Source organism: Cryptomeria japonica, chromosome 11, assembly GCF_030272615.1.
Source record: "Cryptomeria japonica chromosome 11, Sugi_1.0, whole genome shotgun sequence".
NCBI classification, from domain to species: Eukaryota; Viridiplantae; Streptophyta; class Pinopsida; order Cupressales; family Cupressaceae; genus Cryptomeria; species Cryptomeria japonica.
In genome coordinates, this window is record NC_081415.1 from 399,670,714 (window position 1) to 399,742,802 (window position 72,089).

General features: G+C 37.2%; 1 pseudogene; it reads left to right on the plus strand.

The window, feature by feature from the left end:
* Window positions 1-3,335: 3,335 nt before the first annotated feature.
* Window positions 3,336-43,927, plus strand: LOC131071539 (uncharacterized; annotated as a pseudogene).
* The last annotated feature ends 28,162 nt before the right edge of the window (window positions 43,928-72,089 follow it).

Consider the following 72,089-nt stretch of genomic DNA (forward strand, 5'->3'; position numbering starts at 1 on the left):
AGAAGATCAAACTGGAAGATGAACTCAGAACTACTTGGGAATTTATCAAAACACTTCAAGATAACCTAGTTATAGCAAAGAATAAGAGAAAAGAATTACATGTGTAATTGCAAAATCAAGATGATGAAGAAAAAGAAACTCTCAGAGACATTGCAGAAAAATTGAGACAAGAGAACAGTAATATGAAGAATGAGATGCAAGATTTAACCATGAGATTATGCAAGGATATTGAAGATAGAAAGAGGAATGAATAACATTTGGCCAAAAGACTTAATGAAAGATCAGATGAATCTCTAAGGCTCAATTATGAAAATGATATGCTCAAAACAGATTTGATTCACATGTAATATGACAAAGAGGAACTTATGAGACAAGTTAGCACTTTGGAAAGTGGTTGGTCACTACAAATGAATACAAAGACAAATTCAAGAAGATTTCAGAGAAGTTTGATGATATGCTGAAAAGTTGGAAACCTGATGGAGAAATAGTTGGACTTGGATTTGAACATGGAGAAAGTTCCGGGACTGAAAACAATCATGATCACAGCAAACCGATAAGGCAACCTAATGCTTATAAATTCAATGGAAAATGTTTTAATTGCAACAAATTTGGTCATAGAGAAAATCAATGCAGATTTAGAAATAATCAAAATACAAACTCATCCACTGGTCAATGTTCCAAATGCAATAAAAATGGCCATAACTCAGTCAATTGCAGAATGAATGTTAAATGCTATGTTTGTGGTAGATTTTAACATTTATCTAATCAATGCAAAACTCAAATTGGTCAAGGTTATGTAAAAATTATTCAAAGAAACAATGTAACTTGTTATACATGTAACAAGATTGGGTATATTGCAAAATTTTGTAGAAGTAAGACTGTACCAGTGAACAATAAAGGATCTAATGACAAAGGAAAAGAAAAGGTAAATGAAATCAAGCAAGAATTCAGTAAACAATGGATCAGGAAGAGAGATCAGAGGAATGATGAATCTGTCACTACACTGGTAGAACAGAGCAATCCTGCACCGGCAGAAGATTCTTCATCTAACTAAGGAATAATCCTTAGGGGTAAGGAAACTAATTGAAAATCATGCATTTACCCTCAGTTGGTGGTAAGAAGTTATAATTCTTCTTTACCGACAGAAATGTTGAGTTTTCACTTCACCGACAAAGCATTTATTGCAACTGTAAGTTAACTTTTTGGTTATAAAGGCATTGTAACTTCTGATTTCATCTCACCAAGTATTCAAGAATTCAAAGAGAGCAAAATTGAGCAAAGGCATCCCAAATGCAAAGCAATAAAGGTTTTTCAGAGTATTCAAGGATTTCTCAGCTAAAAGGTATTTATCTTACACAATGGCATCTTCATAGTCTATTCCCGAATTCATTGCAAACCCTACCATTGTGGAGAATATAAAACATCCTAGACCCATTTTCAAAATAATTCCTAAGATAGAAAAACTGGATGACTCCATTGGTGCATTTTCTAGAATCTCGAAGGGTGTCGCATTTGTTGAAGACCCTAGGGCATACATACATTGTAACATTGAAAGTTTAGGGTCCAAAGATTTGAAGAATATGTTCATAAATGTTATCACTGACAAACATGGGGTAGTTAAACTAGAACAAAAGGTTATTGAGGATTTAGGGTTCATTGGCATCCTCCATATGCCCAAATTCTCAGATGAAAACATCTGCTATGTTCTTAGCAGGGTTCATGATGAATTTATGTGGTTAGACTCAGTATTTAAGATCAGTAAGGAAGCTATAAGGGCTATTACTAGTTTACCCTCCACTGGCACTAGGCCTGACAAGAAAAAGAAAATTCCAAAAAAAGAAGTTATGAGCTTAATCAGAGCTACATTTGATAGCATATCACTTAGGGTCAATGATATAAAAGTTAAAAATGTTAAATTTTCAAGTATGGTCATTGGTTATAAATTTGTTCATACTAACAGACTGAATTCTATATCTAGTTCATGCATTCATAGTGCTCATGAGATGATTATGAATAATGCTAAAATTGACATCTGTGAATGGTTAAAGGATGAATTGCTAGAGAATTTGGATAAAATAAAAGGAGATAAGAAGGGAACCTTAACATTTGGAAATCTGATTTTGTGTATAATGCTTTACTTCGCAAAGGAGATTCTTGGTATTGAACATAAGGATTTCGCCTATGATATTTTTGTTGGAAAATAGATAAAGGAGGCAATTACTGGCATGGGATTTGATAGTGATAAACTAGAAAAAGAGTATTTCAAGAATTTTCAAGCAAAAATGAGACAAAGGGAAGGGATTCCCCAAAGCATTGTTGATAAGTATGATAAACAAATATGCTTTGTTATCAAAAGAGATGAAGTTTGGATGGAGGCAGTTAGACCTAGAACTATCTGGATTACAAAGATGGGATATAAGGTGGATTCACACATGTTGGACTCATATTCTAAAATACTCCTAGATTCTCTACCAGAACCAACAGAGGAGATATTTGGTAATGCCAAAACTATAGAGAGTGGTGTTACTATGATGAAGAAGAGGAAGAGAAGAGAAAAGGACATGAAAGATGCTTCTAAGTTTGTTGAGATTGTCAAGAAGGGATTATTGAAACTAGATCCGATGAAAGATGTTGTTGAACAAGAAAGAAAAGAAGAACAACAACTGGTAGCACATATCTCTCATGTAGCTACCTCATCTGATTCTGACAGTGGCAAGGCAACTGAATTCAAAAGAGTGGACAAAAAAAAAAGAAAACCCTCACCGACACCTGCTCCATCTCCTAATAAATCAAGGACACTTAGAAAGAAGCAACAGGCTATAAGAGAGCCTAGTGGTCCTAAGAAGAAAGTTACTCCAAAGAAGAAATCAAAACCAAAAGAACCAAATACTCTTTCATCGGAAGAGTTAGTCAATGAAATCACCCAAGATGGTAGCCTCAACAATGTAAATAAATTTTATCATTCTTTTAAAGATTCAGATAAGGAAACTATAGAAGAAAGTATTATTTTGTATCTAGATATCTACAAGAAGGTCCTTATTGAGGTAATAGATGTTCTACCAAATGATTTGTACTTAAGATTAGAAGAAAAGAGAATGTCTGTTATGGAACTTGATAAGAAATTAAAGGTAGAAGCTCTATTAGTTGTGCATCCTGTTAATTCCAAGAAGGAAATTGATGACCTTATATCCAAAGCCAATAGTACTATTTTTGTGAGTGGTCACCGACAAGTTAGTCATATGGCTAACAGAGTTAAAGAAATTGTAAATGAAATGACTGATAAGTGGGACATATTTTTTGTTGAGAGAGAGAAGAAAGAAGATAGAGACAAAAAAATGGTTGATAAGTCATTTACTAAGGTATATCAAAAGGATAAAGGTAAGGGTAATGTTGACAGTGTACCTAACATCATGGTTAAGGATAATCTACCGCCATTGGCACAGGACACCCCGCCAATAACTTCAGAGGCACCAACACAAATGGATAGTCAGCCCGGAGAAGATAAGTCAAAGGAAGTAAAAGCAGATAATGTTGATCTAGAGTCAGACATTCTTTTTACCATGAATGTGGACACTCAAGATTTTAATATTGTAATGGACAAGGAAACAACTAAAGTTAATAAATTAGAATCTATCCATGATGATACTCATCTTAACACTGAAATACTAACAGAAGCAGAAGAAGAAATAGGGCACGAACAATCGGCAGATAGTAAGACAGAAAGTAAGGTTGAAAGTAAGGTTGAGGACAAGGCAAAGGAAGTGGTCAAGGTAACTGTGCAGACATCCGGAGAAGAAAACAAACCAATTGTAGAACCAAGCACCCCACCTAGCACCTCTACTATGGATTATAGACCAATGAATGTTACAGATATACTTTTAGATTCAATAAAGAGGATTACAGAATCCAATGCCTTAGCATTTAAGGCCATTGATGATACTTTACCAATTTTACAAATGATTGCACCAGCATGTAAAGTTGATCATATTGATGGAGCTATAGGTAAATTGGACACATTGTCCAAATTCATTACTTCTAACATTCAAACTGTGGATAAAATAAATGAAGAGACCATTAAGGAAAGAGTGAATAAGGAGAAAAATGAATTCTTTGACATGACAATTAAAGACTATACATGGCAGATTGATTCTTTGTTACCGGCACTAAATTCCACCATTCTAGAATACAAAGAGTTATATAGGGAAGCATGTAAGACTCACCATCTAACCGAGGATATTGATAATGAAATAAGGAAATCACAAAAGGAAATTGATGATATAGCTGATAATATGATTGGTTCTTCAGAACTTACTTCAGTTTTGGATCAGGAAATGGCAATCTATGAAGAGAAGATTGAGAAATTGGAAAGGGAGAAAGCAAGGCTAAGAATGAAAACCTGGGAGTTGAAGAACAAACTTGGTCCTAGATTGGACAACTTATTAACACACTAGAATGAGCTGTCTAAAGTGACTATTCAAGGAGAAAGATCACCGGTATGATCCGGTAGACAGAGAGTATAATTTTTGATAGTACTAAGTTTTTGCAAGGTCTTAACTTGGTTTTGGCAAACATTTTTCAGATTGTACATAACCGGTTATAGGTTTCTAGGTGTAAATTTTGAATTTTTTATTCTTTTGACAATCTTTGTCATTGATGCCAAAGGGGGAGTAGTGTATGAGAAAAATCTACAGAAGAAGATCACTTTCTCAGGGAGAGCACACTCAGTTTTTGGACTTCAATTTTGGATATCAATTTTTGGATTTTTCTCATGAGTGTTGCCATCAATGCCAAAGGGGGAGATTGTTGGCATTACACACTCATATGAGAATAGTTGATGTTGTCATTGATGGTAGCCAACTGGTAACATGGTTCATAGGTCACATCAACAACATACATTATCTACCGACACCGGCAGGCACTACAAGTTTATTCACATCGGCATCCAGTCTACACTGACAACAAATTATACCGACACTCTAAGCCGACTTGAAAAAATATTGTTTTGTATTGTAATTATATTTGTATAGCCAACATGATGTATTGTAAAGACTCATATATGTATGAGATCTTGTAGGTCATTTTGAAATGTAATTTAGGTAATGTAAGGAAGTGATATATGAGATGTGATAGGTTATGATAGCGAATGAATTGTATATGCATTTTGATGTAATTATCCTATGAGCGAATAAGAGAAGAGAAGAGTGAAGCAAGGTTTATGATAGAGGTATCCGACAGAGCTTAAACCGATACTGAATCCAGCATTGCAGATGCTATTTTGAGTAGTACATTATTATTGGATCTAACCATCCAATTTCAGTCAGTGGGACTCCATTTTTGTATTGAGCAGTGAGCTCTAGGCAGATGGCCTTCTTGCATGTACAGGCCCCTATTGTACAAGTAATATTTATTCATATTGGCCAGTGATTAAATATTGTGGGTCACAAATCCCATCGAGGTTTTTCCTATACCGGGTTTCCTTGCCAAAAATATATGTGCTATGGTGTGCATTGATGGTTATACTTTTGTTTCTCTTTACTGCATTATTATTTGTTTACCAATATATTAATTTAGGTTGTAAAGTTGCAAATAAGTTTAAATCTTCCATCTACCAATTAGACACCAATTCACCCCCCCTCTCAGTGTCTTTGGGACTGTCCTAACATCTAACAACATTCACTATGGAATGCATTTGATCATCCAATCTGATTTCTTCACATCTTTAAATAGTTGTTGGAGAATCTCCCTTGCACATTGGAAGGTTCCAAAATGGAAATTGGAAGAGAAAACATTGAATTGTCTATTTCAACATCTCACATGTTGAATTAGGCCAAAACTCCCCTTTTGTGAGATCAGTGGTTGTGAAACTACCTTAATAGTTTCAAAAAAAACCCACTAGGGACTGATGGTTTCAAAATTGCCCCTTTTGTGAGATTGACGGTTGCGAAATTGCCTTGAGAGTTTTGGAAAAAACCCCTAGCGTATGATGGTTTCAAAACTGCCTCTTAAAAAATTTGTAGTTTTGAAATCCTCCCTTAGAGGAATGAGCAGTTTTGAAACTGCCCCTTGATGGAATGGGTAGTTTCATAACTATCTCTTGATGGAACTCGCAGTTAGTTCCTCTTGGGTTTTTCTATGGCTGCAACTTCAAAAGTAATTCCTCTCATTATTGTATTATCATTTCCCTAATCATTATGGATCACACAACCCTACCCTCAATTGAGATTTCACTCACAACATGTTTCTATGGGGTAAACATGTCTCCATAGTAATTCCTATACTATAATTTTTCTTGCCATGTTTCGTCATTGTTTCTTTTTTTTCAGTAGCATGGAAGATATTACAATTCTTATGTTAATGCAAATTTCACACTATTGGGATCCATTTTGAGGAGATGTTCATTAGTATAACCAAACCATTAATGGATCAATAGACCTCTAATCTATGATTACTTTAGACTTACCTGGTTTAGTAGTCAACTTTAAGTTACTCTTATTGATATATTTTTGTCTATTTAAAACGATTTAGTAAATCACATAAACAAAGATATAATATAAATATTTTAAGTAAAACATGGTAGGCAGTATGGCATCACATTCTGTGAGTGTGTGTTAGAGGGAATAAATATTAAAAGATTTAAAAAAATATAACCTGCTTCTAATGAGTGATAGTCATATTTAATTAATGATTAATTTAGAAAGTTTGAATATGAATACCCTTATATCCCTCTATAATCAGCAGTGTTGGAGAACTATTAGGTAAAACAATATTTTAAATTTCTATATTATTTTTATTGGGTGTCCTTTGGTTTAGATGTCACAATTTAGGGGTTCCCTTTCCATAAATTCACCCAAGACTTGAATCTGGCCTTATTTGTTGATGTATGGCACTACCGGAACTGGATGCATCAATTCCTTAATTCAACATTTTTAAGATTTTAAGCATGTAACATGTCTCCTAGGGATTTATACATGGGTCTCCGCTATGAAAGCCTAATAATTTCCTCCATGAGTTCATCCCTTAAATAAAACAACTCTTTTTTACCTACTCACAAATTTTCTTTTTTTAAATAGTTGAAATAATGCAAACATTGAACTTACTTTAAATAGGGATACTTCCACAAATATAAACAAACAATGCCTAGACTTCTCAACACCTTGACTAACTCAAAACTATATGACCTTTAAATGCTCCATATTAATTTTCACTTGCATTGACATGGATATATATTGCCAGGAGAGGAATAAAAGATTGCTTTACAAGCTCTTAGTTGACCATGTTGAAGAATTTCTTCCTATAGTCTACACATCCACTGTTGGTGAAGCTTGCCAAAAATTTAGTACTATTTTCAAGCATTGATAGGGTCTTGATATAATATTGAAATAAAAGTATGTATATCTATACCATCCTCAATTTCTTTTCTTAGTATTGGGATCATGTATTTTCATTTATTACTAGCCAATATCATGTAGTTGTATGGTATGTGCATTCAATCCATATCTGAAAGTTTATTTTCAGTTTTTGGTCAACTCTTATTTTTATACAACTATTACTAGGATATTTTTTGTTTGAGTAACACTTATAAGGATTGTCCAAGTTGGAGTGCCTAATTTATCATCATCTATCATTTTGTGGGTAGTATATAGTAGAGTGTTATCAACAACTCTATGGGCATTGACATGTTCCTTCACTAAATCATATGTTGTCTTTCATAATAAATATATCATATGTCTATTACAAAGTTGGATAATATTTTATGGGTTCTTGTTCACATATGAAAGGTATTGCATAGCTTTTTGATGCAAAGGGTTTGGTGTTGATGAACAATTTCATTGGCTTCTTCTATGGGTTAACACTTGGCACCATCCAATGGTCCAATATCTCCAACCTTCCAAATGTTTTTTTAAGCTTTTCCTTGATCCTTCCTAAGGATCAATCCACTTAGGATGGATTGGTTTCACAAGGAGACTCCCACTCCTATGTACTCAACCCCTAAACCAAGACATTTCACAACCCCAAGCCCCTTGCCAATAGGACCTTTTTCTCAAATGGTGTAATATTTCATGTGTGGGTTTTTGAACATGTTTGACAAGGTATTTTCATTGACTTAGACCTCTTTGGTCTGTGTTTACAAGCCTTTTGTGCCTTTTGTTCTTAGTGACCTAGGAAATAGGGCTACAAGCAATTAGGCCTTTGTCTGGGCCTTTTCCTCTTTATCTACCAAACTCTCTGAACAACCCCTTGAATAAATTTTATATGCAAGTACTCTTTTGGACCCTCTAAAGGATTTCAAACTTCTGCATCTGGGTTTTGAGTGCAAGTGTTCAAACCCTACTGTGTCTATTTTAGCCTAGTTAGCTGGTATAGGGGTTTTAGGTCTCAAAACCTTCACCAGTAAAATGGGAAGTTAGGGCTTTTGGAGAGGGTTTTAACATGTCAAAGGGTCCCCTCTATGCAAGGCTTGACCACTATTTTGTCCACTGTTCCAAGGATTCAATCAATCCTTCACTGTACAGACTTGCCACATGGGTAATGTCAAGTCTAGGGCATCACTCCAAAAATGCAAGGTGAGATCTTCTGCTCCACAAACCAACCAAATAAACTATTATACATGGTAATACAACATTCCCCAGGGTTTTAGTCCATTCCCATTGAGGAATGTTGAATGGTGGCTCCTTTTGCATCCAAACCCTGATTTTTCGGGTTTCTACCAGGCAGCGAGAAAGAAAATTCAATTACTCCTCAACCACAGAACTTCAAGACCTCAAACCTACATGAAATGAAAGGTGATTCATTGTTACAACCAATTCAAGATATTATCCCTTCCATATGGCCGTACAAATCCATACCAAATCCAAGAACACAAGAAAATGCAGTAAAAATGACAGTTTCAGAATTGTAGGAAGCATAAATTTCATTCTAAGTCTCAATATAACCTTTGGGAATCATTCCTCAAGCTTAAATAAGGCCAAGGAATCCTTCCAACCACCTCCTAATGTACAAGTGCAACCAACTAGCTGTTGGGCAACCACAACTCAATTTTTTTTGCAAAATTGCCTATGACAACATAGCAACTTTTGACAAATTATTACATCACATACTTGCCTTCACACCAAAGGTTAAAAAGTGGACACACAACACTTCTAGGACCCCTATACACCAAAAACATAAATAAAATTCCCATACAAGGCTTTTTGACCAAGTACACACCTTGGAGCCTTAGGGCTTATTGCATAACATTGGTAGCATTGAACCTACCACATCCATTAGGACCTACACAAGAAACCTTCAAGGAAACACATTGTGTTGCATTCAAACACATGTTCAAAGGATCCTAGCACACCCTTGAGTGCCCCTACACCACTTTTGCACTGGAAATAGCCAAAGAGGTATTGCAAGATAACTATTTTAATAAATTTTCTTGCTATGCCATTTCATTGTCACACTAGTGGTTGAGTAACCATTATTCATTGTATCTACATGTTTAACACATAAGTGATTTTCAGGAAAAAATCTCATTGATTGAAGCTCACAAGAGGATATGGCTAGTGGACTATAAGGTCTCTCTCAATCTATCCACATACCCTCCTGCCAAATGCCTTGGGATGCATGCACACAAAAAAATGAATTATCCATGATCTTAATTAGTTTATTGCACAAGTTATTTAGATATCATGTTAAACTATCAAACTAAAGGAATCAATTAGTTTGTCTTCTTTTGTTGAAACTATTAAATATCTGCCAACATAGAACAATTATTAGAAGTGAAATGTTGATTTTACTATTTACACTATCTTATTAGCATTTCAACTTGTAAGTCTTTTTAATTATATATAAATCCTTGCATAAAAACTTTTGGATTATGGTCACTAAAAAAGACATAAACCCAATTTTTTTATTATGTAATAGCTCAGGCTTTAGCTCAACAAGTTACTAAAGATCATCTAGAGAAGGGTCTCATTTATCCACTATTTCGAAATATCAAAAAAACATCAGCTCACATAGCTATAGAAGTTGCTGCAAAGTCTGATGAACTAGGTAAGACCTAAACTTATTGAGTTGGAGATAAGAGTTAAAATAGAGATAATGGACATCTTGAATGTAGATATGAAAGTAATCTACATTGATAGAAATTGAAAGGAAAAGAAAACAACAATAGCTAGATAGCTTTATGTTATGACCATGTTTTATCCTAAATTTCATGTTTTAGAATGTAGTTTATAAATTGCATAGTGCTTTATAAATTAATTATTAATGTTGTCATGCTTCAACATTGGATGTTTTTGGTATAGGATTGGATATCGATATTATGGGGTAACATTTTTTCATAGGCTTGCTATGCTAGGTTGTCCTTGGAAATGTTTGGAAAATGATGTGCTTCTTAGATATTTCAAATTGACTAAGGCTGAAAATGAAAGGTTAAAGGGGATGGTACTGAGTTGCAAAGGAGATGCACTAAACTGACTAAGAAGGTCATGGAGCTGAGCAATAAGAATGTGGAATTGGAGCCGGAATTTCATAGACAACATATGTTGATTGAGAAATAGGAAGTAGGGCATGAGGCAGCCATGAAACACCAAAAAAATTTAACAGACCAATTTAATGGAATGTTATGAAGCTTTGCAAAAGTATATTGATGAATTTTGTTGAATAAAACATCAGTAATGATGCAGATTGTTTCCAATAAGACATATTGAATAGTTATTGAATTTTTATTTTCAATAAAATAGATTGAGTTCATTTAAACAGGTTGAATGGTTCTTTCAACAATTTTCATGGATGATGAATCGTTATACATGGATTTTTCAATAGGTTTCATATGAACTGTAATAACATGGATTTTTTTTTGTGATCTCCATATATTTAACTGTAATAGATTAGAAGAATATATCTTGTGATCTTCAATATGGATAATAAACTAATAGTAATTGGTAAAAGTTATATCATAGTTTCCTTCAATTTTACTATTGGTTTATACTTATTGTAACGATATAAACTAATTTATGTTTATGTTTAATGGTAAAATGAAAATGAAACCATGTGCTCTAATGAGATATATGTAGGTCATTATTTACAAAGATTAATAAGGTTATGTTTCTAAGTAGAATTCATTCCCAGGTTCTTCAATTATGAATATTTTGACAAGTACGGTTATTGTAAAACCTTCCACTTAGGACCAACCTTGTTTCATTTCAAAAAAATGTTAACTTAGTTTGTGAACTTGGATTTGAAAGTAAAACTACAGTATATAGTTCTTTTCTATCTATATTCATTTCTACTCTAACAATGGCCCACTTCGAGCTACATAGCTTGAATCAATAAATTAATAATAAAGATTTTATGCTCACTTTCCATGTATCCATAACAACGACGTGTTATTATGTGCAAAGTAATATGGCACAACGTGTTATCGTGGATACAGTAATATAATACAACTCATTATCAAGTGGTATGTAATATAACACAACATGTTAACCCGTACTAATATACTCACACATAATTTATTAAATATACTCAGATAATAAGGTGTGATGCCACATTTATTTATTCTTCTTTCTATCTCCCATAGAGAGTCATACTTCTACATAATACATTGTGTTATTATACACGATGTTTAACACATCAAAGGTTTGTTTCAAGGTGTGCGCCCTTGGTCTCCTTATGTTGTGCAGCGTAGTGCTCAAGTTTGTGACATGGCTTAACCGCCTCCTATGGATTCTATAAGTCTAGTGGTTGTATCAAGCATTAAAAAGTTGATATTTTGGTGCAACAACAACTGCACTCGTAATAAGTGGTATCAGAGCTTGGTCACAATTTCAAACCCCTCGCTTGCGCTAGGGGGGATTGTTGCAAGGTGTGTTCCCTTGGTCTCCTTGTGCTATGCAATATAGCACTCAAGTTTGTGACATGGCTTAATTGCCTCCTATGGATTCTATAAGTCTAGTGGTTGTATTGGGCATTAACAAGTCGATCTTTTGGTGTAACGACAAGCGCACTTGTAACAAGGTTACCATAAAAACTATCAATTACACAACAAATTATTATGTACAACACATATAGCACAACATGTTATCATGTATAATGTAATATAGGATTGACCAAAGGGAGTTGCCAAATGACTGCAACTAAACTAGCTCCAAAATGTCACTAAAAGTCAATAAAATGAAGGTTAGTCAAAATTTACAAATCTTGGTCATGCTCGGTAGAACTAGCTACATCTTTCATTTTTTGGAAAATTCAATAACACAAAGGTTATTGAGCTAGTTTGGAGCCAAATTAGTCGTGAAACTGCTATTGACCAGTTCTGCACTTTAGCAGTTTTGACATGCTAGTCGCAATCATCATTTCACAAGATGTTATTAACCTGTGTAGCCACAAAACTACAAAAGCACATAACACACCATGTTAGTCGGAATCGCCATTTCACAATTCAACAGATGCTATTGACTAGTGCAACTGCAAAATTGTGAACGTGCATAACACATCATTTTAGTCACAATAGCTATTTTTGCAGTACAAGATACTGTGTTGAACATGACAGCCCTGAAACTATGAAAGTGCATAACACACTATGTTAGTCACAATCACCATTTCACGATTCAATAGATGCTATTGACCAATGCAACCACAAAATTGTGAATGCACATAAAACATCATGTTAGTCACAATTATTGTTACGTGGTACAAGAGACTATTGAACAGGATAGCCCCAAAACTACGAAAGCGCATAACACACAGTGTTAGTCACAATCGTCATTTCACAGGTCAATAGATGGTATTGACCAATGAATTTGTAAAATTGTTATTAACCAGTTATGTGCTTTTGTAGTTTTGGCATGTTAGTTGCAAGCGTTGTTTCACGAGTCAAGAGATGCTATTGACCAGTGCAACCATGAAATTGTGAAAGTGCATAACATGCCGTGTTAGTTGCAATCATCATTTAACGATTCAACAGATGCTATTGATTAGTGCAGTTGCAAAAATGTGAACGCACATAACACACCATGTTAGTTGCAATCGTTGTTTCACCATACAAGAGACTGTGTTGAACAGGGCAGCCCCAAAACTATGAAAGAGCATAACACATCGTTTTAGTCGTAATCATTGTTTCGCGATTCAACAGATGCTATTGACCATTACAGTTGCAAAATTGTGAATGCACATAGCACACTGTGTTAGTCGTAATCGTTGTTTTGTGGTACTAGAGACTATTGAACAAGGAAACCCCAAAACTATGAAAGCACATAACACACTGTGTTAGTCGCAATCGTTGTTTTACGGGTCAACATATGGTATTAGCTAGTGCAGCCACGAAACTATTATTGAACAATTATGTGCTTTTGCAGTTTCAGCATGGTAGTCACAATCATCATTTCAGAAGTCACCAAATGCTATTGACCAGTGCAGTCGTGAAACTATGAAAGCACATAATACACCGTGTCAGTCGTAATCACCATTTCACAATTCAATAAATGTTATTGACCAATGCATTCATGAAACTGTGAATGCGCATAACACACAATGTTAATCGCAATCATTATTTCAAGGTACAAGAGACTATGTTGATAGGACAACCCCAAAACTGCAAAAGCGCATAACACATAGTCTCAATTATTGTTTCACAATTCAACAGATGCTATTGACCAGTGTAGCCACGAAACTACGAATATAAGAGATGTTAGCAACAATCATTGTTTCATGATATAAGAGACTATTGAACAGGTTAGCCTTGAAACTATGAAAGTGCATAACATACCGTGTTAGTCACAATCATCTTTTCATGAGTCAATAGAAGGTATTGACCAATGCAGCCATAAAACTCCTATTGACTAGTTATGCACGTTCATAGTTTCAGTGTGTTAGTCACAATTATCATTTTGTGAGTCAACATATGTTATTAACTAGTGCAGCTACAAAACTACGAAAGATCACAACACACGTGTTAGTCGCAATCATCATTTCACGAGTCAATAAATGATATTAACCAGTGTTGCCACAAAACTATGAAAGTGCATAACACACCATGTGAGTCACAATCATCATTTCAAAATTCAACAAATGCTATTGACTAGTGCAACTACAAAACTGTGAATGTGCATAACACATCATGCTAGTCGCAATTGTTGTTTCTTGGTACAAGAGACTGTGCTAAATAGGGCAACCCCGAAACTATGAAAGCACATAACACACGGTGTTAGTTTCAATCATCATTTCATGAGTCAACATATGGTATTGACCAGTGAATCCATGAAATAGCAAAGGCATATAACACAACATGTTAGTTGCAATCGTTATTTCACGGTACAAGAGAATGCATTGAACAAGGCAGTGCCAAAATTGTGAAAGTGCATAACACACCGTGTTTGTTGCAATCATCATTTTGTGGGTCAACATATGGTCTTCAAAAAGTGGTTATAAAATTCGTGTTTTTTATTTTTCCAAAAAAATCAAAGCTGCAACTTGTTATGTTGATCGTACGAAACAACGATAAGCGCATAACATGAAAGTTAGTTGAAAATTATAGATCTTGCTCGTTCCAGCAGAACTAGTTGCATCTTTCATTTTTTGAAAAATTCAATAACACAAAGGTCACTGAGTTGTTTTGGAGTCAGTTTAGTCGTGTCCCTGTGAAACTACGAAAGCACATAAGATGAAAATACTATTCTTGGATATATTTAATTACAATCAATGAGAAAAAATAATATGAATGAGAAAAAAATATAAAGATATTACACATAATGAAGAGAAAAGTAATTAATGTTAACATAAAAATATGTAAGAGTCTCAAGGAGCATACATAAAAGAAAAAGATCAAGAAGAGAAGGAAATAGAAGAAAAAATAGGAAAATATTATTTTCAATCGCGAGGCAACATAAAAAGTGGTAATGCTCAGAAAATGAGGTCATTCAAATACGGTAATACTCAAAAAATGAGGTCATTCAAATATGGTTTGAATATGATTTTTCTTTCCATATGATTTTATAAACGTGTTATGCATAGTTAACCGTGTGATACAGTCAACAACACACCATTCACTGCATGGTCAACTTACATCAAGCTACCTGACCTCTGACATCTCCACGTCATCAGTACCTGTGGGTTCAAACCTCCACACCATTCTACCAAGTCACCACAAGTGGGCATGCTTATGCATGTCATCGCTACGATGCTAACATTTTGGAGCTAGATTAACTACGTCTAGATTGGAAGGGGTGGCACAATTAAATTTGGCAGAGAGAGGCAAAGTGAGTGAGGGGATGAAATGGTTAGATGATCAAACAATAAGCATAAAAGCATTTAAAACACAAAAACCAAGTATACCTTCACAAACTTGTCTTCTCCCTCAGATTGAGCTTGATGAAGTGAAGGTGCCCCTTTGATGATCCACTTGATTTTCTCTTTTCTCATTGTAGATTTGGATTGCTCTCAAATTCTCAACAAGATAGATGGATTAAGGATTTGGATTTGGATCAAGGATAGATGGATATGGATAACAAGGATTTGATACAGGACGATAAGAAAATGATAAAAATATGATAGAGGAAGATGAGAGGATAAATTAGCAGCATGATGGTAGAAGAATAGAAGACTCCTTGATTTGAGAAGGAAAGATGATCCAATTTATAGATTGGAGGAGGCCAATGGAGGGCCAAGATTGATTTGCTTATGAAGGGTTAAGATTAATTCAAGATAGTAGACATGGATCAAGGATGCATTGGAGAAATAAAAAGGAATATAAAATTCCTTGGAAAAAAGGGGGGACAGAAATTTGAAATTCAAAGTGAGGATGCATAGGGGGATTAAAATAAATTTGAATTTATTTAAGAGGTTCAAGATTGATGTGACATTAGTGGGATAATTTAAAATTGGAGAATAATGATAAGTGGGATTATGAGAGATTTTAGAGGAATTAATTAGGCTGAGTGGGGATTAGGAAAAAGTGATTTGTACAAATCACATGATTAGGTTAATTAATTAAAATTAACTAACTAATTGGGTTAGAGGAAATAATTATTGGAGGGACTTTAGAAGAATAGGGAAATAATTTATTTATTTGATAAGTTAATTATTGGACAATAGTGACAGGATTAATTAAATTAGATCTAATTAACACTGAGAAGACTAAGGATAACACAATTAAATCAATTAATTATGTTGATAGGCTTAAATTAATTAAATATTGATTTAATTAATTTTAGGTGTCTACATTTTGTCCCTCTTTGATATAGCGTCATGAAGTGATGTTATATCAAATAAGAATAAAACATAGTGGAAGAAAAGGATAAGGACTAGTAGCATGATGCCCCAGTCATAAGATGAGGAAGAATGACAAGGAGGAAGGATGACAAGAAAGTAGTTGTATGCCCCCTCGAGAGGACATGTGGGTTTGAAGAACATGGGTGTGCTCTTGAAATGGATGAGAAGACGAGGTGATAAAAGATTGAGAGTGATGAAGAGGGAAAGAGGATGGATTGGAGTATTGTGAATAAAATGAGATAAATAAATGATAAATGGATGGGATTTCTTGTTGAGAAAATATAGAGAGAAAATGTTGGTTTGATATTGCCATGTATAGTCTACACCACTAATTATAAGAACCGGGATGATATGAAGATCTGAGGCATGGACTGATGCTCAGATAAATAGGAATCTCTTGCACATAACCATGTAAGCATTGAGAAAAACTAATACAAGGTTGTAGGTTCATACAAGAAGACCCTCAAACATGCCATACTGCAAAGATGATGCCCCATTATACCCAAGCTAAGACATACCAAGATATAGGATGATCACGAAAGCCATGAGAAAGTATAGTCCTGGGACACAAGATAAAAATCAAAGTAGAAAGATCAACCATGCAAACAACATGCACATGACCAACTGACATCTCTTGCCAAGAGTAGGACAAGGATTTGGATATACTGTGGGACTAGGGAAGGATGCATCCCAATGGGCAGGTGATGGATTTGGATACAGGTTGATGATTGGCAAAAGGCAAGTTGGATGTGCAAGGTCTGTAGATGAGAGGATTGTTGCTTGGACTTGATTAGCATAGTATGGATGGGTGTTTGGATTAGGCACAAGTCAGTGTAAGCTCGGGTAGATGGGAAAAGATCAGTTTGATGGATTGGATATGATGGAAGAAGGGTAAATGATTAGATAGGATGAAAAGGGGGATGGATGATTGAGTAGAATTGGATTGGGGATGGAATTAATGATTGAATTGGAAGAGATAGGATTGAATTGAAAATATAATTGGATAGGATGGGGTGGATTGGTGGATATAGGATAGATGGAGTGTAACCAATGACAAGGGAGAACCAAGGATTGGTAAGAGAATGGATGGATGGGGATAAGATAAGAAGGACTAAAGGGATGAAGAATAGGTGGAAGGGGGGATCCAAGAACTATGTTGCAAAGGAGGAAAATGCCCCACTAAGGGTAATGGAAGGAAAGATGGTGGATAATAATGTATGAGGTAGAAAGACAATGTGTAATCGATATGGAGGGATAGAGGTTTTAAGGCTTGTACTTTCTAAAGCATGCACAGATGTTATTTTACCTCTATATTGATCAAGATCAAACATAGGAATGGATGATGGATTTTGATAGGATGAAGGAATATGCGATGGAGGATATGGATAGGATAGTCAAGATCAAAGATATTAAATAAGGATGGATGCAGACACGAGGTGGATAAAGGATAAGAGATATGGATTGGTGCAGGGGCACCCCTTCAACATGATCATTCAGGATTAGAGGAGGAAGGATGAGACCTTAAACATGTCTTAGTATGTTTTCCTTCTGTTTTCAATTATGCATTTTGTGTTTGTAATAAAAGACCCCATCTTGTGAGCCAAACTCCTATTTTGGCATCTTGATAAGCCAATTAGGACTTTTGGACAAAAGGAGACTAAATATGCTTAGGATAGGTTTGTCCTAGTGATTTTATTTGTTTTATGTTCTTCTAGGGTATTTAGAGGTGTTAGTCTTGACCCAAGTCATTTGGGTGCAAGAAATGACATTTTTGACAACTTTGTCAAAAGTTGTCATGAGCAACTTTTTGAATTTTTGTTGGTTTAAATCCTTCAATGGCTCTAACCTCTTGTTTTTGGATATGATCAGTTGTAGAGGGGTATAAAAACCTTGAGGAAACAATTCCGAAGGGGATACTATACGGAGAAAGTATCTATGACTGCAAACAATAAGAAATTCTGAGTTTTTCCTGCAAATTGTGAGGTTTTGGCACGTGGTACAGAGTTGTACAGATTGGGACCAATCCCCAATGTTGTCATTTTTTTAGTGCAATGAGTTACCAATTATTTGGTCATGATTTGAGGTCTTGATTGTTTGTTTTGCTCCAGACATATAAGTTTTGTTGTAGGTACCTGGAAAACCAGGGTTTTGCCTTCCCATGGCCATAACTTGCAACCTGTTCATCTAGAACTCATGGAAGTGGATGGGGTGCAAGTGTGGCCTATGTATTCTATGATTCCAAAGGAATTTTTTAGGAGGAGAAAGGGAGATGTGCTTTTGACCAGTCCCTAGGTAGACATCTCTATGTGGCTACCTAGCCCTTAGACTGCAATAATTACCCTACAAGACAATTGGCGATGATTTCGAGCATGTAACCCTGGAATATATAATTTTTTATGGTTCCCCACATGCCCATGGGGTTTTGGTTGTAAGGTGTGTTCATTATGATATAGCTTATTCACAAATGGAGGCCTAATTATCCCTTAACGACAGTTGGTTATCACCGGGTTCAGACATTTCCTTGCCAGATCTTGACCTCTCCTTTTGGGGGATTGTGTAAGACCATAAAGGGAATCCGAATCTATGATTTATTTGTCAGGGTGTTTGGAAAAGTTTAGACTTGAGGTCCCATTACCCGTCTCCAAGGGCTACAAGCAAATAGGCCTAATTGTGAAGAGGTCATAAGGAATTGGGTTGAATCCTTGAACCTAGTGTTTGGTATGGTCCATGTGAGTGTTGTATGATCCAAAATAGGTGTTGTGAAGGTCAAGAACCTTGGGAGGATTCATGATGCACATTGGAGCAAATTAACCAATTAGAGTAGTATGAATCTTGGAGTGAGATGATGAATTGGAACTAAGATTGTAGAGTCTTGCCTTGTAGGATCCTATTGATGTGTTGAGGGGTTAGTGTCATACATCTTGAAGTGTTTGACAAGATACAAGGAGGTCTCTATATCAAGTGGTATCAGAGCTAGTAACGACTTTCGTAAAGAGATAGTGATTTTGAGAAAATGGTAGAGGGAGAGGAAGAAGTCCCTAGGGGACCAATCACCAACCTAGAATTGGAAAAGATTGTGAGAGAGAAGGCCAATGCTTACAAGGCCATGCAGAAGGAGATAGAGAGGTTGAGGGGTAGAGTAGATGGAAAGGAAGATGGAGGAAGTGGTAGTAGTGAGGAAGGGGATGAAGATGAGATCCCTATGTCGGAGGAAGAGGTGATTCCTCTTGACCAGAGGCACTTCCTTAATGCCCTCAAGTCTATGGAGAGAAGAACCATGGAGGAGAAGAATGACTTGCTAACTTTCACTGGGAAGATGGAACCAGATGTAGTGGTGGATTGGATAGACTCCCAATCTAGTTTCTTTGAATGTGAAGACATTCCAGGGCACTAGAAGGTGAATATTGCTAAATCCAAGTTGAAGGGAGCCACCCTAGCTTGGTGGAACTTTGTCTAGGAAGAGAGAGAAAATGAAAACAAGCCCAAGATTGTTTCTTGGAAAAAGATGGTTGCCTTAGTAAAGGAGGCTTATGTACCCAAGGATTATGAAGTTCAACTCCACAAGAGGAGACAAAATCTCAAGCAAAAGGAGATGGATGTGAACTCTTACACTGAGAAATTCCAAAGGCTATGTATGAAGATTAAGACAAAGGAGGAGGAGAGTGAAAAGGTTTCCTGGTACCTAAATGGGTTAAGGTACAACATCCAAGAAGAACTAAACCTCCTTAGCCCAAATATAGTTGGTAAATGCTATCAACTTGCCATCAAGGTGGAAGGGAAAATCAAAAGGAGATGAGAAGAACAATAAAGGAAGAGGAAGACAGTAGAGGGGTGGAAGAAATTTTTTTAGAGGTAAGGGAAATGATTTTGGAAACCATGGTGAAACAAATCAAGAAGGCACTAAAGGAGAAAGTAGTCAAAGTAACAATGGAGGATACAATCAGAGGGGTAACTTCAAAGGAAGAAGACCACCATTTAGGGGAAGATCTCAAGGTAGAGGTCCAATTAGATTCTATTACTGCAATCAAGAAGGGCACATGGCCAATAGGTGTCCTGACAAGCCTACTAGTTCCATGGGGGAAAGGAGAAGTAACTTGATCCAAGAATCTGATTGCCGAAGTGTGGCAAGTGCAAATACATGCCAGAGTGTCAATACTCTTGATAGCTATGGTTACCCTAAAAGAGGTGAGGCTTTGATGATCAGAAGAACAGTAACTACCATGAAGTTGGCTGACAAAGAACCCCCACAGAGAAAGTCTCTATTCAAGACCACTTGCAAAGTAGGTGGAAAGGTATGCAAGGTTCTAATAGATTCTGGATCAACTAAAAGCTTTGTGTCTCTAGAAATGGTGAAGAAGCTAAAATTGAGAAGACTACCTCACCCTTACCCCTACAAGGTCTCATGGCTCACCCAAGGTCAACAAGCTATTGTGGAAGAGCAGGCTTGGGTAGAATTCTAGATTGGATCCTATAAGGATAGGTTGTTGTTTGATATTACAAAGATGGATGCTTTCCATCTCCTATTTGGGAGACCATGGCAATTTGATTTGAAGGCACAACATGATGGTGCTAGGAACACATATTCAATCACCAAAGATAGTAAGGGGATAGAGTTGTTACCTTTGATGGAGAGTGAGGAGAAAATAAAAGCAAAGGAGGCCAAGGTGTTGGTGGTAGGAGGAAAGCAATTATTGAAGAAGATAGTAGATGAAGGCATTGTTTGTTATGCTCTTATTCCTAGTCCCAAAGTGACAAAGGTGGAGAAGTTTAAAGACAAGAAAGGAGACAGATTGAGGTTGGTTGACCCTACAATGCAGCAGTTACTAAAAAAGTACAAAGGTGTCATCTCTGATGGCATTCCAAATACACTACCTCCTATGAGGGATATAACCATTACATAGACCTTATACCTGGATCCACCCTGCCTAACAAAGCAGCATATAAGCTCACCCCAGATCAGAATGTTGAGATGGCAAAATAGGTTGAAGAATTGTTGGAGTCCAGACTGATTTGCAAAAGTTTGAGCCCATGTGCAGTCCATGCAGTCTTGGCACCCAAAAAGGAAGGCACTTGGAGACTTTGCACTGACTCAAGGGCTATCAAGAAAATTACTATTAGGTATAGATTTCCAATGCCTAAGATTGAGGATTTGTTATATTTCTTGGGGGGTGCTAGATATTTTACAAAAATTGACTTGAAAAGTGGCTACCATCATATTAGGATTAGGTTGAGAGATGAGTGGAAGACTGCATTTAAAACAAATGAGGGGTTGTAAGAGTGGAAGGTCATTCCCTTTGGCTTATCTAATGCACCTAGTACCTTTATGAGGTTAATGAATGAAGTATTGAGGGATTTCATAGGAAAATTTGTCATAGTCTATCTAGATGACATTCTAATTTTTAGTCAAACCAAAGAAGAGAACCTAAATCATGTAGACCTGGTCATAAGGAGATTGTATGAAGAGAAATTAATGATCAATTTGGAAAAGTGTTTCTTTATGCAGGAAGAGATCATTTACTTGGGATTTGTAATCTCATATGGTGAGTTGATAATGGATCAAGAAAAGGTGAGTGCTATATTGTCTTGGCCTACACCTAGAACAATGAATGATGTTAGAAGCTTCCATGGTTTAGCCACATTCTATAGGAAATTTATAAGGGGATTTAGCCATATTTATGCTCCAATGCTTGACACCATAAAGGGAGGATAAAAGTGCAGGTTCAGTTGGACTAAAGAGGCAGATAACTCCTTTGAAACCTTGAAGAAGAAAGTTGCAGAGAAGCCAGTCCTTTCCCTACCCGATTTCAACAAAATATTCCAAGTGGAATGGGATGTCAGTCACATGGATATTGGGGCAGTACTTAGTCAAGAAGGAAGGCCCATTGCCTTCTTCAGTGAGAAATTAAATGAGGTGAAGAGGAGGTACTCATCCTATGACCTATAGATGTATGCTCTAGTGCAATCCTTGAAAAAGTGGAGACACTACCTACTACAAAAGGAATTCATAGTTTTCACAGACAATCAGGCCCCCAGTTTCATAAATAGCCAAGAAAAGTTGAACCATATGCATATGAAGTGGGTAGAGACCCTACAAGCCTTCACTTTCACTCTTAAGCATAAGAAAGGGGTCAAGAATAAGGTGGCAGATGCTTTGAGAAGAAGAGTATTAACCACAAATCAGATCCAGTTGGAGAGTGTTGGAATAGACTCCTTGAAGGCCATGTATGAGGATGATGAAGACTTTGAAGAGATATACAAGGTATGTGCATCTTTTGATGAGCGGTTTCATCTTGATTTTTTTGAATTTCTAATACAAAATGGACTATTGTTTAAGGGTGCATATTTGTGCATACCCAAATGCTCTATGAGACTAAACATAATCAAGGAGAAGCACTGTGGAGTAATGACAGGCCATTTTGGCCTTGACAAGACACTAGACTTGGTGAAGAGGCACTACTTTTGGCCCAAATTGCAGACAAATGTCAGGAGATTTGTGGAGACATGTGTAATATGACAAAAATAAAAGGGGAAGTCCACCAATGTAGGCTTATACCAGCCTTTACCCATTCCTTCAAGACCATGGGAAACTATAAGTATAGATTTTGTTTTAGGATTACCTAGGAAAAGAAAAGGTTATGATAGTGTTTTTGTAGAGGTGGATAGGTTTAGTAAAATGGCACATTTATTTCAATGTAAAACCACTTGTGATGCTTCTTATGTTGCAGACTTATTTTTCAAAGAAATTGTCCGGATACATGTGTGTGGGGTAAAAAGTGACACTAAGCAAACATGCCCTAATCTCACTTTCAATCACACACTTGTGGAATACGAAAGAGCCTAGAGGTATCACACAATTGGCTACTTCTTTCTGTGGAAGAGAGAGCCATGGGCTACCTATTAGGATTTCTATTTCTTTGTTGCAAATAATAGATAAAATGATGCAAGTTCAATTCTTAACCCCAAAGTGCAAGTATGAACTAATAACAAAATTGCAGAATTGAACTTAAACAATGGAAAGCTGTAAACACAAGGACAAGACAAGAATGTAAATGTGTACTTGGTGTTAAAATCTGAGTGAAAATGTTCGGACGGGGGTGTGGGCGCCACTGTCCTGATTCTGCCCCTAAAACTGCTCCTGAAACTGCTGTTTTGCAACCTGAAAAGCTATCAAAAATGTTGAAACTGCTGTCTGACAGAAGGACCAGGGCACCCAGCGCCCCTGTCCCAGGGACCAGGGCACCCAGTGCCCCTATCCTGGCAGGACCAGGGTGCCCCACGCCCCTGTCCTGGTCTTTTGCTCTGAAACTTGGTGTGAACTTCTGTCTCGATCTGCTTCTTCCAGATCTGCAACTTGCGGCGTTGTCCGAATCCCAAAACCTGCACTTATATCTGAAAAGGTATGGTGGGTGGCTATATAGGGTTTTGCCTTAGTCAAACCCCCGCTTTGGTGATTTCCACCTCCATGAATAGCCAAGTTGTATTGTAAAAGTAGTGTGTGTGCAAGATCCTAAAATGAAAGTAACCAAGCTAGAGCAACCTAGAAAGTAAACCCTAATTGCTTGTAAATGATAATGTAAATGCTCCAAATCAAGATGCAAAGTGATCTAAAGCATGAATACAAATGATATAATGGGGCTTATGCAAAGACATGAAAACAACATGAAATCATACCCAACCCCAAGGGAGGGGTACAAGCCAATCTTCAGTCGGTGATCCCTTATTGCTCTTCAATGTCTTCAAAGCCCTAAATGGATGAATGAAATTGATGAATGCTTGATGGATGGATGTTGAATGTTGTTGAAGTCTTCAAAGATCTGCTCTTTCACTACATAGAAGGCCCTTGAAAACAAAATTCCGGATCCTTTCAAATGAAGAAAGAGAGCTCTTATATATGAAACCCTAGGTCTTAATTTCAACTTTTGGCCGACCTAGAGATTGAATCTCCCGCCAATTTCTTGGGGTTAAGATTTATTTTATGATTGGATCGTGCTCCTAAAATTTCGGGAGAAATGTCCAGGACCATGTGCACGCCGGACACCATGGTCCCGACAACTTTTCAACAAATTTTCAGGGCCATCGGATATGATGATTTTAGAGAGAATCCTGAAGTTACAGGTGATTTCGATATGTTTTGACCCCCGAAATAAAGCCCCCAAGTTCAAAATAAGACCTAATTAGGGTTTTAGATTAAATGATGTATTGGAAGAATAAAATGAAAGGGGCACACTTTAATGAAAGGGGCCCAACTTTATGATATGGGAGATGATAAAATAGAACCCTAGACCTAATTACTTTAATTAATTAAGTGCTAAAGGGGAAATGCAATGCAAAATGCAAAATGCACCAAGGCGGGTGCTAAACTAGGTGTGAAATTGTACCACCCTAGCAAGTGCATACAATTTACAACGCTACATTTAGCCCCCACTTTAGCGGTCATATGAACACTACGTGCATATGCAAGCTAAAGTACAGAAAAGTAAACATTATTTGAAAAAGGATATATCCATAAGTCGTCGGATGAAGCCCCCAGCGGTATCTGCAGTACACAGTTAGGAACCACACCCTACAAAACACACGTTAGATCACAAAATCACCTAATGCTTACTAAGGAAGGTGATGAAAATTTGAGGGTAGCTATATGCCCCCCTTGTTTCGGCTTGCTAATTTTAGTGAGTTGAAACAGGGTATCATGTTTACCACTTCGAATTGTTAAAGAATATTGATGACAAATGCTCATAAGAAGATTTGATATGAGATCAGAAACTAATGGAGAATCATTTGGTAAGAAAGAGGACTAAATCTCGATTCCAACACAACAAAGAGTGTGAGGATTTGAGAGTTCTCTAACACAAGATGAAGGATGTAAATGGAAACAAAATGCAAAGAGAAGAAAGAAAGGAAAAAAAGCATGAATACACACATTGGTGATCCATGAGAAGAATAGTGAGAGAGAAAACATGGACTTCTTGCCCCTAGATCTTGTCTAGGTGATCCATGGGAAAAAGGACATGGAAAACTAGCCCCTAGAGTTTGTCTAGGTGATCCATGTAAGGGAGGAGAGTGAGAAAGTCTAGCCTTATGCCGCTAGTTCCACTCAACCTCGTGCATGTGTGTGTAAGGGAGGTTAGAAGCACCTCATAGGAGTCTATTCCCGAGTATGCTACAACTTGTATATGTATAGTACAAAAGTGTGAGATCTCGCTCTAAGAGTCTGTGCTCTAGTTCCGAGAATAATCACCTTGCATAAAAGAAAAATGGAGACATCTCGCTCTAAGAGTCTGTGCTCTGGTTCCGAGAATGACCCATTGCTCAAAAAGTGTAACGTTTATGTCATAAGCAAAGTAGAACAAGGATACCTACCTTCATCACAAAAGAAGATACCCCAAAAATGCAACAATGTCATAGATCCAAGCAAGAGAGTTTTGCACTCTTTAAGCAAGGATAAGATAGTTGAAAAGGGATATCTTGTAGTATGTGTAAAGGAGATCCTTAGAGGAGAAGAGATCTTTGTACAAAAGACACCTATCCCCGAGAGGAATTGTTTTAAACACCTTCTAAAATAAGGCAAAGAAGAGAATAAGAATGCAATACTTCCTTCTTTTGCGAGATGAAAGTGATTCTTAATGAAGGATGACGCTCTTTTTAACCCGATTGGGAGAGTGAATTCATTATGGATGTATTTTACCAAGCGAAAAAGAGGTTGTAGTCAAGGACTTACACCTCTTGTAAGAGAGAATCCTTGAACAAACAACAACAAATGCATACAAGGAATAACATCAAGTAATAAAGTTCACACCATCCACGAAATAGGAAAAAGTGGATCCTTAGATAAAAATAAGGAAAGATCATTGCCTCCCAAGGATAAGGATAATGAGAAAGACTTACACAATCTTCTAGGGAGAGATTTAGACATAAGAAAAATGTACTACATACTCACATGAGTTCATGCAAGCAAGACATTAGTGTATGTAAAATGCTCCTCACAGGAAGTGGGTAAGGTAAGAAAGAGAATACACATCTTCTCCCATATCTAGGAAAAGAGGATTCTAAAAAAGATGATCAATATTTCCACATTATTACCCCATAGGAACAAGAGATAACATAGAAAATTAGGCTATTATGTTGCTTCAAAAATATGATTGCACTTGAAATTGTACCATCATGAATGACAATGAGCCCCCAGTAAATGAGCTACCAATGTCACATAATGATGAGCAACATAATAGCCATTAATGTTATTTAAAGACATGATAGATTGAATGAGGTATTTGAATATGACATGCTAAATGCTCAACTATAAGTGAGATCAAAAACATGTATAAAATGATAAAAATTGAAGAAGAAAAGTCACAAGAAATCTTAGAAGAGGGATGAGTGTAATTTATTAGAGCCTTATCCTTGGAGGAAAGGACTTTATGATGAATAGGAGATAAAGATTCATAAGTGGATTTAGAAATTTGAGGGGAGTCATAAAGAGATTTGTTCATCGTCAAGATTTCCTTATGAGGGGAATGAGAGTTGATAGAAGTAGAAGATGATTTAGTTGAAGTGAGATCATCATCACTACTAAATATAGCATTCACATTGAGAGATGGTCTTTTAGATGCTATGGTGGGCTTAGAAAGATTATATCCAAGTCCAAATGAATATTCATGCATGTTATGTTCTAAAGGAACTTTAATTCCTTGTTCATTTGCGCCACAACCATTTCCACTATAGCCACTCTTAGCCAAAATATGGAAACCACGACCATAACGATTAGCCATTTCAGAAAGAAAAGGTGGTTTTTCATAAGACAAAGAATCAAATTCTTGAGAATTAGAGGTGTGAGGAGAAGAAGTTTGAGAAGCGGCCACAAAATTATTGCTCATAGGTTCAGGTAAGACTGATTGATCTCTAGTTTCTTCCTTCTTTTTAACTTTAAGCTCTCTAGGAGGAACCCTATACTCACCTAAAAAGGTGGGATTGAAATCAAGAGATCCCCAATCGTCTTCTACGAGAACCTTCTCAGGATCAAAAGCCTTTTCATGTGTAGATTCAAGTTGAGAAGAATCTTCTTTAGGAACTTCAGACTCATCCAAAGAATTTTGATTATCAAAGGGTGATGATTCATCCATAGGTATCTTGTTTAACGAGTCATCACTAGAAGAGGAAGGCTTAGAAGAACTCCCTTTGGAAGTAGATGTTTGCAAACAAGCTTGAAAATTAGTATCACCTATCAAGGTATATGTCTTATTATTATAAATAAATTTAACTTGTCTATGCAATGTAGAGGGGACAGCTTGCATACTGTGAATCCAAGGTCTCCCTAATAACAAGTTGTATGTTAGATTTCCTGACATAACATGGATAGGAGTAGGCAAAGTAATAGGTCCCACTGTGATGGGTAAGGTGATAATACCTAATGAAGACTTAGCCACATTATCAAAGCCTCGAATGGGACAAGAGTCAGGCTCAATAAGGGATGTATCCACATTCATCTTATGCAATAGATTAATGCTACACACATTAAGGCTAGAACCATTATCTACCAGTGTTCGTCTTATAGCAGTGTCATTTATGATAACCACAATCATCAAGGGATCATATTGATATTGAATTTCGCTAGTAGGCAACTCATCTTGAGTAAACACAATTTGAGCTTTAGGATTCATCACAGAGTTAACCAAAGACACTATATTACTAGATGTATTAGGTGGAGGAACATTCAAATCTTTCAAGGCATCTTGTAACATTCCATGATGAGCGGAAGAAGTTTGGATCAAATCCCAAAGGGATATCTTAGCAGGAGTAGTTTTAAGTTGTTCTATAAGATCATAGTCCTTACTAAGCATTTGTGAAATACGAGGAGCTTGAGGAAGAATAGGTTGGGAAGGGGGAAGTGAAGTTGGGATAACTAGAGGAGGATTAGGTTGCCTATTATTTCTTGTGTTATAGGTATGAGCAACTGCATGATAACTCTCTCTAGTCAGTTGCTTAGCATACTCATAAGGGCTCTTAGTAGAATAACCTCCTTGAAAATTAATAATAGGTTTCTTAGGAGTGCAAAAAGAATCATTAGCATAACCACAATTGAACCACTAAGATAGGCTTATTTAAAGGTTGAGAATTTTGAGAAGGACAAGCACCTTGGACAGTGAAGAGAGGTTTGTTAGGTGTTTCATTCACACGTATCAAATTAATTGAGGATGGTTTAGAGGAATGAACAAAAGTGTTGGAAGAATTATTGATAGTCTTCTCTTGCACTAAAATCTTATCACGGATTAAATCAATTCTAGGAGAGAGACAAGGGGTAGGAATTGATGTTCTAGTAGGAAGAGTAATACTAGGAAAGGTCATATCATCCTCTATCATCAAAGGATCTACATGGGGAATAAACTCTCTAGGAGAAGGATCAAAATTACTCTCTAAAGTCTCACTTTTGAGAGGGAGATCTTTGAAAGAGATGTTAACCATCTTGCTTTGAACTAGGGTTTCCTTATGAGTAGAACCAAGTTGAGGAGAGGGAGATGCTTTATTTTTAGAGGGAGAATAATTGAGATTCAAGGAAGGTGAGAAACTATCAAGGGAGTTTTCAATCTTGATTTCATTCCCTTTGGCTAGGGGTAGAGAATAATCTATACCTTCTTCTAATGGTTCATCCCAAATAGTGAGGTTGTTAAAAGGAATGTTTGAAGTATTGTCAATTTCGGGAGAGGAGATAACATTGTTTATTAATTCCTCATCCTTAGGAGGGAGAGCATCAGTAGATGTGTTAAACTCATCCTCTTTCCTCAAAATATGTTCAATATGATCTTTAGGGGAGAGATAATTAAGGAAATTGCTTATTATTTCATCTTCTTTCTCTAAGGGATGCTTATGGGTAAGACAAACTTTAGGAGAAGGGTAAGCATTTATCATTAATTCATCATCTCTAGTTGGAATTTTGTTGGAAAAGGAAATGCCATCACTAGGAAATGTAAGGATAATGTCATCTTCTTGCACAAAAGGATCCTCATGAAGGGAGTGTTTTTTAGGAGGAACATGAACATATTTCTCCAAAGATTCATGCTTAGGAAGGAGATCTTTGAAAGAAGTGTTCATAACCTCCTGTTGCACTAACATGCCCCCATTGGAAGGACCAACTTTAGGCGAAAATAAGTCAATGTCCATCAATGCATTTTCACTTAGAGAGGCATCATGTAGGGAAGGTGAATTAACATTAAGAAAGGTGTTTATGATATCATTCTCTTCCTCTAGGATAGCTAAATAGGAAGGGCACATTTTAGGAGAATTGTCAAGATCACTCTTAAAGTCTTCATCCTTAGAGCATGGGAGAGTCTCAAAGGGATTGGTAGCAACTCTTTTAGGCACTAAAATGTTGTTATAGATGGGGGGAGGTTCTTTAGGAGAAGGAAAAATTGAAACAAGGGAAGCTAACCCATTATCACATCTATGAAATGAATGCATCATGACAACAATTTTCCTCTTTCAAATGATAACACATGCAAAATAGAAGGGAATGTTTAATGTTAACCAATGCAAGCACTTAGAATGTAGATTTAGAAAATGAAATTTATGATTCAGATGAGTTCCTAAATCAGATTTGAAATTATTGATCCCAATTAAGCTATCCACAAGTTCAACTTTGAATTGAAAAATTAGGGTTTTAGCAAAAATTTCCTCTAGATTTTTTTGAATCTTGCAAGAAATTAAAACTTGTAAATACAAATTTGATTTTGAAATAGCATAAACACTCAAATTTGAAAACATAAATCAGAATTAGAGAAGATTGGAATTCACGTCGGGTTCACCAAAATGTGTGGGGGAAAAAGTGACACTAAGCAAACATGCCCTAATCTCACTTTCAATCACACACCTGTGGAATACGAAAGAGCCTAGAGGTATCACACAATTGGCTACTTCTTTCTGTGGAAGAGAGAGCCATGAGCTACCTATTAGGATTTCTATTCCTTTGTTGCAAATAATAGATAAAATGATGCAAGTTCAATTCTTAACCCCAAAGTGCAAGTATGAACTAATAACAAGATTGCAGAATTGAACTTAAATAATGGAAAGCTGTAAACACAAGGACAAGACAAGAATGTAAATGCATATCTGGTGTTAAAATCTGAGTGAAAATGTTCAGGACGGGGGTGTGGGCGCCACTGTCCTGATTCTGCCCCTGAAACTGCTCCTGAAACTGCTGTTTTGCAACCTGAAAAGCTGTCAAAAATGCTGAAACTGTTGTCTGACAGAAGGACCAGGGCACTTAGCGCCCCTGTCCCAGGGACAAGGGTGCCCAGCGCCCCTGTCCTGGAAGGACCAAGGTGCCCCACACCCCTGTCCTGGTCTTTTGCTCTGGAACTTGGTGTGAACTTCTGTCTCGGTCTGCTTCTTCCAGATCTGCAACTTGTGGCGTCGTCCGAATCCCGAAACCTGCACTTATATCTAAAAAGGTATGGTGGGCGACTATATAGGGTTTTGCCTTAGTCAAACCCCTGCTTTGGTGATTTCCACCTCGACGAATAGCCAAGTTGTATTGTAAAAGTAGTGTGTGTGCAGACCTTGTGTGTGTGCAAGATCCTAAAATGAAAGTAAGCAAGCTAGAGCAACCTAGAAAGTAAACCCTAATTGCTTGTAAATGATAATGTAAATGCTCCAAATCAAGATGCAAAGTGATCTAAAGCATGAATACAAATGATATAATGGGGCTTATGCAAAGACATGAAAACAACATGAAATCATACCCAACCCCAAGGGAGGGGTACAAGCCAATCTTCAGTCGGTGATCCCTTATTGCTCTTCAATGTCTTCAAAGCCCTAAATGGATGAATGAAATTGATGAATGCTTGATGGATGGATGTTGAATGTTGTTGAAGTCTTCAAAGATCTGCTCTTTCGCTGCATAGAAGGCCCTTGAAAACAAAATTCCGGATCCTTTCAAATGAAGAAAGAGAGCTCTTATATATGAAACCCTAGGTCTTAATTTCAACTTTTGGCCGACCTAGAGATTGAATCTCCCGCCAATTTCTTGGGGTTAAGATTTATTTTATGATTGGATCGTGCTCCTAAAATTTTGGGAGAAATGTCCGGGACCATGTGCACGCCGGGCGCCATGGTCCCGACAACTTTTCACCAAATTTTCAGGGCCATCGGATATGATGATTTTAGAGAGAATCCCGAAGTTACAGGTGATTTCGAGATGTTTTGACCCCCGAAATCAAGCCCCCAAGTTCAAAATAAGACCTAATTAGGGTTTTAGATTAAATGATGTATTGGAAGAATAAAATGAAAGGGGCACACTTTAATGAAAGGGGCCCAACTTTATGATATGGGAGATGATAAAATAGAACCCTAGACCTAATTACTTTAATTAATTAAGTGCTAAAGGGGAAATGCAATGCAAAATGCAAAATGCGCCAAGGCGGGTGCTAAACTAGGTGTGAAATTGTACCACCCTAGCAAGTGCGTACAATTTACGACGCTACAACATGGTTTTCCTTTGACCATAGTCTTTGATAGGGATGTGAAATTAGACACTTCTGGAGGAATCTTTGGAAGAATCTAAGAACAAATCTAGACTTCTCCTCAGTCTACCATCCCCAAACATATGGCAAACTGAAGTTGTAAACATATCATTGGGAAATCTGCCAAGATGTTTAACTAGGCAATATGGAGAGAAGTGGGATAGCATACTATCTTAGGCAGAATTCTCTTATCATGATACAATAAATAGAAGCACTAGTAAGTCACCCTTCCAGGTTGTGTATGGCATCCACCCAAGAGGTGTGTTGGAGTTAAGGGAACTACCTCAAGGAGAAGCCATTAGTGCAGATGGAGAAACCTTTGCCACCACCATAAAGGAGATACATGACCAAGTTAAATATCACCTTCAACAATCTGCAGAAAGGTATAAGGCTCATGCTGATAAGAGGAAGAGGGATTTCCATTTTGATGTGGGAGACTTGGTGTGGGTTCACTTGAAGAAGGAAAGACTTCCAAAAGGCAAATACACAAAGCTTATGCAGAGGAAGATTGGACCTTGTCAAATCTTGAAAAAATGTGGACAAAATGCTTATGAACTTCAACTTCCACCTGATCTTGGTTTGTCACCCATTTTTAATGTATGTGACTTAACTCTTTACAAATGTAGTGTTGTTGCAGGAGAAGAAACCATTCAGGTTGTAGCAGATGATGGTATTCCCAAACATGAACCACCAAAATTGCATAAAGTTTGGACACCAAGGTTGCAAAGAAGATAAGGAACAAAGTATATATGGAGTATTTGGTGGCTTGGTAGGGACAACTAGATTCTGAAGCAGTCTGGATGACAGAACAACAAATCAAAAACCATGGTGCAGATCTGCAGACTCTCATCTCAAGTGGACTTGAGATTTCTTTTTCTGGGGAGTATGGTGCAGAGGCACCCCTTCAAAATGATCATTTAGTCTTAGAGGAGGAAGTATGAGACCATAAACATGTCTTAAGATGTTTTCCTTGTGTTTTCAATTATGCATTTTGTGTTTGTAATAAAAGACCCCATCTTGTGAGCCAAACTCCTATTCTGGCATCTTGATAAGCCAATTAGGACTTTTGGACAAAAGGGGACTAAATATGCTTAGCATAGGTTTTTCCTAGTGATTTTAGTTGTTTTATGTGCTTCTAGAGTGTTAATAGGTGTTAGTCTTGACCCAATTCATTCGGGTGCAAGAAATGACATTTTTGACAACTTTGTCAAAAGTTGTCATGAGCAACTTTTGTGCAACTTTTTGAATTTTTGTTGGTTTAACTCCTCCAATGGCTCTAACCCATTTTTTTCAGTTATGAGCAGTTGTAGAGGTGTATAAACACCTTGAGGAAACAATTCCCAAGAGGAGACTGTATGGAGAAAGTATCTATGATTGCAAACAATAAGAAATTCTGAGTTTTTCCTGCAAACTGTGAGGTTTTGGCACATGGTACGGAGTTGTATGGATTGGGACTGATACCCAATGTTATGATTTTGTTAGTGCATTGAGTTACCAATTATTTGGTTTTTATTTGAGGTCTTAATTGTTTGTTTTTCTCTATATATATAAGTTTTGTTGTAGGTACCTAGAAAACCAGGGTTTTGCCTTCCCATGGCCATAACTTGCAACCTGTTCATCTAGAACTCATGGTAGTGGATGGGGTGCAATTTTGGCCTATTTATTCTATGATTCAAAAGGAATATTTTAGGAGGAGTAAGGGAGATGTGTGTTTGACTAGTCCCTAGGTAGACATCTCTATGTAGCTACCTAGCCCTTAGACTACAATAATTACCCTACAAGACAATTGGCGATGATTCCAGGCCTGTAATTTTGGAATATATAATGGTTTATGGTTCCCCACATTCCCATGGGGTTGTGGTTGTAAGGTGTGTTCATTCTGATATAGCTGCTTCACAAATGGAGGCCTAATTAGCCCTTTAGGATAGTTGGTCATCACCGGGTTCAAACTTTTCCTTTCCAGATCTTGACCTCTCGTTTTGGAGGATTGTGTAATACCATAAAGGGTATCTGAATCTATGATTTATTTGTTAGGGTGTTTGGAAAAGTTTAGACTTGAGGTCCCATTACCCATCTCCAAGGGCTACAAGCAAATAGGCATAATTGTGAAGAGGTCATAAGGAATTGGGTTGAATCTTTGAAACCAGTGTTTGGTCTAGTCCATGTGAGTGTTGTATGATCCAAAATAGGTGTTGTGAAGGTCAAGAACCTTAGGAGGCTTCATGATTCACATTGGAGCAAATTAACCAGTTTGAGTAGTATGAATCTTGGAGTGAGATGAGGAATTGGAACTAAGATTGTAGAGTCTTGCCTTGTAGGATCCTATTAGTGTGTTGAGGGGTCAGTGTCATACATCCTAAAGTGTTTTACAAGATACAAGGAGTTCTCTGCATCATAATGAAGATAGTAGGATAACATGGATGAAGCTTGCCCCCAAGTGTAGAGTGCAAGAGAGGGTATTACACATGATGCTTGTTTGCCAAGTTTTCATCATGGTACTTACCCAAGGCACCACAAGAAGTAGTTTTGACCATTGGATGAAATGATTTTCTTTACTTTTTTTCTTTTTTTTTCTTTGTGCTTTTTTGGATTGATAAAGATGAGGATAAGGGGATATGGCAGATAGTGGATGCATGAAGGAGGAAGGGAGGACTCAAGAATCTAGTTCCTTGGATGGTATTCCTTAGTATTTTAATTGGGGAGATATAATGGATGGTGGATAATGGATGAGGTTTTGAAAAATTTGTGGAAGATCAACATTGGCACACACCTTGAAGAGTGGTGGAGTAGTGGAGGAGAGGGTTTTGAATTAGATGGATGATAAAGTTTGGATTTTGGGACATGAAGACCCAAAATAGAAGGGGATGATAGAGTTGGGATGGTGGATTTTGGGACATAAGGACCCAAAATGGATTTTGAAGATGGAGGAGTGTTAGATGGAGGATTGGAGGACTTATGAATGGATGGAGCTTTTGGATCAGAAAGTTTGGATGCCAATTTTGATTGTTCTACTTCTAGAAGTATCTTAGGAATCCACATAGTTTTTGATTTTTTTCTTTTTAGGCCTTTGCGGCCTTTTGGATTGTCCCATCTTTCAGATCATATTTCTCTTTTGAGCATGTCATTTTGAGGGGACATGCTTATCCTTTGATTTTTTTGGATTTTGAGATTTATTCTTTTTAGATTGGGCATCCAAATTGCTTCCAATAGAAATGGGATGGACGCATGAAGATGAAAGGGTTGATGGATTTTATGGATGGGATGGTGGAGGGAGAATGTTGGAAGGGATTCAAGGATGTATTTTTTTGTTAATCTCACTTAGGGATAGTAGATGGAGGGATGTAAGGACCCAAAATGATGGAAGGAATGGAGAAAGGAGCGTTGGAACATAGGGGCCCAAAATGGATGTGGAAGATGAGGGATGATGGGATTTTGATTTGCATGAAGGACTTTTGGATTTAGGAGGAATAGAGGATGTACCAACATCTTGTGCATTATCTTGAGGACCCTTATTATTTTGGGAGAAAGATGCGAGTCCATTTTGAGGGGGATGGGAGGTGGAAGGAATTGTAGGCGCTTGAAGATAGCCGGTTTGGATGGGAGTGATGGGATCTAGAGGAGGATTAGTTTCATGTGGGGGATCGGGATTATATGGAGGATCGGGATTATATGGAGAATTGAGAGTGTGAGATGGATTGGGATCATGACATGGAGATGAAGGGATACTTTGATCTTGACTAGGGAGGGTATCATGAGATGGAGTGGGAGGGGTAATTGGATCATGAGATGGAAGAGGATCATGCAATGGAGGGAGAGGGTTGGATAGAGGAATCATATGATCATGAGAGGAAGTGGAGGGGATGGGATCATTAGATGGAGTGGAGAAAGATGCATCATGCAATGGAGAGGATTCTATGCTAGCATGATTTGGAATAAGCCCTTGGCATGTTCAGGGTTGTGGGGGTGGTGTGATGGAGGAGGATATGGAAGATTCGATGTGAGTAGATGGAAGAATCATGGTATCATGAAGTGTGGGGAATTGTGATTTGTTTTGAGGTGGATGGAGGACTTGAGGAGATGCGGCAACTTGATTTCGAGAAGGGGATTTTGTCTCCTTTGCTAGCATGTCTTGGATAAGATCATGAATGATGGACTTGGAGGATGTGGATAATACAGATTTTGGAGGATTAGGATTAGATGGAGGATAAGGATTGGATGGAGAATTGGGATAATGGATTGGAGAATTAGGGGCAGGGTGTGGAGGATTATGGGGTAACAAATTTGGATAGTGAGTGTTGCAAAAGGATAGGGATTGGGATGTAGATGGGAGGGTAGATGAAGGTATATATGTGGATGAGGGATAATATAGAGATACGAATGGGGAATAAGATGGATTTCCCTTTCCAAATATAGAAGCAAGATAAGAGCAGTGATATGGATTGGGATTAGGTGCAATGTGTTGAGGTGGGATGGATGAAGGTATAATAGGTGGATGAGAGATTATGGGATTGACTTGGTAGGTAGGTTGAGGTGGTCGATGAACTTCCATGAGCATCTACTCATACCGAGCTTTAAAATTTTGGGTAGCCATGTTGAGAATGAGGGACTAGATTGGAATTGGATGAATATGTTTTGGAGGAGAAAGATGATGAAGATGTTGATAAATGAATATGAGGATTAGGATTTGGCTTCGAATGATGATGGATTGGATTTGATTGGATTTGGATTAGATTGTATTTGATTTGATTGGATTAGATTGGTTGATGGCTTGATCAAGGATTGATGAAGATTGCACTCTAGTCCTTAGATTAGGATTTTGGGTGGAGGATTGATGATAAATACCACAAACCTAGGTGACAACCAAGGTAGGGTAAAATTTAGACCTGAGGATAATGATAAAAGCCTCTTTTCTACTAAGGATTGACTAATGATCCAAAGAAAAATAAAGATGTAGGATAAGAGTCTTGATCGACTCAAAGGATGAGGCAAAGGTACTTGGGGGGGGGATTATTTCCCAAGTACAAAGGCCAAATGATTAATTGATTAAAGATGAGGTCTAAATAGAACTTCACAAGGCATAAAATCTTAGCATGAGGTTGATTTGATTGAAGGATGATTTGTTTAAGGCAATTGATTGAGGATTGATTTGATCAAAGATGATTGATTAAAGATTGATTGATGTGCTAAGTCCTTAGAAAAGGTTGGTGATGAAAGATCAAATAAGGGAGATAGTGATGATTAGAATAATTACATGACTAGATTATCCTTGGAATGGAAAGGACCTAATAAATGATAGGTTCGAATGGCATATTGTATGAAGGTATGTGACCACCCTAATTTTGACAATAGTTGGTATTGAAAGACAAGTCGGATCATTGGTGTAAAGCTCAGACTCTTAGTTCATCACTTGTATCAAAATCATTTCTATGACCATGAATATAATCATGATATCAGTACAAAAAGGTCCTATGCTTGAGGAAGAGTTTGCAGTTGGTATACCAAAACTTTTGGTGTCTAATGAGTTGTGCTTGAGCTTCTTCTTCTTGATTGGATGATGGATTGACTTCTTAGGATACTTGTACAACTTAGGATTATAAAACATGAGGTGAGCGGAGATTTGATATAGTTTGACTTGTTGGAAAATTTGGACTTAAGTGTGACTTGATCTTGATTAAGGTTGGTTCAAAATTGGACTAGGATATGACTAGGACGAAAACTAGGACATGACTTGGGTATGGCTAGAACATGACATGGTGATGACTAGGGACTATGACTTGGACTAGAATTGACTTGGATTATGATGATTGGGATATTGACTTTGATACACTAATTTTACTCTTGGAAAGAAGACATAGAAAACACATTAGTCATGGACTCAAATAGAGACATCAAGCACAACATGTTATCCTAGGAAGTTGGTTGAGGAGAAAAACCTTTGCTTGCTGACTCAGATACAACACCCAATAGCTAATCAAAATACGGCCTCTGAGTCTCATGCAATGGATTCTCACTGCCATATTTGCTGACTCCAAATGCTAATGGGGGCATGATATGGAAAATCTCTTGGGGGGGAGTTACTATCTCCCTTGCACAAAGATTATCCACCTTTCAGAGGTGAACCAGGTGGCTTCTATTCTTAGGGCTCTTAGTAAGGATTTTTGTTCGAAGACTACCCCTTGTAGTCATGCAAGCATTATTAAGGTCTATATCCCTACAAAGTACCAAGAAAGATATAGTCAAGCAAGCATGATTGATACCTAAAGGCCCTACAAAATGCCCAATATGAAAGTAAATTCTCAAATAGCTCGATCCTCTGAGATTTTCATCCTAAGAGGCCTATTTATTATAGTGAGTTGGAATGCTTGGGTTTTAGTCATACTCACTTGGGTCACTCCCCTCTCACCAACGTCTGTGCGAATGTGCCAGACAGATCGGGAGGGCAGGCCCACTAAAGGTAAAGAGAATGCAAAAAAACTAGAAAAGTTTCAAGGGTTTGGATTTTTGATTGTCTATATAGACAAGAGCATACTCTCCTACCTCTACACTTTCCTCAAACACATAAAAAACATTGTTCTTTTACCCAATTATATTTGAATGCCTAATAAAATAATTAAAAAAGACACAATGTTTGCTTGTATCTCCTTGGGCAACCTACAAAAATAATGTATTAGTAGTTTTTATGGTTTTGAGAAATGAATTCTTCGGCAAGTGGAATCTTGGACCAAAATTTTGTAGAAACACAATTTTGTAGTCTCAAAATGTGTCTTGGACTAATCGGACAAACCTGCAAAACTCACAAAATCTGATTAATACACAAAAATTCTGCAAAAACAATGCTCGGGTTGTTATGCAGATGGCCATGTTGGAGTGCCTGCACAAGCAGTGAAACACCTACGTACGCACTGCAGTAAGGTCCAGAAACATAAAACTGAAAATGTAGGAAAACATCAAAAATTGCTAAAAAAAGGTTATACCTGCAAGCGGTCGTGCTTTTCTCTTGTCAGTCGCGTTGAAGCACGTGCGCTCACGGCAAAACAAAAAAGAACAAGTTAGCGGGTTAGCATAATTTTAAAAATTCAATTTTTTAAATATGAGCAGGATTCTGATTAAGCGCTCGCGCTATTCGCAAAGCACTCATGCTAAAGTGGCGTTTGTAAATAAAAAAGACTAAATTAAAAGGACTAACTAGTTTTTTTTGGTTTTTTTTAATTTTTAACTTTTTATGTATTTTTAGTTGACTAATTGCAAAACAAAAAGTAGGATATGTGAAAACAAAATAAGAAAGTGAATGGAAGAATGCTATAGTTGGACGCGTTGTTTCCTCAGCACTCGTGCTGATCGGGAGACCTGCAAAAAGGCGAGTTAGATAGATTCCAACTCAAATCGCGTGTGCATGCGCCAAAGACCCTATCACCTGCACTGAACCCAAATCGCGTGCCAAATTGTATGCGCTCATGTTGTTCTGATACCTGTGACTAAAAATTACAAAAAAACTTCATAAAATTGTTAAATAACGAATGTGGGTCCCATTAGGCATGCTAGAATAGAGGGAGGAAAAGTGAGTGAGGGGATGAAATGGTTAGATGATCAAACAATAAGCATAAAAGCATTCAAAACACAAAAACCAAGTATACCTTCACAAACTTGTCTTCTCCCTCGGATTGAGCTTGATGAAGTGAAGGCACCCCTTTGATGCTCCACTTGATTTTCTCTTTGCTCATTGTAGATGTGGATTTGTCTTGAATGCTCAACAAGATAGATGGATTAAGGATTTGGATTTGGATCAAGGATATATGGATATGGATAACAAGGATTTGATAGAGGACCATGAGAAAATGATAATAATGTGATAGAGGGATATGAGAGGAGAAATTAGCAGCATGGTGATAGAAGAATGGAAGACTCCTTTATTTGAGAAGGAAAGATGCTCCCTTTTATAGATTGGAGGAGGCCAATGGAGGGCCAATATTGATTTGCTTATGAAGGGCTAAGATTGATTCAAGATAGTAGACATGGATCAAGGATGCATTGGAAAAATAAAAAGGAATATAAAATTCCTTGGGAAAAAGGGGGGAAAGAAATTTGAATTTCAAAATAAGGATGCATAGGGGGATTAAAAAAAATTTGAATTTCTTTGAGAGGTTCAAGATTGATGTGACATGAGTGGGGGAATTTAAACTGGAGAATAATGTTAAGTGAGATTATGAGAGATTTTAGAGAAATTAATTAGCCTGAGTGGGGATTAGGAAAAAGTGATTTGTAGAAATCACATGATTAGGTTAATTAAATAAAATTAATCAATTGAGTGGGTTTAGAGGAAATAATTATTGGACAATAGTGACAGGATTAATTAAATTAGATTTAATTCAAATTGAGAAGGGAGGTGATTTTTAAACCCCCAATTCATCTACCTAGGGTTAGGGTACTTAGGAAGGATGTTAACAAGGTGTTTGAGCTAGTTTTTGGGGGGATCTTTTTAGAAAATAATGAGGGGGAGGTTGGCCGGTATGAAGGGAAGGGAAAAAGGATAAACATGGAGACAGAGCTGAAAGATGGACAACAATTTTGTCATATTGTTTCATTTTTTTGCTTCAAATCCTCGAGGTAAGTACTAAGCCTAGTCCTTATGTGTGTACCTTATTGTGTTTTGCTATGTATATTTTAAGTGCCATGTTGAGATGTATGCTTGAAAAAAGGTTGTGTAATCTTCTGATAACTATGCATGCAACATTTTGTGTGCAATGTTGTGTGCATTATGAGTGCTATGTTGGAGTTCTTCGTGTGTTTGTAGCTGAAAACCTGGTTGGAAACTTACAATTGACTTATGAAGCTATGTGACCACCTATGTGTTTGAATGTACTTTTAAGATGAAGGGTCTTGGTTGAACCTCTTGGCTCGGGGGTATGGTAGGAACCTTTAAGGTTTGATGAGCCATTACGATTCGCTAGTGAATATTCCCCCCTTTGGTTGTTTGCTAACAGAGCAAATGATTCACTGTTGTATTTTTGTTATAGCTGGAAAGTTTTACAAGATTACTAGAAAAAAAGTAACAAATATTACTTGATGTTGCAAAGGTCTTTATACTACAACTAAAATGGTTTCTTCTTATATCAATAATGGGTAAGACTATTCTTAGGGTTTACAGATTAATGTTACTTTTACCCATGTAAAAGGAAGTAAACGATAGTGTGGTTGTTGAAGGAGAATCATGTGTGATGTCTGCATAGGAATGGAAATTGTTATACTTGTGTATTATGTTACAGGAAGCAAAGGACAAGTTATTGTGCATAAGGGCTTAATGTCTTCTATTTGATGTTTCTCAGAACTCTGATAATGGAAAAACCAATGCATGAATTAAATAGTCAAGGGAGGATGAATAGATTTTGGGATTAAAAAAAAAATTATAAATGCGCATATCCCACTTCTATGAGTGGTCTCTTTCAAATACGTGCATATTTCCATTATTGTCTAAAAAATGAGTATTATGCAACAAAGCAATAAGATGAACATATGTATATGGCTATTTATAGATCAATTATTGGTCACTTCTACATGCCTTCCATGGACATGAGAGACCCCTACAAACCTTATACAGTACTCATATATTTGGCCTTGTAAAATGAAAATAAAATAAAATAAATAATAATTAATTTTGAAATAATGATCAAGACCATAGGCATTCCTCTTCTCTCTATCACCATAGAGAAAGCCACCTCTCTGCTCCACCATGGACTTGTCCATCTCTTCTACCCATAGTCATCGCTTAACCCTTTTTGTGCTTCTCTTCTGAGCATAGCGATTAGGGTTTGTGCTTCATCCCAAAATGGATTTGAAATCTTATTCAAAATACTTTATGGATTCAAAAAAATTGGCGCTCAGAATGGATTACGTGAGTATTTTAGAAAACACTGCGATAAACATCTGAACTTTCTTAAATAAAAATATTAAATATCAGACTTGTCATCCCAAATGAGGCAATAGCAATAATAGTTTAAATTTATTAATTTTGACCTTTGCACTAATTAGAACGATCAAGCTTCTGAGTGGATGAATGGTCTAAGACAAAAATATAGACCAAATTTTAACTTGTAGAATTCCATCGGAAAATAAAAAATCTTACAGAAGGCATTTAAAAACAAAATCCTTCTAATAGTAAAGAGGGGAAATAAGCTTATTAGCCAATAGGCTATTCCCTGTGGGAGGCACTCCCACCGAAATTGTCTCAGGTCGATAACTTGTTCTTGCTAGAAACTCTTACTCGCCGGGAAATTGTTTTCCATTCCATTCAGACTCAATAATCATGCAATTACGGTGAGTGGTTAGCAACAGAATTGGCCCTGCAGGTGGACAATGTTGTTCTTCATAGATGTTTTCTAGTCCCTGGCATATATGTTGTGTCATCCAATAGCATTGCAAGTTAACAACTTCCCTACATACCATTCAGCGGCACCGCCAAAAATCTACATTATATTGTAAAAACCAACAAAATCAAGACATGAGCTTTCTGTGATTCGAATTATTACGGTATTGTTTAGCAATTTTCAATACGCGTGTGAATTTAAGACAAAATCAAACATGCTTGAAGAACACAGACAATTATAGTCCAAAATCAAGAGAGTAATTAAATGAAATACATACTGAAGTGTTATTCTATGTATCTGCAGGAGTCATGAGAGGGCATGCATAACATATTGCATAACTTACATTTTAAGTTGTTTTACAAAGCATTATCCTGAGTATAAAGTCTTGATGCTTGGTCGCATTATAGGAGGAATTGCTACATCTCTTCTATTTCCAACTTTCGAGTCATGGCTTGTTGCTAAACATTTCAAGGTAATATCTAGTTCTGTTTGATTAGAAATTCAGAACAATCCATCTCTTTTCTAACAATGCATAACAAAGAATGGTTAGTTAGGTGATTTCATAACTATTAGATTTGCAAGAATAAACTAGGGTTGTGTTACTATTTTCTTTTTACTAAATCTTTCTTCGTTTTTGCAGAGGGGTTTTGATCCACAATGGTTTTCGTTGAGATTCTCAAAGGCAATATTCTTGGACAATGGTCTAGTAGCCATTATGTCTAGGCTCTTTGCTAACACCCTTGTAGACAATCTAGGCTTTGGTCCAGCTTCTTCATTTGATTTTGTTGCATGCTTCCTAGCTATAGGTATGGCTGTTATCTTTTCTACCCTATCATAAAACTATGGAGACCCCTTAGAAAGTAAGGATTTACTCAGACAGTTCAAGGGTGCTGCTTTGGCCATTTCTTCAGGTAATTTCTTAGGCATATGTTAATATGTAAATATCATACTTTTATGAAATCTCTGTAGAATAAACTTAAACATGTAAACCTTTTTCTCTGACAAGTTTTAATGGTTTGTGGAATTTTAGGTGACACAAGACTGCACTTCTAGGAGATATACAATCTTTATTTGAAGGTTCAATGTACACATTTGTGTTTCTCTAGACACCTACTTTGAGCCCAAATGAACAAGATATTTCTCATGGGTTGATATTTGCAACATTTATGTTGGCTTCAATGATGGGAGGTTCCCTGGCCTCTAGAATTTTGGCTCACCCAACCCTCAAGGTGGAAAGCTACATGTAAATTGTATATGTTGTCTCTGCTACAACATTACTCCTTCATGTTATGACAAGTGTATGTCATTTCTAAACTGCCTCTTGTGTCTTCTTGGTTTTTGATTATACATGAGCATCTTGGATATCCAAGATTTTTTCATTGCTTATTTTTAACAATTTTTCTTAGAGGCTAGCACAGAAAAGGCTGGAACATGATGTCAAACTTCTTGGATTTTGTGTATTTGATGCTTGTGTAGGGATATTCTATCCCTCAATAATAAAAATGCAATCACAATATATTCCTGAAGAGGATCGAAGCACAATTATGAACTATTTCTGCTAGTACTGACTTGGGATTAGTATGTTTTTGCAATTTAAATCTTTGTCTTGGCATGAGTAATTTGTTTCACTTAGATGTGAGTTACTTGGAGTCATTTCTTCTTTTTTGTAAGGTCAATGCCTTCCCAATCAGAATCATGTTTGGAATGTGTTCAATCTTCCTATTCATTGTCGCGATTCTTTTTCTTAGGAAATGTGAAAATGGGTTTGCGAAGTTTGTGGGTATAGACTTTGCAAGACTCTAGCCAAGGTAGAATAGGGACTCTTTGTGAATTGGCCAAGGATTAAAAGGGATTCTTAGAGACAATGACCATCAAAGGTGTTTATGATGGCATCTTATTCAAATTCTATAAATCAGACCTAGACAATTATAATGGTTTTGAAGGTTTTTGGACTGTTTAATATGTATATGTCAGGCTTGCAATCATCTACTATATGCTCTACTTTGGCAAAACCCTAAGAGACAATTGTAGGCATGGCTTCACTCATTTGTTTGCCAATTCTCTATCATTCTCATTACACTATTCAACACTTTATGCCTCTTAAGTTGTTCTATAATTTTGTTGTGAAATATTGATTCAATTATGATACCAGTGTTAACAGGTGCCATGGTTGCAGATGGTGTATTATACCCTCCCTTTTTACTGATATATCTCAAATTAAAATGAAATTCAATTTTTAGGGGTTTTTTTCCTACTTAATATGGAAACTATAAGATTAAAATTTATTTTCTGCATGTGTAGCACCTATAGGTCAAGTTTTGATCTAGATGTTGACATCAAGGTCTAGTATTTCAGCCACAAACACTTGAAGGACTACTTTTTACTTCATAGAGTAAGTCATAGTTATGCTTTTATTTTAAATTTATTCTTTATTTATTTTCTATGCTATGTTACAACATGTTTATTTCTTAAAAACTGTAATTAATTTGAAGCTATTAATAAATTATTTTCACATAAATTTTGCAGATGCCTTCATTCCTTGAAATTTTGTCATCATGCTTATTCTTCGAAAGAACTACCGGCTTTACCATTGCACCTCATCCAGGTGCAAGCGCTAGTTATAGCCATTCCTCACAATTATTTAGGGCCACATAGGAATTCATAAAAATTCTCCCCTTAAATGACGGATGTGTTTATTTGTATCTACATTAAATGTGTTACTTTATATTTACCTAAAGCTTTTATAAAAGTGAATCCATACGGTAGGAAAAATGAGAATAAAGGTATAGTTTAGTATTTTCATTTTAAAGATAGGAAAAGTGAAGCTTATGTCCCATAATAATAAGATAAAACAGTAAGCCCATGTTTTTCATATTTAAATAATTGTAAAAAGAAAACAAGTCCTTACCCAATTATATAATTACTTTTGTTAATAAAAGATTTTACTTTAAGTTAATATAATTTTTTTATGATTTTTTTTGGTTGGTAAAATGTTATATATTTTATTAATAATAATAAAGTTGCAATTACATCATTTTCATCGTAATTTAATTCAAAATGGGCAACTCCTACCTTCCACCACTATCTCCCAGTCCATCAAAATACAAAATATACTATCATGAGTACGAAAATAGAGAATACCCTCCCCTCCCTACCTTCAATACCCTGAGGGCATACTGAATACGACCCTCAACATCTACATCTAGGCAATCCAAAAAAATAGTATGCAAACTCCATCATATCGACATGATTGTGAAAAATACAAAACAGGCTCCCACATAATAATCTTTATACATTACCCTACCCCTGACATGCTTGCCTCACCTTTCCTTGCCATTGTCTTCTATAGACACCTTGACCACACATTGCACCATTGTCCTCTATCTCAGCCACTTCAACTCCCCCGCTTGCCACACCTCATCGTAGCCTCCGAGCATGACCGCTTCGGCTCTCATGTTGCTTTTCCCCTCTCCAATAGTCTACAAGCTTAAATTTGAGTTTCATCAAATCCATTTTCTCCTAAGGCAACCTAGGTGCAAGTATCAATTCCCAATCATTCACATAGTCTCATATTTCTCTCCAACCTTCAATATCTTCATGCCTCCACGCATTTTTATCCTCTATGGCACACCATAGTACTATGAATGGATGAACATGCAGAGGGTACCCCGGGACCACCACCCAATCTCCCAATGTCATTACCAAACCTCACTCATGCTCTACATATTAAAGGAGCTTGTCCAATTCTTGCCTCCATTCCGGCTTCACATACCTCTCTATCACTTGCTTCACCTCCTGAACACTAGCGCATTCCAATCCCCATGCACAAAACATGGACGCTATGTTCATGTTCATGCAAAACTTCTAGCTCACTAGGATGTAGTCGTAGCTAAGCACCAAGGGGATTTGCAAAAGAAAAAAGGGGTCATCTGTGGTAAAAACAATCTTCATTCTTTCGAGTGTGATTTTCCCCCAGAATGACATCTACTGCTTTGATGGCTTCAAACTGAAATTCGTTTTCATGTGCAAACTGCTATGATCACCTTCACCATCAACAAACAAAACATACCCTCTCATGAATTTATTGATAGTTGTGTTTCCATTTCCCACAAAAGAAAAAAGATGGTAATAAAGGTTGGTGTACAAACATCAAACGAGCCATAAATAACTTCCATCGCTACTTGCCACCTATCATCCCACCCACCTTCCAATTTTCATGGCATACAATATACAAGGCAAATAAATATATATACGTACAGTTCTAGCTCATCGCTAGCTCTTCACTTAGTCCTATCAGCCGCCAATGTGGATAATGAGTCTTTCATCTTGTTTCCCTCTCGGTACACATGGAAATTTTTGAAATTTTTGAATGTCTATTTTTTTTTTTACTATTTGCACCATTTTATCCAGCTTCCATACCCCTGCAACCCCATTGGAAATTGCATTGATCACTATTTAGGAATCACCTTCCAGATGCAATTGATCAATCTTCAACCTTTTCGCCAAATCCACCACCAACATGACCGCTTTCACTTTTGCTTCATTATTAGCCCCTACCCCCAAATACTTTTAATCAATAGTAAGTGTGGACACCTAAAATTGTCATGTCTAATTAAATAAATATCTTTATTTATTTAATTATTTTAAGCCTAATTTTTCTATTAATTAAATAAATCTTTATTTATTTAATTAATTCATTTATCCTCTTCTAGCCTTATTTCTCATTTAAATAAATACATTTATTTATTTAAATTATCATTTTCCCTAAATTAAATAAATACTTTTATTTATTTAATTGATCCCACTTCCTCTATTAATTAAATAAATCTTTATTTATTTAATTAATTCATTTATCCTCTTCTAGCCTTATTTCTCATTTAAATAAATACATTTATTTATTTAAATTATCCTTTTCCCTAAATTAAATAAATACTTTTATTTATTTAATTGATCCCACTTCCTCTATTAATTAATTAAATCTTTATTTATTTAATTAATTCATTATCCTTTTCTACCCATGACACATGCCATTCATCTCTTAATTCCTACACTACCTACCCTCTCATTATCTTCTTATTTCTTTTACCTACCCTCAAATCATAGCCGACCATTTATCTTTTACACCTCTCAATCTTATCCCTCCATTTCTTATAGCGTCTTCTATATAAGGAGATATTTCCTTCATTTATCAACCCTATGCATTCTAATCAAGTATCCTAACATTCGAACTTTCATATGTGATCCTACTTGCAACCACATTTCCGTTCTTTGTTGAGCTCTTGTGTATACATAAAATCTGAGAGCAAATATATCAAGCAAGATCAATGGAGATAGGAAGAATGGAGATCCAAACCCTATTGGACATGTGATGGTATAATCTTTGTGATTTCATTTGATTTGCATTGTCTTAGGTAATCTTCATATGTTATGGTGGATCTTTGTTGTTGTTAGGCTAGGGTTTTGTGGTTGAATTCATTTAGTCTTTCAATATTGTTGTTATCCACTTTCACCATAAACATTTTGGCATGCCCGGTGGGACCCTTGTCCCTTTTGCATTTAACATCTTTTGTTGTATATTTTTTGCTTTTGAAGTTGCAGATCTGACATTTTCGACAACATTTCGACATTTTCGCATCTGCGCACTTTTGGATCACGTTTTTTATTTTCTGCCACATTTGTGACGTCTAGAATCGCGTATGCGTCTTCGACATTATTTTACTTTTTTTTTGCAGATTACGGGGCCGTGTCTGTGTTCCCTAATCGCGTCTGCGAGGCCTCCAGACATGTCTATGTTCGCGGGCTATGTCTGTGTTCAAAAGACACATCTGTGTCAAATCTAGGCGCGTTTGCGTATTTCTATAGTGTTTGTATTACCGATAACTGCATCTGTGTTCAGTTTTTGCATTTTAGTTTCTTTGATTCTTTTTTTTTTGTCATTCGGATTTCAGATCTGGTTTATATTGAGCTAACATTTTCAGATCTAGCTAACGAAATTGGTGCAGCTTGTTTTGAAAGCAAAATTGTTTTGTCGAAAGCCCCTATTTCACAAAGTCTTTTGGATCTAAAATTTACCTAACTTGTATGCTTGCAGGAAGGGGTGATCATTTGAAACAATCCAAACTACTAACACATTTTTGTTGCAGGACATTGGCAAGGGTTTTTGATCTTTATTGTGTGCCTTGTTTTCATAGACTAGCAAACACTTCAATTGGTGCACTAAAATTGAACCAGTGTCTTTTGTATCTTGAGCAATAGGCTCTTTTTGTTTAATCTTTAGAGGGCCTATCTCCTCGTGTGGTCATTGGGACTACTAGTGAGGAGATAACGACCCAAGTGGTAGCGAGGAAAACCCACCTCTTCCGAACCATTATAAACAACTGTATTCATGGTGAAAACTATGGATAACATGTGCTGATTAGTTCATATCGATACTATGTCTCCCCATAAACCCATTTGATCAAATTTATTTGATCATTTGTAGGGCGTAACCCCTACCGGCTGGGAGCCTGTTGTATTTACAGAGCTAAAAGTGTCGCATGTATGGCCACATGAGCGGATGCCCTTACTAGAACCTTTTTTTTTTAGAAGCCAAAATCCTTCTAGTTGTTGGGTCAAGAGGTCAAACCTCTGGAGCAACCCACACACATACAGGTCTTAGTAGAGATACAAAGTGCCATGGGGAGTTTTCATGGGGATTGAAGCTTGGCTGCCCCAAGAAGTGAGTGTCGAGGGTGGAGCTAGTGGGGTCAAGCATCTAAGTATCCGCTCTGAATAGCGTAGCCTCGGGGGAAACCCCATGTGGGATCAACAACTATTGTCCTGGCCAGCCATAAGAATTGTGCTTGTCTTATTTTGAACAATCAAACATTCAAGACCAAACATCAAAACATTGTGTCTTTTGTGTCTTCAAGTATATGCAAAACAATTTTACATCAAACAACACACTTTCTTTTGAGTCATGTTGAGTCTAAACACTTGCAAACATTGAGTCCTCATTAACATTGTGTCCTCTTGTCACAGAAAAATAGTCAAAAAATTCAGATTTGGTCACAACAAACAACTTTACAGATTGGAAAAATTGCACTCAGTTTTCAGAAACACGTCTGTGTCTGATGAAGTCGCGTCTATGTCATATAACCGTGTCTGTGAAGGGCAGAAACGCGTTTGTGTTCTCTTGAGCAACATTACATTTATAAAATCTTAGAAATGCGTCCATGTCTAACAAAACCACATTTGTGTCAGGAATTTGCATCTTTGAAGTATACAGGCACGTCTATGTTTAGAATTGAAAAACTTTCACAGTCTAGCAAACAAGAACAATTAGTTTCAGAATTATTGAGCTTCCTAGGTTATCTCTCTAGGTTTTCATCTAGCATTCAACCTGTCTTTGGGTCTCACAAAGTCCATCATTGCTTTACACCTTACATTACATTCACATTTGTCTAAACTTGAGTCAAAAGGTCACTTGCTTGTCCTCATCATACTTTGTCAACACATTACATACAATAACATTTTGCTAAGTGGTCCCTCATCAAGGTCTATCACCTTTGGGTCTCATTTGGTTTTACTTAGAGTCAAGGTCAACTTACCTCATCAAGAGAAACTATCATCTCTTTGGAAGCCACACCTACTCTACTACATACATACTTGGTCTTACACTTTGGACATTGCAAGTAAACCTTAGATTCATTTACATTTCATCCAACTCTTGGTCTTCCATACTCTTTCCATTTTCATCTAGTCTCCCACATCTTGGTCAATACCTAGTTCATGGTTGAAACCCATTCACAAAAATCTAGGAGAGAAGCTAAAGAGGCTCAAGAGTCCGCAAACATGAGTACCTATGAGTATGACAATGATGTCTTTTTCAATTCTAATCATACCATATTACCTGACATGGATGCCTACAGAAACATTCCAAATGTTGAGAACATGGACACTACAAACAACAATGATACACACAATGACAATATGAACAACATTTCAGTACATTCAGCAGAAGTGGAAGACTCCATTATGGATCCCCATTTGAATCGATTAGTTGAGGAAATAATGAGGAGAGATAGACAATACTTTTTACAAGTGATGGCACAAAGTGGAGCCAAGATCCCTCATGATTTTGACATGTCTCAAATAATGGAAAATCAACCTTTGCAACAACCTCACCTCAACATGGATCAAAGGAGGCCTAATAGTGGAGGCAATAGAGGACCACATCTTGTGCCTGAATCACCATCATCTTTGTTTCAAAAACCAAAGGTCCCATACACACATGGTCAAGCATATGATACTCACCTTTGCAGACCATTATGGAAGTCTTATGTAGAAAAATATACTCAATCACATACCAATGCTAAGGACCAACCACCAAAGCAATTGGATATCCAAAGGCATGATCAAAATTTGGACACAAGGAAACCCCAAGTCAAATTTGGGGGCAACACACTAGAACAAACTCATGACATTCCTGTAGAGTATGGTATACATGGACAAAGTAGATATTTCATTCCTCATCATGACTCTATACCAAGCGGTCCTTATACACAACATCACTATAGACCTCCTCCATATGAACATGTGTGTGATCAATATCATCCATATATGCAACATGCTCCTCCTCCACCCGGTACTTCAGGCATGGGGTATGGTCCAAGAAGTCGGTCTCCACCTAAGAACAATTTGGAACAACAAATAAAGGAGTTACAAAAGAAAATGGAGGACATAAATACACCAAAGCCAACTTACACAATGAGAGACATATGTCCCTAACCATTTGACAAAATAATTCCAATGCCTCCATTTCCTACACACTTTGTGACACCTAAGTTTGATAAGTACAGAGGAAAAGGGGATCCTAAGGCACATATAAGATAGTTTTTCATAGCTTGCATTGAGATAGTAGCAGAAGAGATATATTTGATGAGATTATTCCCACAAAGATTAGGTGATCAAGCTATGGAATGGTTCTCCCAACTTCCACCTGGAATTAAGTCATGGGGTGACTTAGCAGAGGCATTTATCCAACATTTCTCATACAACATAGAGACAGACATATCAGTCACTACCTTGTGCAACACCAAGCAAAAGGATGGAGAGTCTTTTTCATCATTTTTACAAAGATGGAGGAATTTAGCCAGCAAATGCTCTTGTGAAATTCCACAAAAACAAATGCTAGAGATGTTCAGCCAAAATGTTAACAAAGACATTGGTTATGACTTGAGAAAAGCTTGTTTGTCCACCTTCAAGGACGTCATTGAAAAGGTCCTAATTGAGCAAGGAGTCATCAAAATATTCAAAGAAAATAAAGAGGATTATAAAGGAAAAGACAATCCAAGATTTTGGAATAAAAACAAGAACATAGTCAATGATGGTGTTAGTGATGCCAATACAGTACGACCCAAAATCATTTTTTTCTGGATCAAGCTCTACAAACAATCAAGTGGATACTCAAACAACTTCAAAATCATGAAGGAAATACACTTCATTGGGAGAACCACTAGAATCAGTTTTGACAAAGCTAGTGGCAAACAAAATAATAACAATTCAATATTTTCCTCCATATGAGCCAAAGGTCAAACCAAATTGGTGGAATGATGATGAATATTGTGAATTTCATAAGAGCAAAGGTCATAAAACAGAAAATTGTCATTGACTGAAGAACATTATACAAGATCTTATTGATAGAGGTGACATTGAGATTGACGGACACTCATCTAACCAAGAACATGAGATGTTTAAAGAACCATTCCCAAATCATGACAAGGGAAAAGCCAAAGCCACAGATGACCAAACCAATTATACTAGAGAATCTTATAACTATGATTCAACTATCAATCACATTTCAATGGACAACTATGTCTCTACCATTATCATCAAGGACAAAACACCTTAGAATTCTACCCTAAGACCCAAGATCATCCTGAAAGGAATTGGATCTTCTTCTGAACCTACCTCTAAATGTAATGTTACAACTCGTCAAGGAAAATTCACTTTGTAAGGTGCTCCAACTAAAAACACTGCTTCCTCATCAACCAAGCCTGAGTATGACCTTGTAGAACGGTTAGGGAAGACACCTACGCTTATCTCCATCCTTGAGCTCTTACGCATATCCCGTGCACATAAAGATATTCTTGACAAAATCTTGAGAGACACTACTATCCCTACTGATCTAAATGTGGACCAGTTTCAAGCCATGGTGGGATACCTTTCCATTCCACACTCCCTTACATTCACAGAAGCTGATGATGCCTCTCTAAGTCAGCCACATAATGCACCTTTACACATTGAAGCCTTCCTAAACAAACATCAAATAAAATGAGTCCTAATAGATGGAGGAGAAGGTCTAAACATTTGTACATTGAGAACTATTAAACAATTGGGATATTCAGACAAAGTTGTGAATTCTACAAACAAAATTACCATCAAAGCATATGATGATGAAGAACGTTCATCCAAAGGTACAATCACCTTGCCTCTTAGAGTTGGGCTAGTCACAAAGGATGTGGTTTGTCAAGTCCTAGACTTGGATCTCACATACAATATATTACTAGGACATCCTTGGATTCATGAGATGAGGGCAGTCCCATCTACATATCACCAATGCATTAAGTTTCCTCACAATGAATTTGAAGTGATCATTAATGGTGATCCTAACCCATTCATATATTGCAACAATCTATGACCTAGATCAGAAATAACAATCCCAGTCAATTGACAAGTTGTTCCTTCATTAGCATATGTTGATCCAGAATCCTTAAAAGCTTCCACATCAAAACAATCAGAGATCAAAGATAAGTTCAAGGTTAAAGACATGGGATGTGGTGAGTATATCTTTCATGTTGATCAGCTCCCACTATCTCCTAAGGTATTAAGTCGACAAGAACAATCTACAAACAATTTGCAATGCCAAGGAATTGGGTGTGAACCACCTAGTGTTGTGGCTACTAAGTTTGAATGCAAATCTCCTCTAGTGGTGCAAGCAACTCTTGATATCAATAGTCCTAAGAGTGGTTCCAATGAAGAATCTATTGAGTGTATCGACAACCCTCTTGAGAACTCACATAGCTTTACCATTTCATCCATTCATTCCATTTCCACTCCTCTCCTAGACTTGGATCAACAAGAATCACAAAAGCCCTTACTAATTGGGGATCAAAAATCAAGCTTTGAAAAGAAAAATCTAAAAGTAAAAAATAAAGAAAATTCCTTTAGTCTGAATCAAAATCAAAAGCTATTGGAATCTGCAAAAATCAAAGTCAAGGATAAAACTCTTATGAAGGAAAAAGTGCAAGAGTTGATCATACCTAATATCAAAATAACTGGGGGCAAAAGTTTTACAATTTTAAGTCAAAAATCATACATGTTGATCCTAAGTCTCCATCATGCTATCCTACTTTCACTTATTTTCACAATCATAAGCCTTCATTCCTCATCCACTGTTCGACACATCCATCCCCTTTTGGTGATACATCATGGACCTTTATTGGAGCTTCCTCGAGAGACTTTGTTGTCAGGGATGCCCAAACTTCTTTAGGTGACATGCATAGGGGCCTGTGTAGTCCACACACTAGTAATTATATCTCAGTTCCTTTATCAAGGAAGACATTCACTCGAGCTACACATCATTTGGTAAAGGAAAAATGCAGCTACAATCATAAAGTCAAGCCTCATACATTTGAGGTGGGTGACTTAGTTCTCAAGGAAAATCCTAAAAATCAGCAAGACAGAGAGAAGAAGGGCAAGTTCAAACCAAATTGGCTTGGTCCTTACATCATTACAACAGCCTATGGATCTAGTGCATATCAGCTCTCAACCACAAAGGGTGAACCTTTGGAGGATCCTATCAACAACATGCACCTTCGCAGGTTTTACACATAGCTCTTTAGAATATCCTAATTCAAAAATACAAAAAATATAAAATTTCAAAAATACAAAAAAAAAATTAAAAAAAATCGTTACTTGGTGAAAACCTGGCAAACAGGCACCTTGTGACACAAAAAAAATTGGAAAATAGAAAACAATTCGTCTAATGGTGAAAACCACTTAAGTGGCACCCTGGGCAAGTACCATGGTGAAAACCGAGTCATTGACACCATGTGTAGAGAAATTGGTCCTCCCTCCTTTAGGATTCCATTTCATCCTTTCACTTTGCACACACTCATAGCCTATTCATTCATAATAAACGTACCCATTCCCATCATGGCTTGTTATTGATCTACCCAAGATTGGTTAGCCATTCATAATAACATTCCTTTTCATCCCTTTCCATCCATAATAAATCAGCTCGTATCTATGCTAAGGAAAATCCTACGTCTAGTGGTGGGTGTGTAACTAAGAGCATAACACATTTTGAGGAGTATAGTTTCTTCCAGTTTTCTTCAGTCTATCCACGCATAATCCGCAATAAAGCAACATTTGCATCACCAATCCACAATAAAGTTCTGCCTTCTCTGCAATAAAGTATCAGTTTCATGGATTCAGTCAGTTTTAGATGAGACACGATAGCAACAATGGGCTTCAACAAATCAAATCTTTCAACAGACTCAGACAACACTATGGTTCAGTGCTATCTATCCTTTTGTGAAAGTAAACATTGTGACCACAATCAAAATGGACTTATACAAGTGACAGGAGACACTAAACTTGAGGACTGCAGTGGATTTACATGTCAAGTCTTGGTTTTCTTTTTATTTTATCTTTTTAGTGACATGTCTTTTAGCTTTTTCGAGATGTCTTTGACTAGAGATTTTATCTCCAGGATGTCTTTGACTAGAAAGGTGAGGATGGGGTATTGTCACCTATTTTTCTTTGTTGTCTGTGGATTGTCTCTTAGTAATGCTATGACTTGTCCAAGGATATGAGGACACTGTGGGTCTAGTGTGAAGTGGGGCATTCCTTGTTGGTGACTGTCTTATCTCCATGCAAATAGGTACAATGACTTTCTGGGTCGAACATATGCCTTGATTGTCATAACCTATTTTGCCATAATAAGGCTCAATGATGATAACGCACAAAGAATCTCTTTCACTTTCATATCTTCTATCTTACATCTCCCTTTCTTGATTGACTTCTGTCATCCTTCTTAAGTCTGTGTAGCCTGCTATCACACAACTGAGTATAATGACACACCAAAAATATTTGGATTTCATGTAGTTTGCACCTGCATTACCACATATTAGGCATTTCATACATATATATAGATATCACAATTGCATCACATCCCACACACAACACATGTTAGCACATCTTACATTGCATTATCATATTCATCTGCATTTCATACATTCACATTTGCATTGGCATAACATATAAACACATAAAAAATAAAAAATATTGCATTTCATTATGTACATATTTGCATCCATATCATAACCATCACATAGAAACATACATCATCAAACATCTCATCACATAGGTACACATGCATATAGCTACCGCAAGGATGAATCTCATATATATATATATATAATCATAAGTGTCATGATACAATGATGTCAAAATCATATGGCTACAATCACCTGAAGGTGTCATCTTACAAAATGGTACAAAACATATACATAGGGAGCCCTCTAAGGCTATGATGAACTCCCTCCCTCAGAGCCACCTAGCCTCGACGGAGTCTGAGCCTTGGAAGGACCCACCCTAGGATCGTCTCTCTTGTTCCCTCTATCTAGTGCTGGTGGAGAACCCATGACCCCACCACTCGATGCATATCTCTTGTCCCTCCCTCCAGTGGTCATTGTTGTCCGCGATGGTCTATAGAAGCTCCTAGCCCACTGCTCTGGTGGCACCGCTCCATAGTATAGGTCTCTCCAGTAGCCTATCTCCTCCCCGACTTGCTGAACATAGGTGTAAAGCGGAAAATCTTGATCGAACCCTAGTTGCTCTCCCCTCTTCCAACTCCAAGGAGAGAGAAGGGAGATTCACTAGGGTTGATTGTTTTCACTTAGGGGAGAGACTTTACATTCAAAAGAGGGGTTGAAACCCACAAGATCCAATCCCACACAATGCAAGATTGGATGCTAAATGCGTTTCAAGGGTTAAGACAGCAAGGCTACCCTCTTTTGTAAAGAATGTGCATAGAAGAATTAAGCTAGGAATGCATAGAAAGTGAGAAAGATTCGCTTATAAACTGAGTTAGGGATATACGATGAAGCTGTGGACCTGGAATTAGCAGTAAAATGTCGATACGGCGCTGTCCTGCAAATTTGAGCGAAAGTTGTCAAGACAATGGCGCCCGACGCCACGGTCCTCCGAAAAATTTGCGAAACGAAGGGGGATTTGTTCATCTCTGCACAAGGATTCCAGATCTTCAATTTCAGCCGCGTACCTACAACCTACACACAAAACAGCGAAGACGATTGGGGGGTTAGGGATTAGGGGTTTGCCTTTAGGTCAAACCCCGGTTTTGGAATTAACCAAGAAATGAGCAAGTGCTGTAAATGTAAATGACTGTAAAACAAGTACTAATACCTTGTTCTAAGGATGTTTGTATCCTTATGTGCGAAGGTATAGATGTTGTATGTTGTATGTTGTAGCATGTAGTATGTGATCTCCTCTTCAATGGTTGAATCCTTGACTTGAATGCAACACTTAGCCTTGAATGGAGACTTAGAATGATCAAATGCTTGAAGGAATGCTTGAATGCTTGAATGCTTGAGTATAGTTTCCACACCTTTTCCCTCATGTGTGTCTTCTTATCCAAATGAGAGAGGAAAATGTAGTTTATATACTTGTCATTTAGGGCTGATAGACTGATTTTCCCGACCTTAGGCCGACCAGGAAAGTTAATTTCCAAATTGCAAACAAAAAGACCCGAGACCCCTTAGGAGACCGGGCCCAAAATAGGACCCAGGGACCAGGGCGCTGGGCGCCATGGTCCTGGGGACCAGGGCGCTGGGCGCTGGGCGCCATGGTCCTGGGGACCAGGGCACTGGGCGCTCTGGTCCCACCTCCCGGGATAGCAGGGTGCAAGGAGGTTCAGGCCAGGGTGCTTGAAAAAAGCAGTTTTCAGTGTCGTGAGCAAGTTTCAGGGTCTCCATTCAGGTTGCGTGTTGCGTCGCCATCATGAAGACCGAAATGCAGTTGAAATTGCAAGTGTCGCAATTTTAGGACGCTACATTTAGCCCCCACTTTAGCAGGAGTATGTATGCTCATACTTCCGGTAAAGTACAAGGAAACAACATTGAAAGACTTTCACCACGTCAAGGAGGCAAGATACACCAAGCCCCCAGTGGACTAAGGATCTTATGACTTCGATTGACCAAGTAAAAGGGAAGATCACGAGGGAGAACCATGACTGTCAGTAGTAAGATTCCCTCACTATGAGTCATGCAAGAGAAATACCTAAAATTTTCAAGGCAAAGCTAAGTTCGCCAAGAAATTTTCAAGTATTTTGAAAAGATATGGATGGGATGTATGCCCCCCTAAGTTAAAGCAATCGCACATGCCTCACTGGGGGTGATTGCTTTAAGGTAGTGATACATATAAGAAATGAGAAAGGAAAGGAGCATGTTATCGCAAGGATTTAGCCCCCAAGTGTGAGATAAGCCCAAGGATAATAGACACAAAACACAAAGCACGAGGTGACTTCGCTTTCCTCGGGGTCAGTATGTTGTATGATAATTCATGTATATCATATGTATGTATGCATAATTGTTCTTCATTCCCCAATCAAGGAAGGTCACCTAGAAGAAGGGAACACATGTGTCTTTTGAGTCAACATGAGAGAGATCGAGAGATCTCAATGCTTTGCATCGTCCTCAAGTAGACAACACTAAGGACAACAAATAGAAGAATGAGAATAACATATAGAAGAAGTAACACAAGAGAGGAGGAGAGAATCTGCTATGCTAATGTAACTAGTCTAGCACGTCATCTACCCCCCGATCTTGCTGATCAATGTTTCGGGAAGGTAGGGAACACGCTAGAGGAGGAACATCCAACACAGCAGATGGAGCTATCACAAGATCCAAACAAGGGCTATGTTCATGTTCCAAGCCACGTTGTTCTTGTCTAGGAGCTAGGATAAGTGCTTTAGAAAATTCATTAGATAAATGGTTATCAATATCAACAAGTTCATATTCACTATCAGAATGAACAGGAGAAGTAGCATTTTCATCATGAATAACATTTTCATCTATAGCATCATCAAGATTTATAAAAATAGGGTCTTTAATTCACATAGGATCAAGACCATCATGCATCTTATGTTTTGGAGATTTTGGAGAAAATGGAATAATGCTTGTTGAAGGTGTTTTTGGAGATTGCAAAGTTTGAGAAGCAGCTGCTTGAGCTCTAAGATGACGCTTTCGCCGGCATTCACGTGCCGAACGATTTTGTCTAGTCTTAGTAGGAAGTGAAGAAGATAGAGGAGGAGGAATGTTCTCATCCTTATCACTTGGGTGTTTAGGTTGTGGTCTCTTAGGCTGGATAATAGGAGAAGAAGAAGGTCTCTTCTCTCTATAAAAAGAAGGAGGAGGAACTGCTCCATATAAAGGAGGAATTTTTGGTTTAGGAAGAAGACCAAGTCCATCATGATGAGGAGGTATAGGTCTACTCTTAGAAGGTTTATTAGGCATAGACATAATCACATCCATGGGAACGGGTTGGGAATCTTCTTGAGGAAAGATATTAGTTTTATCTTTCAAAGGAAGAACTTCCTTCTCAAGAATGATAGGAATGTCACGTTTAGGTGTTCTAGGTTCACTTAGAGATAGGATCATATCTGTTTTCCACTTTTGATAAGATTTGAAAAGATGATCACTTCGCGGAGGAAGAGATTGGAATTGTTTAGGCCAAAAGTAATCAAGAGGAACGCTAGAAGTTCTTTCAGCTGGTTTAAAGAGACTATGATTGATAGTAACAACTTCACCATTATGGGGAAATTTCAAACACTTGTGAATAGGAGAAGCAATAGCTTTCATGGAAGACAGCCAAGGATAGCCAAGCTTCACACGAAATTGTTCGGAAGATGGAATAATAGAAAAGTTCACATCAACAGATTTGTTATGGACCTCAATAGGCAATGTAATAGAACCAATTGCAGGAGAAGAAAATGCATCAAATAGTTTCACAATCACATCTGTTTTGTCATAAATCACTTGATTCAATTGCAAAGTAAAAAGAAATTCTTCAGTAATAACATTAACCATGCACGAAGGATCAATAAGCACTCCACGGCAAGGTGTATTCTTGACTTTTGCAACTATGTATAAAGGACCATCAGGTGCCCTAATGGTTTCACTGGAATCAAATGTGATGGAAGGTTCTTTAGGGTTTTCTTGCTGCTCTACAAAGTTAATCACATTCGGAGTCATAGACACAAGACCATCAAATGAGAGAGAGGAATCATTAGCCTCAATCGCATTAGAGGTATGAGAAGGTAATGGATCAGTGAAAATCTGAAGATTTTGATTAGGAGGAGCTACAGATGTATTGCCTTTATCATTCACTCCAGAAACAGAAATAGTGTTATTATCAATCAAATCTTGAATTTTACCCTTTAAAGAAAAACATTTTTCAGTATCATGCCCAGGCTGACGATGAAATTGACAAAAAGCTTTGTTATCAAAATAAGGTGAAGTAATCTTTGCAGGATCAATTTGTCTTATAGGAGGAAGAGTAAGCACATTTTGTTCCAATAACTTATTCATAATACTATGCAATGATTCATTCAAAGGAGTATACTTTCTTTCTTTCTTGAAAAACTTAGAAATAGGAGGCACACCTGATGCTGCATTCACATTGTTGTTGATGATGTTTTCATTGAATTTGATGGAATCTCTGTTCGGTTTAAACTTCCCAAATGGTTGTTGACTGCTATCACCCTTATCACTCGGAGCCATAGGATGTGATTGTTCCATTTGACTCACAGTCAGTTGATAATTGTGAAGAGTTGCACACAACTGGTGGAAAGAAGTAAACTCAGAAAATAGAAGTTTGTCTCTAATGTCTTTTTGTAAATTAGAAATAAAGATTCTTTGAATATCATTGTCAGGTACTGGAAAAGAAATTTGAGCATACAAATGCTTATATCTACCAATGAAATCAGTCACTTTTTCTTTAACACCTTGTTTACAATGCATTAAATCAATCAAAGTAATTTTAGGACTTATATTGTTTTGAAATTGTTGAATGAAAGCATTTGCAAGTTGTTCGAAAGAAGTAATAGAATAAGAAGGCAACGAGCAATACCATTGTAGGGCTTTGTCTCTTAATGTTCTAGTAAACAGTTTTGCAAGCAACCTTTGGTCATAAGCAAAATCAGTACATATTGTTTGAAAGGTCTTAACATTTGTTAGAGGATCACCCTTACCATTATAAAGCTCCAAATGTGGGATTTCAACATGTTTTGGGGGAATAGCTCGAACAATGTCAAGAGAAAGTGGGCTCGCAACATCAAATGTGGGCACACTAAACTTAGATTGATTCATAGAGGCAATTTGTTGCTGTAAAGAAGAGACAGTTTGTGCAAGATTGTTAATGGTCGCTTCAGTCGAAGAATTCATATTAGATGTGTTAGATTGAGATGGAGGTGTTATGTTATTGAAAGAAGGTAAAGAGTAAGGTGGTGGGACTCTATTAGTCATAGGAGATGATTGGACAGGAGTAACACTACAAGGAGGAATGGAATGGTTAAACGAATTGCCCCCTTGCATCATGTTCATTTGTGGAGATGTAATAGGAACACTCATTGAAGGGACGAATGAAGAAATCAGATTGAATGAAGGAAGAGGGTTAATTGAAGAGGAAGGATTGCCCCCATGACTGGTGATCACAGGAGGAATGTCTTGTGTAGAAGTAGCCATTATGTTTGATGTAAAGGTAGGTATGCTAGCAATAGAAGTCATCAAAGGAATAGAATGATTGACTTGAGTAGGAGGTTGTGTATAACCCAAATTTTCAGCATAACTCTTCATAAGCATCACATTCGAATTCACAATGTGTGCAATACCACGCAAAATATCAATTCCATTCTTATCACTTTGAAGCATACGTTTTAGACCCTCAATTAAAGGAAGAGCTTGACTATCAGGGTATTCTTGAGACATCCATTGTCGAAAATCGTCAAATTGGTTATCCAATTTTGAAAGTTGTTCTACAGAAACCTCATGGAGAGCTTCTTCATCATTAGGAGGATTAGAGGAATTACCCATGTCCTCGTTAAAAAGGCTATTCAAATTAGGTTCCATCTCCTCAATAATTAAACCTTGGAAAGACTTAATTCTACGGCTTCGTCTAACGAGAATAGTGTAAGTAGGGCTTACTGTTGTAAAACTCATGCACTAGAAAGAGAAAGAAGATTTTGAATTTAGAGGTAGCAATTTTCAATAAAATCAGCCAATCTTCTGGATTTAAGCTGTTAAATGCAATCACAATAGTCTCCCGAAATTTCAGAAAAAATGTTCAGGACCGTGGCGCTCGGAGTGCAACACGGTCCTTGCAACTTTTTTCGAAATTTGCAGGGATGAAAGGTATGATGATTTTAGAGCTAATCTGAAAAAATTGAGTGATTTTACGATCTGTAGATAGGCCAAATTAAAGTTGCAAATTCAAAATTGAACCCTACCAAGATTGTCGAAAAATGCAAAATTTGAATTTTGAAAAAGAGAGGGAAACTGAAATTTTGAATTTTGTGATTTTAGAGGGAATGTCAAGAGCAATGCAAATTTTGAAATTTGAAAATTGACTCAATTTCACGCAAAATTCAATTTTGAAAGCGGAAATTAAAGTTGTTGTAATTAAGCACTTAATTTCAAAAGTCACAAATTGTAAGAATTTGAATAAAGCATTGAAATTTCGAATGAATGCAAACACACTTTTCAGATTTAGGACAGTAAGAACACAATTTTGATACAAAATTTCAATTTCAATGATTTTTGAATGTTTAGAAGCCTTAATCCAAGCAATCACAAGACCAACTTTGACTGTAAATTTGAAAGTGTTATAATTGATAAAAGCAGCCAAAATTCTGGATTTTAGCAGGAAAATGCAGTAAGATCTCGCTCTCGAAATTTCAGAAAAAATGTCGGGGACGATGGCGCTCGGAGTGCACACGGTCCTCGCAACTTTTTTCCAAATTTTCAGGGATGAAAGATATTGTGATTTTATGCCGGAATCCAAAGTTACAGCTGATTTGGAGATGTTTTGATCAGTGAAATTGTCAGACAAAGGTTGAATCAAGAGGGTTTCAAAAATTAGGGTTTTGACACTAAACCACTTAATTTTCAAAATTAAAGCATAGATATGAATTGATAATTTGTAATAGAAGGGCAGATCTGAAACAAGCATTAATAATTAAACATTTCGCAAGCTTAATTTTCAAAAAGAAATTTTAGGGTTTTTATGCAATCACCTCTAAAATTTTGCAAAAGATCAAACATGGAAATGTAATCAAGGAATCCAATTTTCAGATCTAAGCATGAATAATCAAAAAGGATGTTCACGTCGGGTTCACCAAAATGTAAAGTGGAAAATCACGATCGAACCCTAGTTGCTCTCCCCTCTTCCAACTCCAAGGAGAGAGAAGGGAGATTCACTAGGGTTGATGGTTTTCACTTAGGGGAGAGACTTTACATTCAAAAGAGGGGTTGAAACCCACAAGATCCAATCCCACACAATGCAAGATTGGATGCTAAATGCGTTTCAAGGGTTAAGACAGCAAGGCTACCCTCTTTTGTAAAGAATGTGCATAGAAGAATTAAGCTAGGAATGCATAGAAAGTGAGAAAGATTCGCTTATAAAATGAGTTAGGGATATAGGATGAAGCTGCGGACCTGGAATTAGCAGTAAAATGTCGATACGGCGCTGTCCTGCAAATTTGAGCGAAAGTTGTCGGGACAATGGCGCCCGACGCCACGGTCCTCCGAAAAATCTGCGAAACGAAGGGGGATTTGTTCATCTCTGCACAAGGATTCCAGATCTTCAATTTTAGCTGCGTACCTGTAACCTACACACAGAAAAGCGAAGACGATTGGGGGGTTAGGGATTAGGGGTTTGCCTTAGGTCAAACCCCGGTTTTGGAATTAACCAAGAAATGAGCAAGTGCTATAAATGTAAATGACTGTAAAACAAGTACTAATACCTTGTTCTAAGGATGTTTGTATCCTTATGTGCGAAGGTATAGATGTTGTATGTTGTATGTTGTAGCATGTAGTATGTGATCTCCTCTTCAATGGTTGAATCCTTGACTTGAATGCAACACTTAGCCTTGAATGGAGACTTAGAATGATCAATTGCTTGAAGGAATGCTTGAATGCTTGAATGCTTGAGTATAGTTTCCACGCCTTTTCCCTCATGTGTGTCTTCTTATCCAAATGAGAGAGGAAAATGTAGTTTATATACTTGTCATTTAGGGCTGATAGACTGATTTTCCCGACCTTAGGCCGACCAGGAAAGTTAATTTCCAAATTGCAAACAAAAAGACCCGAGACCCCTTAGGAGACCGGGCCCAAAATAGGACCCAGGGACCAGGGCGCTGGGCGCCATGGTCCTGGGGACCAGGGCGCTGGGCACTCTGGTCCCACCTCCCGGGATAGCAGGGTGTAAGGAGGTTTAGGCCAGGGTGCTTGAAAAATGCAGTTTTCAGTGTCGTGAGCAAGTTTCAGGGTCTCCATTCAGGTTGCGTGTTGCATCGCCATCGTGAAGACCGAAATGCAGTCGAAATTGCAAGTGTCACAATTTTAGGATGCTACAATAGGCGTATCCATCTCTTGTGTCCTTTGCCACCTTCCTCACTGCCCTCAGTGCTATCTCAGCCTTTGTGTAACACCAGATAGCTTGATCTCTCTCCCGCTCAGTGTCCCTCAGTTGTCTCCTGAGCCTATCCCTCTCTTGCTTGAGATCCTAGATCTCATCTGCCTATCCCTGGTAGATCTCCCTCAAAGCTAATAGCTCATCCTCCTCCTCTCCCCCCTATACCTGTGGCTGCTATTGTGGCTTCCCCCGTCCTTATCCCTATCCGTGTACCTGTCTGGGACCCTGTGTTGCTGGCATCTATAATGACAATCCACCTCTGCCTCTCACCATGCGAGCCTCTCTCTCCTCTCCACCCTATCTCCATTGAGCCACTCTCCTCTCTCCTATCACACCCCACCTCCTCTATCAGCCTCTACCTTTTCCATCTCCATCATCATCCTCATCACCCCCTCCATCTCCATCTATCTACTCCCCTGGGTCTGTCAATCATGGAAATGGATGCTTAGCCCAATATGCAGTATACTCTATATCCATCCCTGCATCCTCTACCTCCACCCACATATACCAAGGCAAGGGAATCATCTCTACCAGCTGCATCACTACCTGATCATATGATAATAATGGCCCGAAGTGTGCCTGATCCCTCACTGTCCGAGTATACATCCTGGAACCCCATGGCATCCGTTGTATCCTGTCGAACTACCTGCCTACCCTATCCACCAACTACCTCTCCAGCACATAGGGCATCCACCCAATCAAATACCTTCTCCTGAATGTATATGGTAGCTCCACTGCATCATCCTCCCACTCCTCGCACTCTCAATATGACCTCCATACTACACTATCAATCTCATCGATGACCCTGCACCAGTACTCTAGTCTCCCAATCTGTGGCTGAGACATAATCATATCATATAAATGCACAAAACTATGCCCATGGCCCCTACCTCTAAAATGAATTAGTTAGGTAACCGGTAGATGTTCATAAGCCCATACCTACAACAATGTCACTTCGCAGCCCAATCCTACTAATCCATGGTATACAAACTGATGAAGCTCATAATACAAGTGTGCTAGCAAACATGGTCCCCAGGCAAATCTGGTATGTTGTGTCACCAATGTCTCCAGTGTGCTACCCCAGCCCATAGCCACTCCTCATGTTGCCCTATCCGAACATAGGAACCCACTAATCACTCCTATCAGTACTGTTGGTAATGCTAATCTAGTCCATGTCATCGTGTCCCATGCCACGTGTCCAGCCCTCATCTCCAATCTTGGATCCTGGAACACTCATCTCAGTGCATCCCTATCTCCATCTTGATCATAGGGTACTAACTCCCCATCAATCAGTATCCTTAGAATCATGTAAACATCCTCTAAGGTGACTGTCATCTCACCCATTGGCAAATGAAAACTGCAAGTCTCTGAGTGCCATCTCTTAGCTAGCATAGTTAGCAACCCCATGTTCGCCTAAACTCAGGCACATACAGAATATGTTGCAAGCCCATAACCTCAATCACTGCCCTATCCTCAAATGTCAGCTCTAGTCATAAACTCTAAGTCGATGGGAATCTCTCCCGTGACTCCAGCATAGGTAGATACTCTTGCAGTCAAGCAAATCAATCATGTCAGTCATAGTGGCATTCCCTGTTCATCACAAAATGCTACTTTTTATCCTAGTGCTTATATCTATCATATGGTGCTCTATCCTAGTGACACTCACTATTCATCACAAAGTGTTGCTATTTATCCTAGTGGTACTCCATGTTCATCACAAAGTACTACATGTTTTTGTACTCCCTATTCATCACAAAGTACTACATGTTTTTGCACTCACTGTTCATCACAAAGTGTTGCACTTTTTTTAGTACTCCATGTTCATCACAAAGTACTTTGTCTTGGTACTCCCTATTCATCACAAAGTGCCTCGATCTATCGTATCCTAGGGCCTCTGCTTGAGTGTATCCTCTTGAGTAGTTTCCTAATTGGCAACGTATGTTCTATCACAGAATTGTCAATCCTAGCCCTATCTCCTATTCTAGTCTTCCCTAGAGGACCTACTTGAGTGTATCCTCTTAGCAGCTTATCCAATCGATAGCGTATGTTCATCACAGAACTGCCAATTTGGCCTAAAAGACATAAATGTGCTTACATATTGCACATACACGCCTACTCTGCACAGATGTGCTAAAATACATAGACGTGCCTATGCTCTACATAGATGCACCCATATAGCATAAACGCACCTGAAGTACACAGACGTGCTTGCATTTGACATAAATGCTATTTCATTCATAGACGAACCTGGCACAAACACAGACGCGCCTAGCCAACCCAGACATGCCTGGCACTAGCACAGACGTGCCTTAACATTTTTTGACCTTGCTTGACATATTCTAAAATGCATTAAATGCGCTACCTAACATGAATTTATGAAAACATTTATTGTGACAAAGTACAAGGAAGTTTTGTGGTACTTACCGGCTCTCCTGCATTTGCTAGCCTCTGAAATCGGTGAATGCAATCGAATCTATGCACCAATGCCATCACTGCTGACTGTTGCTGCTTTATTCTCTCTCTGCACTCTGATCTCTTGGATGTGTGGATGACAATGAGGATGTTTTCCCCTCATAGTCTATCTTATAGACTTTCCTAGCCCTAGTCTCCCGAGTCAATCTTCTTTATCCCGTGACTCTGTCACTCTATCTTGTCAGTCCATTCTAGCCTTCCTTTCTTATCAAGAGATTGTCTGTGATCTTTTCAGACATTTCCATCCAATCTCTCAAGGGGGCATATCATTCCCATCTTGGGGCAACTTTGTATTAGTTCATCTTATCTTCTTTGAAACAATGTGACAAGCTGCATTGTCTCAAAGAGGGGCAAAATGTAGACACCTAAAATTGTCATGTCTAATTAAATAAATTTATTTATTTATTTAATTATTTTAAGCCTAATTCTTCTATTAATTAAATAAATCTTTATTTATTTAATTAATTCATTTATCCTCTTCTAGCCTTATTTCTCATTTAAATAAATACATTTATTTATTTAAATTATCCTTTTCCCTAAATTAAATAAATATTTTTTATTTATTTAATTGATCCCACTTCCTCTATTAATTAATTAAATCTTTATTTATTTAATTAATTCATTATCCTTTTCTACCCATGACACATGTCATTCATCTCTTAATTCCTACACTACCTACCTTCTCACTATTTTCTTATTTCTTTTACCTACCCTCAAATCATAGCCAGCCATTTATCTTTTACACCTCTCAATCTTATCCCTCCATTTCTTATAGTGTCTTCTATATAAGGAGATGCTTCCTTCATTTATCAACCCTATGCATTCTAATCAAGTATCCTAACATTCAAACTTTCATATGCGATCCTACTTGCAACCACATTTCCGTTCTTTGTTGAGCTCTTGTGCACACATAAAATCTGAGAGCAAATATATCAAGCAGGATCAATGGAGATAGGAAGAATAGAGATCCAAACCCTATTGGACATGTGATGGTATAATCTTTGTGATTTCATTTGATTTGCATTGTCTTAGGTAATCTTCATATGTTATGGTGGATCTTTGTTGTTGTTAGGCTAGGGTTTTGTGGTTGAATTCATTTAGTCTTTCAATATTTTTGTTATCCACTTTCACCATAAATAGTAACAATGTTACCTTCTGAGTCCCTTGCAACACATCCAACCCCAGAGGGACAAGGATTCCCTTTCGAGGCACCATCAAAATTTAACATCACCCACCCTGGCTTCGGTTCAGCCCACTGCACACCTTCTCTCCTTGTTCTGGGATCAACCCTAGCATGCCCATTGGCAGGCAATTTTTTAATAAAAATTAAATTTAGTAATATGATTTAATTATTTGAGACAAATTATTATCTTTAATTAAAAAGAGTATAAACTATATAAATTATTATGATTTTTAAGCTATTTAATTAAATTAATGATAAAATTAAGAGATGACAAAATTAAAATAATATTATTATAACACATGAAAAACTCACCAATTTAATTATTTGGGTTGTTCGTCTCTTATTATTAATGTAAAAATAAAATCCATCATGGAGGGATTCATTATTAGGGTCAATTGATAATGTGAAATAATACCACTTACCATTAAGTTTGAAAATCAAATCTACTATGATAAATTAAAGGTCGATCGAATTGCTCTTTTCATATCTTGGATTAATTAGTATGAAATTCCTTTTCTTACTCTAAGATTATCATGATAAAATGAACATTTTGTTCTTATATAACTCTTAAGTCAATAATCCTCTCAGGGATCTTCTACGAAGAGTATTACATACAATATCCTAACCCACCCAAATTAGTCTTCATCTAGGAGTGGGTGAACTAGGTTAACCATTCTCATATTTGTGTGACTTTCCTTTCACCATCCAGGTGGCAAGCTCATTGTATAAATTGCATGTACCATATCCCTAAATTGTGCAATCATGTTATCATGCCTTCTCAAACCATTATATGATTCTAGATTGGGTTGAGTGTGTTATGACTATAAGTAAAATTTTGTGGGCATTACAATGGCTTGTGTTGTTAAAATTCTCCTGGATACCAATATTAAGATTCATATATATATCTGCAACCCAAACATGTAAAGTCCTAATGTGTTAAAAAATGTTATTTATCCATTTCAAATAATGACTTGTAAGAAAGAAACACTCAAGCCATGTATTAATCTTTTAGTTGCTAAGAATGCTTTACAACATTGTCCATTTACTTATTTATAATTTTAATTAGATTATATCTATAATATTGGATATGTTTGCCTTTGATTGTGCATATACTCCACCCTCTTAGATTTATCTCCATAAATATTCAGCACTATTGTTGGTCCAATTCACCTTCCACTTTTGTTAAATTTCCACTCACGTGAAAGGGAAGGATCCAATGGGATTTTTGCATACTTAAGGACGGACAAAACCCAGTGTGCTTGAGGGAAAGATCTTAATTTACTTTTAAATCTGTAGCAAGGTAGAATTTGCTTATTCCATCATCTCTATTTGTGGATCCCTTTTATCAATGTGTGCATCATATGTGTTCCTTTCCTAATTATGTGGTGGAATTAGGACCTAGTCATTTATTTTATAGTTAAATGCAATCATATAGTGTTCAAATTGGGAGGTGATCATCACCACAAAAAAATTTGAATAGACGTCCAAAATTAATTAAATTAAATATTTAATTAATTTTATCCTTTCTACATAATTAATTAATTTAATTATGTTAGTCCTTATTCTTCTCAACTTTAATTAAATCTAATTTAATTTAATCATGTCACTATAGTCCACATAATTGATTTATTTAATAAATCAATTATTCCCTATTCTTCTAAAGTTATTCAATTATTTATTTATTCTAAAATCCCTTTAGTTAATTAATCTAAATTAATTAGCTAAATCATGTGATTACTACAAATCACTTTTCTAAATTCTCATTAATTCTTTTAGAATCTTTCGTAATCATGTTTAACATTATTCTTCAATTTTTAATTCTCCCACTCATTCTCTCTCCTCTTGTCAAATCCCACTTGTCTCTTAATCCTTAATTATCTCACCTAATCCACCTTCTTAATCATTTGCTAGTGGCTAATCCCCATGATTAACCACCAAGTCAACTCATAGCCATTTATGGCTAAAATCCACTTGTCCACTCCTCACCTTCCACCTTAAATGCACCCAATTGGGTCATTTCAAGGTTTTCAAAATATCACATTCTCTCATGCCTTTCACCTTCCCAAGGAATTTTAAATTCATTTTCTTGTCTCATCCCCCCATGCATCTCATTATTTGGGAATTTTTAATTCCCTCTTCATCCCCCAAGGAATTGTTAATTCATTTTTGTCTTCCCTATGTACTTGAGAATCTCTTCCCCATGTACATTTTGGAGTGTGGAGACAAGAAATGCCTTTATGGAAAATCTCTTGGTCTCCACACTTGTCACCTTATGTCCTCTCAATCCATGTGCTCCCCTTTTCTTCAATCTCCACCCTTGATACATCTTCAATCTCAGTCATCCATTCATCCTTCCTCAACTCTATAAATTGGGGTCTCCCCCCCTTCACTTTTCATCTCCCATCCAAGTAATCTTATGTTGTTAGTTTGAACTTAGAAATCATCCAAAGCATCATCACTATACCCAAATTTGCACCCATAATCACTTAGCCATTTAATCCATCTCTTGAGAATCCATCCATATCCTATATCCATTAGTGTTGTACAACATTGGACAGCAACCCACATCAAATCTTGGAGCCCATCCAACCAAGTGGAGAATTTGGGCGCATTCTACTTCATCAAAGACTCAATCTGATGAACAAGTGAAGATTGTGAAGGTATAGTGGTATTTTATCTTGTTTTTGATGAATTTGAATGTTTTATGGATTAAATTAACCATTACATCTCACTTCAATCTTCCTTTGGTTCATTTTAGCATGCCTGGTGGGACCCACGTCCCTAAAATCTAACAATCTTGTGAGTTTTTTGTGAACTTTAGCATGCAGGTTGACGTTTTGATGCCTCCGCCTGTATTTCAACATTTTTGCCTTGCTGCTTCAACGTCTCTGCCAAGCAGCAATGTTTGCAATTTAAATTTCATAAAGTTAACCTGCCATTTTTGGTTGGTTCTGCCTTTTGACGTCTCTGTTGTGTTTATATACACATACATTTAGGGCATCAATTTAGTGTTATTTTTGTTATTTAAATAGTTAAAAAGAACAAAAACATTAAAAAGAGGACTTAAAAAGAACATAAATCAACAAAATAGTTAGTTTTATTTCTATTTGTTAGCAATCTTTTAGGAATTCTTCAGGTTCTGGGCTAATTGGCGTCTCCAAAGACACATGACATCTGCGCTTTGGTTCAATGCCTCCGTTGGACCAAACTTCCCTCCTGATTTTTAAATTTCAAAAAATTTAAATTTTAAACCTTATGTTGGTATTTAATTACTATTTTGACATTTGCGCATATGCATCAACATCTGTGTTGGGTGTTAACGTTTGCACCAGAGGTAAAATTTCAGTCAGCATTTTCGAATTCAAGTTTAAATTTTACAATTCTCGCTTTCTTTCTATTTTTTAGAGGTGCGCAGTTACTTTAACATCTACACATACGCTTAACGTCTGCACAGGTGTTGCAGCGTCTGTGCCTGTGGATCAATGTTTGTGTTGTATCCTTAGTGGATTTTTGTTGATGATCAAATTTTGGATGGTTGCAGATAATTTTGTGTGTCCAAGATATAATACTAAGACTAATAACTATGTTTGTTGCAGCACATCAGACCAAGACACTTTTTCCAACTAAAGTAGTTTGTTTGTTGTATTTCTAGTTACAAAATTATGAACATGTGGGATTAAAATGAACCATTGTCTTTTGTGTTTGGTGTACTTGCACACTTAGTGTTGGGTGGACCCACCATCATACTCTACTATCCTCTCCCCTCACCTTCATAGATCTTGGGTGTAAGAGAACGAGTGATCAACAACACCCATTTTTTCCTTTTTGTAGTTGAGGGGTATTCTTGATTGTGGATTTCATCACCCCACAAGGGTATCTCGAATTGGGACACATTGGGGATATCGACTCTCTTGACGTGATCTCAAGCAATTTTTTCAAGCCGCTATATAAATAAGTTGGTCGAGCAGCTGGAGTATTGAGTGAATTCGACTTATAAGGGTGCCTTCCTTGCACCGATAAGCTCAGTTAGAGCCTTAAGTGGTTTTCTTCAAGAATTCATCATTGGATTGGTGATCCCTCTGAAATTACACTAGACACCAGTTTTAGTAGAAAACATCCTTCATTTGATAGTTCAGGGGATGCAGATCGTACCCCGAAATTACTTCTCATGTATCTGCTCAGGACGAAACATAAATTCCCCATCTAATAGATCCCTAGATCTTTGGGGTAAGATAATCTAGTATGCCCAATAAGTGAGTGTCATGGAGTGGAGCCAGTGCTACTAGAATCTCTATTTGTCCACCTAAGCGATGTATTTCTTATGCGAGGGGCCTATCAAGTGGTTTCCACTTTCCATCCTAAGTTGTGTTGCCTTTAAGTGTCTTCATTTGTGTTATACCCATAAAAACAATTTGGGCTAATCTAGGCCCCACATCACTTGCACACTCATCATTGAGTGTTACACTTGGCCAATGTGTTTGTTATGCTTGATGTTTTCTTTCCAAGAATAGATTGACAAACAACCTTTCCACTTTTCACATTTGACAAACATTC